Below are 72,089 nucleotides of genomic sequence, written 5' to 3'. Positions count from 1 at the left end.
CTCAAAAGTAGAAATGGATCAAATTGACCCGCAACATAATAGGAGGTTTAAAGAGTGTTGATTGCTCCCACAGCAATGAAAAATTGTCACAAAAGGAGACATTCTTGTCTTTGCAAAGTTTCTTCAGGAACTTGTTTAGGGCAGCGAGGCAGCTGTAACATTCTAAACCCCTTCTATAGCACTGCAGTGAGCCAGAGATGATTATTCTCTGCCCTGTGCCAACAAAGGTGTTCAAGAGAATGTTCAAGCTCTGTAAGGTCACATCCAATTTCTGGAGACGGTCATCTTTGTCCTTTCCAGTAATGAGGATGTCATCCAGGTAGCATTGTACTTCTGGCAAGCCACTCAAGATCTGATCCGTCGCCTGACGTGCCCCTTGTCTGTCACGACAGTCAGCAGCCCCTTTGACTTTTCATCCACATGCATCTGCAAGTAGGCGTGGCAGAGGTAGATTTTGCTGAACTTTTAACCCCCAGCTAAGCCAGGGAAAAGGTTGTCCGATGTGTGTTAGTGGATACTGCTCAGCGGACAACACAGGGTTAATTGTGAATCTAAACCCCTAAGGTCGATGTCCCAATCCCCAAAAAATATGTCAGTTTAATCCACCACATCTGCATATGTCTCACTTCCGCATCTGCGGTGAAAGGTGACAGAGCTAGAGCGATGTTTGTCAGACCATGAGAAATCACAAAAATCGGTCTTCTCACAAAATTGTCTGTAGCATCCAAACGGTCTGGCCTACAAAATTATTACCCCCTCTATGGAAAGATGGGACTCATGAACGCAATGGTGTTCTGTTTTGCTCTACAACCCACACAACCGTCTTGGGACTCATCTTGGTACAGCCAATCCACCAACTTCTGTCTGTAGTGTCCGAACAGTTTAGGCACCCGGCTACACACTAATATGACCCATCTGTTGAATGGTGAGACTCTCACAAACAAGTACATGTTGGTTGTTTTGCTCTAGGATGCCCAATGTCCTCACAAGACTCATCTGAAAGTCCCCCGGTACCAGTTGTATAAGGGCACAAGGTGAGACCCAAATGCAGACACAGGAGGCAGATGGTAGAGCTCTGATATTTATTAGAACAAAGGGAGTAGGCAAAGGCAGGTCAGGAACAGGCGAGAGTTCATAAACCAGGTCAGAGTCCGAACAGTACCAGACGATAGGCAGTCTCGAGGTCAGGCCAGAAACCAGATCTGAGTCCAAAACAGTACAAGGGGATAGGCAGGCTGGTAGTCAGAACAGGCCGAATGGTCAGGCAGGCGGGTTCGGAGTCAGGACAGGCAAGGGTCGAAACCAGCAGGACTAGAAACAAACAGAGACTGGGGAAAAAAATAGGAGCGAGGAAAATCGCTGGTTGATTTGGCAAACAAGACGAACTGGCACAGAGAGACAGGAAACACAGGGATATATACACCAGGGATAATAAGCGACACCTGGAGGGGGTGGAGACAATCACAAGGACAGGTGATCCAGATCAGGGTGTGACAAGTTGAAAACATTTATGGAAGTATATATGGAGGCACATGTAAAAAAAGTAAAAAAAATTTTTCCAGATTTTTGTTAATACGCTCAAATGTAGGACAAACACTTCAGAATAAACTTCATTTTCTATCTGTTATTCCATGTAATGATTCTGTTATTCAATGTGTTTGTATGGGCTAATAGCAGTAAGGCCAAATACAAATGTTCATCAATTATACAGTACCTGTCACGGTTGTCGTCGGTGAAGGAGGACCAATACGCAGCAGGTACGTGTATGCTCATCTTGATTTTTAATTACTCTCAAAATGAACATAAAAAAATAACAAACACGAAAAAAACGAACACCAATAACAGTCTGACTAGGCACACGGCTAAGCACAGAACAATCACCCACAAATAACACATACAAACACACCCTAATATATGGGACTCTCAATCAAAGGCAGATAGACAACACCTGCCTTCAACTGAGAGTCCCAACCCCAATCAACCAAACATAGAAACACACACACTAGACTAACCATAGAATTAACTAAACATAAACCAAAACCCGGAAATACTAAATCAAACACCCTTTACACAAACACACCACCCCGAACCACATAAAACAAATACCCCCTGCCACGCCCTGACCAAACTACAAAACAATTAACCTTATATACTGGCCAGGACGTGACAGTACCAGTCAAAAGTTTGGACATCTACTTATTCAAAGGTTTTTCTTTATTTTTACTATATTCTACATTGTAAAGTGGTGTTATCACCCATATCATGTAGTAACCAAAAAGTCTTGAACAAATCAAAATGTATTTTATATTATAGATTCTTCAAAGTAACCACCCTTTGCCTTGATGAGAGCTTTGCACACTCCTGTTAATTGAAATGCATTCCAGGTGATTACCTCATGAAGCTGGTTTAGAGAATGCCAAGAGTGTGCAAAGCTGTCATCAAGGTAAAGGGTGGCTTCTTTGAAATAATCTCAAATATAAAATATATTTTGATTTGTTTAACAGTTTTTTGGTTATTACATGATTCCATATGTGTTATTTCATAGTTGTGATGTCTTCACAATTATTCTACAATGTAGAAAATAGTAAAAATAAAGAGAAATAACAAGTAGGTGTGTCCAAACTTATGACTGATACTGTATATATATATTTTTTTTGATACTTCAAGGGGTCTTAAAATTCAAAATCAATTAGCAATATTCTCCTTGGTATGACCTTCCTAAAACCATTCATATAGCTTAGTAGACCCCCCCCGCTTAGCCAGACTGTTTAGTGGCAAAAATAAGGGGTGTAAAAAAATTAAATACAAATGTTTCCTGATCTTTCTTATATTGTATCTCTCAGACATAGGATAGATAATTCAGAACAAACTTCCTTTTGATTTTTCAGGGGACAATCTGTTGTTCCATGTAGTGAATCTGTTATTCAATGTGTTTGTAAGGGCTAATAGCGGTAAGGCCAAAAAAATCTAATGTTTTTTTTCTCATTTAAAACAATTCCATATACCTTAGTAGAACCACCCGTGTTCCCTTCCCTGTATGTAGTGTACTTAACAGCTCCGTTCCCTTTCCTGTAGGTAGTTAGGTAGTAGACTTCACAGCTCTATTCCCTTAATTTGAATTTCTCAACAGTTGTCTTAATGAAGAATCGAAGGAATACTTCAGGATTTTGGCAAAGATCATCCTCCCCAGAGTCAGATTAACTTGTGGATACCATTTTTATGTATCCTTGTCCAGTATGCAGGAAGTTGGAAGTAGTTTTGTGAGCCAATGCTAACTAGCTTTAGCGCAATGACTGTATGTCTATGGTATCGGCTAGCATTAGTAGATACCATAGACTTCCGGTCATTATGCTAATGCTAGCATAGCTTGTATGAACTCATTTCCATAGCTTGTATGAGCACATTTCCATAGCATGTGCCAGTACATTTCCATAGCTCTTGTCAGTACATTTCCATAGCTTGTGTCAGTATATTTCCATAGCTTGTGTCAGTACATTTCCATAGCTTGTGTCAGTACATTTCCATAGCTTGTGTCAGTACATTTCCATAGCTTGTGTCAGTACATTTCCATAGCTTGTGCCAGTACATTTCCATAGCTTGTGCCAGTACATTTCCATAGCTTGTATGAATACATTTCCATAGCATGTGCCAGTACATTTCCATAGCTTGTGTCAGTACATTTCCATAGCATGTGCCAGTACATTTCCATAGCTTGTGTCAGTACATTTCCATAGCATGTGTCAGTACATTTCCATAGCATGTGTCAATACATTTCCATAGCATGTGTCAGTACATTTGATATTGCAGAGTCACATTGTTGACACCTCATCACAAAATAGTACTAAATGCATTTATTTCCATACAGATATTGAAACAGACTACAGAAATTACAAATTTAACTACTCAATCTCACATGCACAAAATGAATTTCTACTGAAAAGGTGGACCTTGGTGGTCATGCTAATGGAAGTATGGAACTATTACTGGCTATTGAGATTTGGGAGAGAACACTTTCCTGTTTATCTAGTAGAAAGAGGAGGAAGGGAAGCGCTACTGAGGTACACAATAGTACATTTTAGTAGAGAGAAGGTGCTCTTTGGTAAAAGGGATGAATTGGTCCTCCTTTCTTTTTGACTTTCCTGTTGATATTACCCTTTGGGTTGTTCCACAAAAATAGTGACTTTTGGGTAGTGTTATTTTGTCAAAAAAACATATTTCACCTAATATTATAATTCTGTCATGAGGAGCACACATTCCAATTCCCTATTCAAGAGGTCAAATTAATAAAAAAATGGCAATTAAAGTAACAGGGTTGACAATTTTATCTTAAATCAGCCATAACCCCCTGCAAGCTTAACAAAAAATAACTTGAAACATTTCTTGCCCATCAATGTGTAACATGCTCGAAGTTTTATGCTCAACGCTAACAGTTTTCTACCACAAAACAACAGAAAATGACCAAAAACCGTAGAACCAGTTTATAATTATTTTTTATTTAACCTTTATTTAACTAGACAAGTCAGTTAAGAACAATATCTTATTTAAAATGACGGCCTACACCGGACAAACCCGGATGACGCTGGGCCAATTGTGTACCGCCCTATGGGACTCCCAATCACGGCCGGTTGTGATACAGCCTGGATTCAAACCAGGGTGTCTGTAGTGACACCTCTAGCACTGAGATGCAGTGCCTTAGACCGCTGCACCACTCGGGGAATGCTGAGCCACTCGGGACCGCTGCACAACTAGAAATAGTTTCAGCATATTAACATTTGTCTAGTTTACATAAACAGGCTTGACCTTAAAATGTGGGACAAACGTAAATTAATCACTAATGCAAGAAAATATATATATAAGTCAGAAAAACATGACGTGGATCATGACAAAATGTAGATTTTTGGCACCTTAGCGAGTCTTTATTCATATAAAAAAATAGGATATATTACATTTTCCATGTGATTTGTATTAAAGGGCACTTCATTTAATATAGCAGGCTTTAAAATGTCTACTTAAATATCAAAGAGGTGCAAAAGGCACTCTATTTGTAGAACGACCCCGTTATATTCAGCCCTAAACCTCAGCTCACTAGGTTGAAGACAAGACTACATTCCAGTCTTAGACAGAGAAAAAAAGTGCTTAACTTCAGACAAACACGCTATTTAATGCAGGTGGTTCTCGGATGGCCCATGTCTATCCCATAGAAATATAATCTCATGCTATACTGGACAAAAATATAAACGTAACATGTAAAGTGTTGGTCCCATGTTTCATGAGCTGAAATAAAAGATCCCAGATATTTTCCATACGCACAAAAAGCTTAAGTCTCTCAAATGTTGTGCTCAAATTTGTTTACATCACTGTTAGTGAGAATTTCTCCTTTGCCAAGATAATCCACCCACCTGACAGGTGTGGCATATCAATAAGCTGATTAAACAGCATGATCATTACACAGGTGGACCTTGTGCTGGGGACAATAAAAGGCCACTCTAAAATGTGCAGTTTTGTCTCACAACACAATGTCACAGATGTCTCAAGTTTTGAGGGAGCATGCAATTGGTATGCTGCCTGCAGGAATGTCCACCAAAGCTGTTGCCAGAGAATTTAATGTCCATTTCTCTACCATAAGCCGCATCCAATGCCGTTTTATAGAATTTGGCATGTAGGTTCAATGGGCCTCACACCCACCGACCACGTGTAGCCACGCTAGCCCAGGACCTCCACATCTGTCTTCTTCACTTGCGGGATCGTCTGAGGCGGTGCTGAGGAGTATTTCTGACTGTAATAAAGCCCTTTTGTGGGGAAAAACTCATTCTGATTGGCTGGGCCTGGTTCCCCAGTGGCTGGGCCTGGCTCCCAAGTGGTGAGCCTATACCCTCCCAGGCCCACCCATGGCTGTGTCCTTGCCCAGTCATATGAAATCCAAAGATTAGGGCCTAATTTATTTATTTCAATTGACTGATTTCCTTATATGAACTGTAACTCAGTAAAATCTTTGAAATTGTTGCATGTTGCGTTTATATTTTTGTGGTCTATACATATAATGGTATTATAAAGTACATAGCTTGTCAAACCAAGCACTTAAAAAAAAAATCCAGATTTCATAGCATTGAAATATGTCATCCTTGCTGGATACCAGCAAGTAGGACTGAATGAAATGGCTGGTTTGCAACAGGCTGGCTGCTGTATGTGTGTGTGTGTATCTTGTTCACTCATACCAATGGTTCAAATGTCTTCATGTCTTTAATAATTTCACCATAGAAAATACTACTTAGAAAACATGAACACACCATTGTGGTACTACAGTTAAAATAATAATTGTTCACACCAATACTTGGTTCACACTAACACCAACCTGTATTAAACATAGTGTGCAAATATATTTGTACTGTTTCCATCACTGTACAGGGGCACAACTTTGATTTTAGAATGTTTTTCTTTTTTAATCCAGTTGGATAAACACTCCAAACAGCCTACCTGACCGCTCGGAGGCCTCTGCATGGTCCTAAAGCACACCGTTGCCTCAATTTTTATCACATTCCAATGATAAAACCAGCGGGGGACAAAAATGCAATTTCAGAATGTAGGGGGGACCTGTCCCCCCGGCCCAGTGAAAGTTGCGCCCCTGTTATTATAAATGGATGGTTTCAAATTGTTCACATGAAAAATGCTCACAGTATTACAACATGTTTGGCAATTGTTTCTGTGCAAACCCATACATTTGCCTGTAAAAAGAGTAGGTCTACATTGTATTTTGTGCTCGTGAATATGCACAGCACATTGGTGCATAGCCATTGGGCTGTATCCTACGTCCAGTTCATATGGATTCTATGACAGCAGTGCAACACTACAATACTTTCTAATTAGAAGAGCACAGAAACTTTCACACGTTCAGGAGGTGAAACGCTCTGGAATGTTGCAGAAAGAAATGCTTCCTATAGAGCTGACATGATTTCCTATTCTAATTGACAGAGAACAAGTGTCTGTTCTACAGAATATATATCTATCTGAACATTCTGTTACATTGCACCCCACTGAGTATGATCCTGGTAAGAAGTCACTGATGGTGGATTGACAGCAAAGCCCATAGGTATAGATATGGTCATGGTCCTGGTCATAGAGATTTGTTCGTGTTATGTGAAATTATCAGTATGTTTGCAAACACTATATCACATACAGCTATTGCTACAAGTTGTTCTTGGTCATTTGACACCAGTCAGACTGTATTCAGTCATAACCGAGTCAGACAAAGGTCTGCTTGTACATCCAGGCACTCAACATATCTCACAACTCATTGAGTAATCTACAGAATATCTACAGTAAACCAATGGGATACAACATACTTCACCATACTGACATTTAAGGGAAAAAATATCTTAAAGATTTTGTGGAGCTTTAAATAAAGAGGGTTGACACACTGTCCCAAAAATCTGCTACTGAAAGCTAAACATTAAAGGTCCAATGCAGTCATTTTTATCTCAATATCATATAATTTATGGGTTACAATTAAGTACCCTACTGTGATTGTTTTCATTTAAAATGGTCAAAAAGAAACCAAAATAGCTTCTTAGCAAAGAGCAATTTCTCAAGCAAGAATTATGCTGGGACTGTCTTGGAGAGGTCTGAGTGGGGAGGGGAAAACGGAAAACTAGCTGTTATATGCAGAAGTTTGGAACTCTTATTGGTCTATTAACTAATTTACCACATGGTGATGTCATCAGGCAGGCCTAAGCTCCATCCCACCAAACAGCTCTTACACTAAAAGGGATTATAATAATTTTCCCAATATCACAGTATTATTCCAACCTCATAGCCTGGAAATATGTATAAAACACAGGAAATCGTGTTTTTTACTGCACTGGGCCTTTAAACAATGCAATAAACCATTGACAAGATGATTTGTTTGTTTTTCACTTCTGAAATATTTTGGATGTAGTTCTAAGCCCTGCTCAGAACCACAACTACAAAATACAAAAGTTCACTATTATCACCCAGTAAGTGTTAGATGCCAAAGTACGACTAGGCCTAATGCTAGGTACAGATCTGCCAGTCTGTCCACCAGCAGCACAGTGGCAGAGCCAGCCTGCCCCGGGGGGAGAAAAAGGGCCTTTGGTTTGTGGTGTGGCATGAACCACCGCACCAGGAGGGTGAGGTACCGTTCTGTTAAGACAACCATGATACGGACAGTAGGCTGTCGATCAGTCGATCCTATAACTAGCGTGTCCAGTCAGTCTCAGAGCCGTAATGTAGCAGCTCTGCCTTGTGTCACTCCGTCTGTCAACCAATACGTCGGTCTTTACGCTGACACAGTGCTGACAGTGCGCTCTCTCTTCCCACTGGCCAGGTTCCTCCTCTTCCAGTAGGTGTAGAGGGCCGTCAAAGGGATACAGCAGACAGAGGAGGCTAGGAGGAGGCCGATGAAGGCTTGGGCGTAGGGAGGATACTCCGTCACCACAGACTTCCCCTGGAGGAGTGGGAAGACAACAGGACAGGCAGAGATCAACATTGTATCTGGGTGCAGCATATTCTGTTCCAGTGATTTTCTTTCATTCATGCATGACTGGTACAATCAAATCTCCCTTTGGGGATTAATAAAGTACAATCTCATTTTACCCGTTTTTTGGGCTGAGTGCTTGTTAGTGTAATGACAGGGTTATTGATAAGATATTGGAGATAAAGAGAGGCTTTACCAGTTCTTTGTTCCAGGCCTGGTATGTGGGCGTTCCTCCCTGGATATAGTTGACGATGTAGAAGATGAATAGTGCAATGAGGAGGATGGGACTGACTCCTGCCAACATGATCTTCCAGTACCAGTTAAGACGATGACCTAACATGTCTTCTACATCCTTCTCAAACCTGGAGAGGGAAAGGTTGCAGGAGCATTGACATGATGACTATGTCCATTAAGGCAGCCCCCCGCACCGCTCTGATTCAGAGGGGTTGAATGTGGAAGACACATTTTGGTTGAATACATTCAGCTGTGCAACTGACTAGGTATCCCCTTTCCCTTCCTAAAATACTTTCATATATTTTGGATGGGCAAAAGACAACCATGGTATTTTAGTTTAAACATTCATTTGACATTCAAAGGAAATTGCTTATATGCTTCATAAGCCATTTTGCTTTTAATAAACAGTACAAGCCCAACTTAAAAAACTACAGTACAGCCAAGTCAAAAGCCTGAGAGAAGAGTGAAAGGAATGTGAGGTATTTGTGGATGATTATGCTGAGTGTTGTTTGGCATTACTGGACACAATACAGCTTTTATGAGGTACTTTAAAGACTTAACTCTACTGGCTGCAAACAACTGCAGTAGGGCTACACATTCTCAAGTAGAAACTGTTTCAAATAATGTCAGCTCAACTATTGTTTCTTGGAGAAAAGGTACTGTATGACAAGATGTGTTAGTTTTTCTGATTTCGAACAGCAATGGTGATGATGCTTAGAAAGCTTCTGAAATGAGCCATTCTTCATTGTCAATATTGCACACACACACACACGCACACACACACACACACACACACACACCTTTTGATGCCATATATGTAGCAGACGGTGATAACTTCAATGAGGACGATGAAGAGCAGAGAGAAGGTGGCTCCATAGTCGTTGAACATGGTGAACCAGTAGTTCCCAGAACGGGTGGTGAAGCCCAGGCCAAGCAGCAGGCAGAATAGACACACCAGACCTACAGGATATGACAACACACCTGTTAGTCTCACACACACCAAACCTAGAGGATTGGCCCACTCAGCCTAGTCCAAGCTTATCTCTGTCCTGGCCACCCAATGGTTGAACCAGCTTCCCCTGATGTTAGTACAGCAGAGTCCCTACCCATTACCCATCTTCTGAAAACCTCTCTCATCAAATAGTATCTTAAATAAGATAATAAATAAGACATAAAAAAAACGTACTTACTACGCCGGTGTTATGTAGTTATCTCACCTAGCCATTTTAAGATGAATGCACTAACTGTAAGTCACTCTGGATAAGAGCATCTGCTAAATGACTAAAATGTAAAATTTAGGATGGGACAACACACACCTAACTCAAGCAGCAGGCAGAACAGACACACCAACCTAAGGACAAGACACACCCGGGTCCACCCTAAACCTAGCTTCATGTTCACACCTTAGCTCAATTCTTACCCTCAACCACAACCCTAAACCTAGCTTCATGTTCACACCTTAGCTCAATTCTTACCCTCAACCACAACCCTAAACCTAGCTTCATGTTCACACCTTAGCTCAATTCTTACCCTCAACCACAACCCTAAACCTAGCTTCATGTTCACACCTTAGCTCAATTCTTACCCTCAACCACAACCCTAAACCTAGCTTCATGTAGACACCTTAGCTCAATTCTTACCCTCAACCACAACCCTACACCTAGCTTCACGACCACACCTTAGCTCAATTCTTACCCTCAACCACAACCCTAAACCTAGCTTCACGACCACACCTTAGCTCAATTCTTACCCTCAACCACAACCCTAAACCTAGCTTCATGTTCACACCTTAGCTCAATTCTTACCCTCAACCACAACCCTAAACCTAGCTTCACGACCACACCTTAGCTCAACCCTAACCCCCTCTTCCCCCCCTTACCCTCATCACCCCTTCTCTCTCACCATTGAGTGTTTTGGTGCTCATGTAGCGGTTGATGAACTTCAAGTCACTGAGGGGGGTGATGACGGCGATGACGTTGCCCAGCATACTGCCCATGCCCAGCAGCAGCAGCATGATGAAGTAGAGCACAGACCACAGCTGAGACACGGGCATGTTCTTAATGGCCTCACTGTACACTATGAAGGCCAGGCCTGTACCCTCAACAGCCTGGGAGGAGAGAGAGAGGGAGAGTGAGAGAGAGAGAGCAGAGCGACGAGAGAGCACGAGAGAGAGAGAGTTTAGTGGATATTCAGTCCTGCATAGTGCAAAAGTGTCTGAAGTCAGTATTACATTTTTTGCTTTCCTCCATTTGAAAGTTAAGTGGGATGGTTTATTAAAGACAAAATGGAAAATACAGAAGAGCGTTGAAAATTAAATATTAACATTAATTGTAACTGCAACAGCCAATGATATTTGCCACATCTCACTACCACAGAGTCAAATAAAGTTGTATAGGTGACATTGAACTATGACTAAAATATTAAAGATTTATAGAATGGTGAGTGAAGTTATTATTGCCTCACAGTAAAATCCATTTATTTTGTTGCTACATGATAACATATTGTCAGGAAACCAGAGGTATGTTGTTAGATTAAGGGCTCGTGTCACAACTTCCGCCGAAGTCAGTCCCTCTCCTTGTTCGGGCGGCGTTCGGCGGTACCGGCTTTCTAGCCACCACCGATCCACTTTTCATTTTCCATTTGTTCTGTCTTTGTCTTACACACCTGGCTTCACTCAACCAATTACTTGTTTATTATTTAACCCTCTGATTCCCATGTTGTGTTTGTGAGTGATTGTTTATCGTAATTCGGTCTGTCTTTGTGGGCTCGTGATGTTACTTTGTAAATTTGTCTTTTTGAGTTAAAGTACGTTGATTACTCATATCTGCTGTCCTGCGCCTGACTCTCTACACCAGCTACACACAGGACCCTTACAGCTCGATTCAATCCATATTGCGGAAGTTCTGAGCTATAGTGCAAAAATGTTAAGGTAAGATCAGATTGAGCCGACTTATGCAGCATTTACCCTGAATGCAGTCTCTGCGAATGCTGGAACATTGAAATTTAAAGGCAATCTCGCTATATCGCAGAACTTCCACGATTCAGATTGAATCGAGCCCTAAGAGAAGTAGCAAATTAAGTTGTCTTATCAGTATTTTGCACAAGTTTTCCTATTATTTCCTATTATTTGAGTTGTGTCATCATGACCTACCGTGTCTAGTTCAGCCTCTAGGTCACAGGTCTCCAGCCTACCTCCCAGATTGGCAAACTGTTCTGGGTGTGTCCTGTTCAGCTCAGCGATCCAGTGGTTGACATTCTCCAGACTGATGGTGTCCTCTGATAGATCAAAGGTGTTCAGGAGCAGCAGTCGCACCCTGGGAGAAGAAAATAAATGTCAGTGTTCTGAAAAGGCAAGTGGTGTAGCGCAGTTTCTCTGAAAACTGTTTTTTTTTAGGTGGGGGCAGGGGGCCAGGTAACTTCCTGCAATTCTACACATTTTGCCATGGGGCAGAGAAATGTGCAGTTTTAAAGCAAATTTCCTGCTATTCTATGCATTTTGCCATGAGGTTGAGAGACAATTTAGCAGTTTTATAGCTAATTTTCTGTAATTCTAGACATTTTGCCATGGCTTATGACATTTATACATTTTTGGGTTGGGACCTCCAGCCCTTTCCAGTGGCTGCATGCTATGCCACTGGAAAGGGCATTTCTGATCTGAATCATACAGTATATCTAGCCCCTTATACAATTCCTCTCATTGCTGATCTAGATTTCAATGCCTTCCCCAGACTAAGCACCTGCCATTTCTTCCATTTGTATGTCTGCAGAAACTGCTACAGTCTACAGACGTTAAATTCATTGCATATGTTTGACCTAGAATTGTTTACGTTTGTACTGGCTGAGTGCTGCTGAGTGGTGTCACCTACCCCTCTGAGTTGAAAGTTCAATGCCAAAGTCAATGAGACAACCAACCAGACCGTGACCCCACCCAGGGCCTCACCTCTCCAGGCAGCTCTCGTAGTTGAAGGTGGCCTTAAAGCCATAGATGGAGAAGGTGACGATACTGGCGAAGATGGAGGTGCTACTGTTGACCATGGACACGACGATGGCCTGCTTCTGAAAGTTGTTGTTGTACTGGTTGTAGCTGGCAAAGGCGATGAGGGATCCAAAGCCCAGGCCCAGAGAGAAGAAGATCTGAGTGGCCGCATTGATCCACGTAGTGGGGTTAGCCAGCTGTTCCATCTAAGACAGCAAACACACACACACACATATTAGTAAAGCATATTAGTAGCACACACACATAGTGGCAAGAAAAAGTATGTTAACCCTTTGGAATTACCTGGACTTCTGCATAAATTTGATTTGATCTTCATATAAGTCCCAACAATAGACAAACAGTCTGCTTAAACTAATAAAACACAAACAATTATACATTTTCATGTCTTTATTGAACACACTAAACTTTCACAGAGCAGGGTGGGAAAAGTATGTGAACCCTTGGATTTAATAATTGGTTGGCAGCAATAACCTCAACCAAACGTTTTCTGTAGTTGCGGATCAGACCTGCACAACGGTCAGGAGGAATTTTTGACCATTCCTCTTTACAAAACTGTTTCAGTTCAGCAATATTATTGGTGTCTGGTGTGAACCGCTTTGAGGTCATGCCACAGCATCTCAATTGGGTTGAGGTCAGGACTGACTGGGCCACTCCAGAAGGTGCATTTTCTTCTGTTGAAGCCATTCTGTTGTTGATTTACTTCTGTGTTTTGGGTCATTGTCCTGTTGCATCACCCAACTCCTGTTGAGCTTCAATTGGCGGACAGAGACTTACATTCTCCTGCAAAATGTCTTGCTAAACTTGGGAATTTTTCCGTCGACGATAGCAAGCTCTCCAGGGCCTGAGGCAGCTCCAAACCATGATGCTCCCTTCACCATACTTTACAGTTGGATGAGGTTTTGATGTTGGTGTACTGTGCATTTTTGTTCTCCACACAGTGTTGTGTGTTCCTTCCTAACAACTCAACTGTAGTTTCATCTGTCCACAGAATATTTTGCCAGTAGCGCTGTGAAACATCCAGATGCTCTTTTGCGAACTTCAGTGGCTTCTTCCGTGATTTCCTCCCATGAACACCATTCTTGTTTAGTGTGTTACGTATCGTAGACTCGTTAACAAAGATGCTAGCATGTTCTAGAGATTTCTGTAAGTCTTTAGCTGACACTCTAGGATTCTTAACCTCATTGAGCATTCTGCGCTGTGCTCTTGCAGTCATCTTTGCAGGATGGCCACTCCTAGGGAGCGGAGCAACAGTGCTGAACTTTCTCCATTTTATAGACAATTTGTCTTACCGTGGACTGATGAACATCAAGGCTTTTAGAGTTTTGTAACCCTTTCCAGCTTTATGCAAGTCAACAATTCTTAATCTTGGGTCTTCTGAGATCTCTTTTGTTCAAGGCATGGTTCATTCAGGCAAAAATGTTTGATGCCCATATGAATAACCCCTATGATGTAACTGGAATGATGAGATAGATGTTCTTTTATGTTTTTGTTTTATTATTTCACTGCCATACTGTGTTCGATCTTGTCTAGCCATCTTGTCGCAAGAGGACCACAATGGAAATAAGTCCCAGACTTTGTGTTATCCTCGATGATTTTATTCATGTGCATGTATGGCTTAAGTTTTATGTGTGCTTGTTTATTTTTTTTTTAAATGGACGAATTAATGAACTAAATACTTCTTGTGAATAGCAAACTCAAATGTTGTGAGTTTTTTGATAGGGCATGGCAGCCCTAACCAACATCTCCAATCTCATCTCAATGATTGTACTCAAGGTTAGCTGACTCCAATTAGCTTTTGGAGAAGTCATTGGCCTAGGGGTTCACATACTTTTTCCAACCTACACTGTGAATGTCTAAATGATGGGTTCAATATAGACAAGAAAAATACAATACTTGTGTGTTAGTTTAAGCACACTGTGTTTGTCTGTTGTGATGAAGATCAGATCTAATTTTATGACCAACTTATGCAGAAATCCAGATAATTTCTAAGGGTTCACATACTTTTTCTTGCCACTGTATGTAAAGCAGGATTAAACAGAACAGAACAATGTACATGAGCTACCATACCTTGGGTGTGAAAACGTAGATCTTCTGCATCTCGTCTATGCCGCTCTGTCTTTGCTCATCCATATATTTATATGTACACATTCTTATTCCATCCTTTTACTTAGATTTGTGTAGATTTGTGTGTATTAGGTAGTTGTTGTAAAATTGTTAGATATTGCTGCACTGTCGGAACTAGAAGCACAAGCATTTCACTACACTTGCAATAACATCTGCTAACCATGTGTATGTGAACAAAGTGTATTGTATTTGATCAATAATGTTCTTTCATTCATCTAATCATTCATACCTTGGGTGTGAACATGTACTTCACACCGTTGATGGCTCCGTGAAGGGTGACCCCACGGATGAGGTAGATGATGAGGACCAGGTAGGGGAATGTGGCTGTGAAGTACACCACCTAGAGGGCAGAAACAGCAGGGGGATTCAGGGTCAAAGTTCAACTATGCTGCACTGATTGCCTGTTTTCTAACAGATTTGGCCCACTTGTCCCACGGTTTTATAACATTGCTCGCTGAATATACTGTGACGTTGTAGGTGAAAGTGAACGTTTGTGTATATCTTTCCATCAATTGATAACGATGTTATTACTTTTCTATTATTTATCTCTGTACTGTTGGGAAGGGCCTGTAAGAAAGCATTTCACTGTTAATCTACACATGTTGCTTACGAAGCATGCAATGATTAAAATGTGATTTGATTTATTTTGATGAACCTCTTTTAGGTTCTCCTGTGTGCACGCACTTGCACGTTATAATAAACATCATAGGCAGCTCGTGAGTTTCAAGTTTGGGGAAGCTTACAATTTATCCTACCATTTCTACCTATCTGCGTGCCAGTTATTCTTCGTGGAACAGTTTCATTTAAATCTCCTTCCAGACTCACATTAAGTATCTCCAATCCAAAATAAAATCTAGAATCGGCTTCCTATTTAGCATCAAAGCATCCTTCACTCATGCTGCCAAACATACCCTCGTAAAACTGACTATCCTACTGATCCTTGACTTTGGCGATGTCATTTACAAAATAGCCTCCAACACTACTCAGCAAATTAGATGCAGTCTATCACAGTGCCATCCATTTTGTCACCAAAGCCCCATATACTACCCACCACTGCAACATGTATGCTCTCGTTGGCTGGCCCTCGCTTCATATGTCGCCAAACCCACTGGCTCCAGGTCATCTATAAGTCTTTGCTAGGTAAAGCCCCACCTTCTCAGCTCACTGGTCACCATAGCAGTACCCACCCGTAGCACACGCTTCAGCAGGTATATTTCACTGGTCACCCCCAAAGCAAATTCCTACTTTGGCCGCCTTTCCTTCCAGTTCTCTGCTGCTAATGACTGGAACGAATTGCAAAAAAATAAAATAAAAAATAAAAAATAAAATAAAAATCCACTGAATCTGGCGACTCACATCTCCCTCACTAACTTTAAGCATCAGCTCACAGATCATTCCACCTGTACATAGCCCATCTGTAAATAGCCCATCCAACAACCTCATCCCCATATTGTTATTATACATTTTTTTTTCTCCTTTGCACCCCAGTATCTCTACTTGCACATTCATCTTCTGCACATCTATCACTCCAGTGTTTAATTATTCAATTGTAATTACTTCGCCACTATGGCCTATTTATTGCCTTACCTCCCTAATCTTACCTCATTTGCACACACTGTATATAGATTTTTTTTATTGTGTTATTGACTGTACGTTTGTTTATTCCATGTGCAACTCTGTGTTGTTGTTTGTGCCGCACTGCTTTGCTTTACCTTGGCCAGGTCGCAGTTGTAAATGAGAACTTGTTCTCAAATGGCCTACCTGGTTAAATAAAGGTGAAAAAAAAAAATGTTTCTCAAAATTACTATCACATGGTTAATCAGAAAAATCTGAATTAAAATGATAAAAATCTCAACGAATGCAAGAGCACCAGCCTTGGACACATTGATACACTCTGATTCATTGGCGGCTAAAGAAATTAGCACATGGAACTCGGAGATGGCCAATGCAGCAGTAGGCCTATAACTTTCATCGTCAACTAAATAAAATGGGCTTAACAAATTAAAACAGTAGAAAATATCATGATATAAATTCAGTTTTTTTTCCAATCGCATTAATCTCTCTGCATCCCTTTCTATCTGTCTTGACTTGAGCTATTGCTAGTGAAGTGCAACATTGTATCAACTCAGCAGGTTGGCGTGCTCAGATGTGTGCGCTCCCTCCATGTTATGACAGAGAAACCATACACATGCTCATTTCTCACATGGGGCACTCCAAACAAAATACATAGGAAAAAAATTGCAAAACTCCTAAATAAACCAAAACTTGTTTCTCACAAGTGTAGCAGATTGTGAACTCTGCAAACAATGTTTCTACTCCAAGAATGAGAACAGTAAATTACTGTGATACATGAATTAACAGAAATGTATGTAACTGTTGGGGTTCATTTCCTTGTCAATCATTGGCTCATTGGTGAAATTAGCATTATGACAATATCTTTAATTAAATCATTCAAAAACCTTTAATGCAATTGCAGACAGAAGTTGACACCAGGAACATAGCATGCATGTTTCCGAGTAAATTCTGCAAAATATAAGAGGTCCCAAGTTATTTTATTAAACCTGAAGTCCAGCCCTAGTGATGTCACTGCCTACATCATTATCTTCTACTCATGAGACCAAAACCATGCCTACGCAACACTAAAACTCTTGTTTATATAGCTATCTAAAAGCTTAGCAGTAAATGTCCAAGTTGCTTTATAGTGGAATGTCTGACTAATCTCTTAACTCTTACACTCCCCTGCAGAGTTCTGTCTTCACAGTCACATATTTCTCAGACAGTTTCTTCATAAGAGGCAGAGAGCCTAGAAAAGTACTGTGGAACAATATTAAACCTCTTATTTATATATAGTTAATATGTAGTCTAGGACCCTATAAATGTGAGGGAGGGGTCTTATAACCCCTCCCCTTCTATTAATACAACATAAGCATAATCAATTATTATAAAACATCAAACATTTGGTACAGCCCCTATCGTAACCCCTAGGTGAACCTCTTTCATAAACAAATGACGGGATTAACGGCACCTTGACTAGGCCTACTTGTTACATACTGTATGTAATGGGGAATTGATCAAAATAAACAAAGGGAAAACAATTCACACAAAACAATGAATGTGCAAGAATTGTTGGGAGACATTGGAGCACATTATTGAAAGCTGAGTGCATGTATTCTGGAGAGAGACGCAGACGCCCATATTTTCGCCACACACGTCCCCTTATTCTTGTCTCAACATTTTCAATTATACTCAAGACACATTACCTTCACACATTTTAGATGCCTTTCACGGACATACGCAACTCAATAATCAGCTAGGCCTACAGTGGCCTGCGAAAGTTTTCATCCCCCTTGGCATTGTTCCTATTTTGTTGCCTTACAACCTGGAATAATTTTTTTGGGGGGGGGTTTGTGTCATTTTATTTACACAACATGCCTACCACCTTGAAGATGCAAAATATATTTTGGGGTGAAACAATCAAGAAATAAGACAAAACCAGAAAACTTGAGCGTGTATAACTATTCACCTCCCCAAAGTCAATACTTTGTAGAGCCACCTTCTGCAGCAACTACAGCTGCAAGTTCCACTGGATATCATAAGGTGAATGCACCAATTTGTAAGTCGCTCTGGATAAGAGCGTCTGCTAAATGACGTAAATGTAAAATGTAAATGTAAGTCTCTTGGGGTATGTCTCTATAAGCTTGGCACATCTAGCCACTGGGATTTTTGGCCATTCTTCAAAGCAAAACTGCTCCAGCTCCTTCAAGTTGGATGGGTTCTGCTCGTGTACAGTAATCTTTAAGTCGTACCACAGATTTTCAATTGGATTGAGGTCTGGGCTTTGACTAGGCCATTCCAAGACATTTAAATGTTTCCCCTTAAACCACTTGAGTATTGCTTTAGCAGCATAATTAGGGTCATTGTCCTGCTGGAAGGTGAACCTCCATCCCAGTGTCAAATCTCTGGAAGACAAACAGGTTTCCCTCAAGAAGTTCCCTGTATTTAGCGCCATCCATCCTTCTTTCAATTCTGACCAGTTTCCCAGTCCCGGCCGATGAAAAACATCCCCACAGCATGATGCTGCCACCACCACCATGCTTCACTGTGGGGATGGTGTTCTCGGGGTGATGAGAGGTGTCGGGTTTGCGCCAGACATAGCATTTTCCTTGATGGCCAAAAAGCTACATTTTAGTCTCATCTGACCAGAGTACCTTCTTCCATATGTTTGGGGAGTCTCCACAAGCCTTTTGGTGAACACCAAACATGTTTTCTTATTTTTTTCTTTAAGCAATGGCTTTTTCTGGCCACTCTCCCATAAAGCCCAGCTCTGTGGAGTGTACGGCTTAAAGTGATCCTATGGACAGATACTCCAATCTCCGCTGTGGAGCTTTGCAGCTCCTTCAGGGTTATCTTTGGTCTCTTTGTTGCCTCTGATTAATGCCCTCCTTGCCTGGTCCATGAGTTTTGGTGGGTGGCCCTCTCTTGGCAGGTTTGTTGTGGTGCCATATTCTTTCAATTTTTTAATAATGGATTTAACAGTGCTCCGAGGGATGTTCAAAGTTTCAGATATTTTTGCATAACCCGACCCTGATCTGTACCTGACCTGTTTGGAGAGCTCCTTGGTCTTCATGGTGCCGCTTGCTTGGTGGTGCCCCTTGCTTAGTGACGTTTCAGACACTGGGGCCTTTCAGAACAGGTGTATATATACTGAGATCATGTGACAAATCATGTGACACAGATTGCACACAGGTGGACTTTGTTTAACTAATTATGTGACTTCTGAAGGTAATTGGTTGCACCAGATGTTATTTAGGGGCTTCATAGCAAAGGGGGTACATATGCACGCACCACTTTTCCATATTTAATTTTTTAGAATTTTTAGAATTTTTTCATTTCACTTCACCAATTTGGACTATTTTGTGTATGTCCATTACATGCAATCCAAATAAAAATCAATTTAAAGTACAGGTTGTAATTCAACAAAATAGGAAAAACACCTTTTCAAAAATACTTTTGCAAGGCACTGTATTGCCATGCGCGCTGCCAAAATTGCTGGCTTCCCAAATAGGCATAGGCCTACACACTTGTGATTTGAAACAATCCACAGATAGATAAAAAAAAAACATGAAGAACTTAATGATCCTCCGTGGCTAAGTCAAGCTCTCTGGTAAAGTATTTTGAATGATTGTATTTAGACAGGAGTAATTGTGTAATTTTGGCAAAACATCAATTTACTTTAGGGGAAGCCAGCATCTGAACAGTGCACTGTGCACCTGCCAACTTTCCTTTCTAATTCGCAAGTGGCTGAAATCAGAGATTTGTATATAATGACGAGATTCAAATTTCTCCACCCTAACAATACGAGTCGTTCTGCAGGCTACAAGCTTAGGTCTGCATATTATGCCTATAGAAACGCATTGGACTTATTCAGGACAGATTTTGGCGAGAATGAGCCCCCTGGATAAGCGTGTCTGCTAAATGACAAAAATGTAAAAATGTAAATGTAAAAATGTAGCAGATGTATCTGATGCTGTCTGGCCAGAAAAAGTAAGGCATACCATACTCCTTTTGTCCAGAGAGCATCAGATACATGGTCTACACATAAGGAGACAGAGGGGTGCTGTTTCACTCGCTCGGATGCTTTATCTGAGATTGATGCGTCTTTGTGTCTGTGCGCATCTCGGTCAAATAAATTATTAATATTTCAATATTTCATTTGGACGGGCAAGGAGGTACGGCAGGGCGAGCCAGGCTCCCTAGGGCCCGCCCATAACACCAGTTCTGCCATGAATCCACTGTGAACAGCAGACTAGAAAACAGTTCTCTGTCTGTGACACAGTATCCTTTGCTTTCACCCTGGCTTGTCTCCTCAGAGACTCCCACTCTACATAGTTATGTAATGAAGTAGGCTAAGGTTTTCAAAATTCACTCTCTCAGCTGATGTTTTCCTCAGTTCAGTAAAGATCCATTGGATCTGCTTCCCCTACCCCTTCCCCTGCCCCATAATTCTGAGTTGGCAAACTCTGCAGCCACAAACTTTGACTGTTTTATTCGCAATGCCTTGATGGATAACTATCTGACCATATAGAATATTGAACTGTTTGTACCTTGTCTCGCCATTACGAATAACTTTCTTAACCCTTTCCTTTGTTATCGAGGTCACCTCTCAGCTGACTGTTTTCCTCTGCTCAGTAAAAATACAGGTAACTGCCAAAATAAAGGAAACACTTGACTAAATGAGGGATACAAAGTATACTGAAAGCAGTTGAGTTAATTAAGCAATTTACATCCTATCATGCTTAGGGTCATGTATAAAAATGCTGGGCAGGCCATTATTTTGGCCACCATGGCTATGCCCCCATAGGATGACAATGCCCCCATCCACAGGGCATGAGGTGGCACTGAATAGTTTGATGAGCATGAAAACTATGTAAACCATATACCATGGCTGTCTCAGTCACCAGATCTCAACCCAATTGAACACTTATGGGAGATTCTGGAGCGGTGCCTACAACAGCGTTTTCACCACCAGCAACAAAACACCAAATTATGGAATTTCTTGTGGAAGAATGGTGTTGCATCCCTCCGATAGATTCTATAAGTGTCTGGAACTCTATGTCAAGGTGCATTGACGCTGTTCTGGCTCGTGGTGGCCCAATAACCTATTAAGACACTTTATGTTGGTGTTTCCTTTATTTTGGCAGTTGCCTGTATGACACAGGAGACGATAGTGACCCATGTCCACTAGATCTTCAGCTAGCATGACATAAGGGTACCATAACTGTCTTGACCCTGTCCATCATTACCAAGCTGATCTCTGACCTCTCACCTTCCCGGTGGACTTGACCCCCTTGACGATGAACAGGTAGACAATCATCCAGGCCAGCAGGAGGCAGAGCGCCTGTCCCATGTGAATCCCTCCGTTCTCCTCAATGGACCCAGAGATGTCCAAGGTCTCTCTGTAGAAGAAGTACTGTGTGGGCGTGGCCCGCTCACACTCCTCCACATGGCCAGTCAGGTTGCTGTTAACCGGGCACTCTGCCCATGGCAGGATCGACTGGAGCAGAGTGGGAGGAAACAGCACAGGTCAGGTCAGGCACAGGACATTACAGATAGCACTAGAGCAATGAACTGCATCTTCTAAGATTCCAAACAAAACAGTCTGCACAGGACCAGTAGTGTGTCCTCAAAGCTGAGGGAGCCTGTTGATACACCTTGTAATAAGATTGTAACAAGTTATTGAAGATGGTCTACATTTTATGATTGCATCATACATTTGAATGGAGGTCAAATACTTTGAGTTGCTCTATTGAAAATAAAGATCATTTTGCCATTGTGAGACTGGAACTAACCTGAAATGAATGAAAGAGGTACCAGAAACTCCATGCATTGATGACGTTGTAATAGAGGCATAGGTACATGGAGGTCACAACACTGGCCAGACCTGGAACCAGCAGAGAGACGAACAGATACATTTAAACTATAAGCAGATATCTCATTTGCGTCTTTGATAAGGATACTTTTATTAGGTTGTTGAAATACATTTGCAATGTTGGGAAGAAGTAAACTACATGTAGTTCAACTAGTAATTTAATTACTAGTTACAGTAGCTTACATTTTAGGGGTGTCCCCATAGCAGAACTCTTTTTGGTTCCAGGTTGAACCCTTTTAAGTTCCAGGTAGAACCCTCCAGTTAATTACTTTGTTGCCATGTAGCGGAGTAGTTAACTACACAAACTACATTTTTTGCAAAAAGAATAGACAATATGTAGGCAATACTTTCCTTTCTTTTTCAGAGTCAGACCTGCCTAATTCTCACTTGAAGCAGTTTTTTTAATAAGCTAAATTACACATTTTGTTAACATATGACCCCAAAGTGATCTGTTCTTGCAATTTGAAGTCAATGACATTTTAGATTTACATATGATCATTTGTATGTAGTGAACTACTTTTTCAAAGTAACTTTAGTTAAGTAAACTATATTTTTCTTCCAGTGTGAAGTAATTGGTAGCTTAAACTATAAACTATATTTTTAGAGAGCTTCCCCAACACTGTACATTTGACACAAAAGTACTGGCCTAAATGTAACAAAACCATATATTTAAATGTGTGTAATGTGATCAATTAAAGGCAAATGTATGTACTTTATGCAATGGCAGTGTGCACCCATACATGTGTAGCACTCTATGTGCAGTGTCCACTGTCCCCAAAAATATTATTAAAAGTAATAAAGAAAAAAATGATATACACCTACTCATTCAAGGGTTATTTTTTACTATTTTCTACATTGTAGAATAATAGTGCAGACATCAAAACTGTGAAATAACACACATGGAATCATGTAGTAACCAAAAAAAGTGTTAAACAAATCAAAATATATTTTATTTTTGAGATTCTTCAAAGTGGCCATCCATTGCCTTGATGACAGCTTTGTAGACTCTTGGCATTCTCTCAACCAGATTGATGAGGTAGTCACCTGGAATGCATTTCAATTAACAGGTGTGTCTTGTTAAAAGTTAATTTGTGGATTTTTTTGTGGAAGGGATGATCTCCGCATGTGTGGTTCCCACCGTGAAGCATGGAGGATGAGGTGTGGGGGTGCTTTGCTTGTGACACTGTCTGTGACTTATTTAGAATTCATGGCACACTTAACCAGCATCGCCTTCCCATCTGGTTTGTGCTTAGTGGGACTATCATTTGTTTTTCAACAGGACAGTGACCCAAAACACACCTCCAGGCTGTGTAAGGGCTATTTGACCAAGAAGGAGAGTGATGGAGTGCTGCATCAGATGACCTGACCTCCACAATCACCTGACCTCAACCCAATTGAGATAGTTTGGGATGAGTTGGACTGCAGGGTGAAGGAAAAGCAACCAACAAGTGCTCAGCATATGTGGGAACTCCTTCAAGACTGTTGGAAAAGCATTCCAGGTGAAGATAGTTGAGAGAATGCCAAGAGTGTGCAAAGTTGTCATCAAGACAAAGGTTGGCTACTTTGAATATTTGATTTAATACTTCTTTGGTTACTACATGATTCCATATGTGTTATTTCATAGTTTTGATTTCTTCACTATTATAGTGTTCACTAGTGTGCTCCCTCTCCGGCCTCTAGGTCATCAGGCTGCTCGTTATGGCGCACACCTGTCATCATCGTTACGCGCACCTACGCGTCATTAGACTCACCTGGACTCCATCACCTCCCTTATTACCTTCCATATATATATGTCCCTCCCTTTGGTTCCTTCCCCAGGCGTTATTGTTTCTGTTCCAGTGTCATGTGTGTGTTGTTCGTGTTACTTGTTTTATGTTGCGTTTATTTATTAAAAACACTCACTCCCTGAACTTGCTTCCCAACTCTCAGCGCACATCGTTACAGTAGAAAATAGTAACAAAAACCCTTGAATGAGTCGGTGTGTCCAAACTTCGACTGGTACTGTATATTCAGTACTCACCCACTCCCCCCAGATAGGGGCTAATAGCTCTCCATGCTCCAATGCTGCCCAGACGCATCTTCTGGCCAATGGCTAACTCCATGTAGAACAGGGGTACCCCCAACAGGACCAGCATAAGCAGGTATGGGATCAGGAACCCACCTGTGGACAGAAAAAGGACACACATACAGTATATTTGGCCATTCAAAAGACCTGCAGTAGCAGAGACAACACACACATGATCTATAAGGTGATGCACTGAGCTTCAGATTCATATGACACCCAGAAAATGTGTTCTCATTCTTAATAGTTCTATTTCATTTACATAATGAATGTGGCCTCGGTCCTTGTATTCTGTTGCATATTTCTTCTCCCTATATATTAATGGAAAGGGAGCAGTGCAGTGCAGTGCTTCCTTCATTATTCTTTGATCAAGGGTCTAACATCTAAACAAAGCTTTATTCATGTTTCTACTGGGTTCTGTTCTCTCTGACTTTCTCAGTATTCATGGCAATCACAAAAAAACAGTCTGGCCTGGGTCACCCCGTGAACTGAAAGCAAAGGGACCTGTCTACTGTGATTTCCAGTCTGCTAATCTGAGTCGTCGACAGTAATTACAGTAAGCAGGCAGTGGAGCAGAGAGTGAAGGGGGCAGGGGGTGAGGAGGGACAGGGGAGCAGGGGGACATGCTCAGTGACACAAACACAAAGTCAAAGCGAGTTTAGAGAAGGGTCAGCCACTGGAACCATTTTGGGATTCATTAATTCACTCATCCATCCATCCGTCCATTTATTATTTAATTCATTCATTCAGTGGGTGAACATAGTGGTATTAAAAAGCATGTCATTGTCCCTAATTTAGCAGTTAGATGGAAGATTCCATGCTTCTAGCTCTCAGATTCTTCATGCTACCTTCCTTTGACTGTAATGAACCCTTGTGAATGAGTGTTCACACAGAAACAGCTTGTATAATCGGATAAGGATTAGACGGAAGTTGAAATAGTTGGATATATTGAAATAAATAGCTTTTCCTGTACTGTAATCTCGGATTCCTCAAGTTGTTGCACAAGAAAAACACGATTGTAAAATTATGATGTGATGTGTATCAGGTGATTATTTACACTATGACAAATAATTTTTTGAACACTGTCAAATAAATAATGCACAACGCAATGATAACATAATATAGAACTCAGGGGGGGCCTCAATATGTATTATGTAAGACCCCTAACCTCTAATGTCCCATCTTTCTGTTTTACGTTGTGGTCTGTTAACAATGAGAGGGACATGAGATTTTATAGGCTTTTTGGGACCTCCTGTCATTTGTCCACGCTCATGATGTACTGTTTGTTCGACATGTCATTTTGATTACTGTATGCTTGAATTCCTGTCATTAGGTGTAAGCCTGCTGTAGATTATTAGTATTGAATAGCTTCTCCTAAACCAGAGCCTCATAGGGGTATGCAAGGATAGAGCAATTCACAAGGTAGAATATTTCATACCATTTCATGAGGTAATTCAAGTGTATTTTTCTTCCGTCATCTTATCTCTGTCAGTGTCAAGTTGGTGGGGCATTGCCTTAAAGTTACTGTCCAGGGTTTCCAGAATTCAATTAAATATGACCTATAATTGAACTTTAGTTCCAAAACGCTATATCCCCACATTTTTCATATGTGTTTTTTCACCCAAAAATTATTACTTACCTTCATCCGTGTGTAAAATATTACTGTTGTCAGATTTTCTATTCATAGATTTTTGATGTATATTCAAATGTTTTTGTTTTTTGCAAAACACTATGTATCCATTGTTTAGCTGGAATGGAATGTTCGTATCCTGTATATATGACAGTGATATATGGCTGTCTCACCTACCTTAATGCACTAACTGCCACAATGGATAAGATAAGAGCATCTGCTAAATGACTAAAATGTCAAATGTAAATATTTTACATACAGATCTCACATTACTATAGCGATTCATTTTTTATTAAAAAAATTATAATATTGATTTTACAAATGTATAATTTGTACAGTTCTTTAATAAACATTTTGTTGTGTAAAACCCAGCAGTAGTACTTATCTCAAGTTTTGCAAAAAAACATGATTATTTGTTTCTCTGAAATGAAACCATTAAGTGATTTTAAACAAATACATGTCTGTCAATGATCAAGCCCATGCCCTGATTAGTTGGTGAAATAACACACTAATCTCTTTCACAAGTTCTTTAAACAATAAGACCTAATTTACCAACATTTCTGAAAACATATATATAGCATTTTGGAAGGAACCTCTTCAATTACTTACAATATGAGTGAAACAGTTTTCCTTCCAAAAATTGTAATTAGGCATGTTAAAAGCAGCTTTTCTGTGTCGGAATGGTGTGGACCAGTGGAGGCTGCTGAGGGGAGGATGGCTCATAATAATGTCTGGAACGGAGCAAATGGAATGGCATTTGATACCAGTCAACTTATTCCACTCCAGCCATTACCACGAGCCCGTCCTCCCCAATTAAGGTGCCACCAACCTCCTGTGGTGTGGGCATACCCCAACAGAATGTTGTGGGTGTATACCGGTCATTAAAAATATTAATGCGAGTAGACCACTGATTGGCCAGCTCATGCTCCTCTAGACCGTTGATTGGTCAGCTCATCCTCCTCCGTAGTATGAAATCATACACCACAAACCGATGCTGGCACTAAGATCGCACTCAAACGCACTCAACACGCTGTATATGGCCATAAGCAAACAAGAAAATCCACCTCCAGAAAGGGCGCTTCTTGTGGCTGGGGATTTGAATGCAGGGAAACTTAGTTTTGACTAAGTTTTTTCCATCATGTGACCTGTGCAACTACAGTCAACAAAACTCTAGGTCACCTTTACTCCACACATAGAAACACATTCAAGACTCTCCCTTGCCCTCCCTATGGCAAATCTGACCACAACTCTATCCTCCAGATTCCTGCTTACAAGCGAAAACTCAAACAGGAAGTAACAGTGATTCACTCAATACAGAAGTGGTCCGATGAAGTGGATGCTAAGCTACAGGCTGCTTCGCAAGCACAGACTGGAGTTTGTTCAGGGACTCATCCGATAACATTGAGGAGTTTACCACATCAGTCACCGGCTTCATTAATAAGTGCATCAACAACGTCGTCCCCACAGTGACCGTAGGTACATATCCCAACCAAAAGCCATGGCTAACAGGCAACATCCGCACTGAGCTAAAGGCTAGAGCTGTCGCTTTCAAGAAGCGGGACACTAATCCAGACGCTTATAAGAAATCCCGCTACAACATCTGATGAGCCATCAAATAGGCCAAGTGTCAATACAGGATCAAATCCTACTCCGTTGGCTCTGACACTCGTCAGATGTGGCAGGGTTTGCAAACTATCAAGGATTACAAAGGGAAACCCAGCGTGAGCTGCTTAGTGACACGAGCCTACCAGCAAGCTAAATGCCTTCTATGCTCACTTCGAAGCAAGCAACACTGAACCAGTCATGACAGCATCACTGTGTTCTCGCTCTCCATAGGCGATGTGAGTAGGACCTTAAAACAGGCTAACGTTCAAAAAGCTGAGCGTTCAACACCATAGAGCCTTAATAAGCTCCCTCTGAAACTGGACTCCAGGTGGTGAGGGTAGGCAACAACACATCCGCCACACTGACCCTCAACACGGGGGCCCCTCAGGAGTGAGTGCTTAGTCCCCTCCTGTACTCCCACGACTGCATGGCCGCGCATGACTCCAACACCTTCATTAAGTTTGCTGACGACACGACGGTGATAGGCCTGATCCCCAATAATGATGAGACTGCCTATAGAGAGAAGGTCAGTGACCTGGCAGTATGGTGCCAAGACAACAACCTCAAAAATGAGCTGATCGTGGACTACAGGAAACGTAGGGCTGAGCATGCCCCCATCCACATCGAAGTGGCTGTAGTGGAGCGGGTCAAAAGTTTAAAGTTCCTCTGTGTCCACATCACTAAGGAATTAAGATGGTTCAACACAGCAGACAATGCCTCTTCCCTCTCAGGAGTCTGAAAAGATTTGGCATGGGCCCTCAGATCCTCAAAAGGTTCTATAGCTGCACAATTGAGAGCATCTTGACTGGCTGCATCACCGTTTGGTATTGTAACTGCTTAGCATCTGACCGCAAGGCCCTGTAGAAGGTAGTGCTTACGGCCCAGTATATCACTGGGGACAAGCTTCCTGCCATCTATACCAGGTGGTGTCAGAAGAACGCCCTCAAAATTGTCAAAGACTCCAGCCACCCAAGTCACAGACTGTTCCCTCTGCTACCGCACGGCAAGCGGTACCAATGCATCAAGTCTGGAAGCAACAGGACCCTGCTTCTACCCCCAAGCCATAGGACTACTAAATAGTTAACCAAATAGCTACCCAGACTATCTGCACTGACCCTCTTTTTACTAACTATTTTGACTCATCACATACACTGCTGTTACTGTTTATGATCTATCCTGTTGCTTAGTCACTTTACCCCTACCTATATCTATCGTAATTACCTCGTAACCCTGCACATCGACTCGGCACTGGTACCTAGTGTATATAGCCAAGTTATCATTATTCATTGTGTATTTATTCCTTGTATATTACTCTGCATTGTTGGGAACGGCCTGTAAGCATGTCACCTTTAGACTACACCTGTTGTTTACGTAGCATGTGACATTTTCTGTGGTTGATTTGATTGATTTGAAATAGCCAACATTTTTTAAACTGTCTGTTTGAGATACACGTTTGGGTTTTTAAAGTGTAAATTATTCAATATAATGCTTTGGACACAAATACGAGTATATGATGAGACAACAATATTATTTGGGTATGAGTTAACAGAATATTAACTTTTACATTTTTTTTGCTACTGGACAGTTACATTAAGGCAATAACTCTACAATAATAAATACAGAACAACTATACTAGCATACCACACCTGTAATTATGGATTGGACATATTAGCTTTAAAGCAACCAAGGCATCAAAGAGTCTTGTATGTGAACATTTTCTAGGAATCTATAAATAGAACACAACACCTGTTGACTGTTAGGCTACTAATTGTAAAACTTTGCAATCAGTTGAGCCCATTAAAAGCAAAAGCAAATGTTGATCCATTGTTATTCTGTGACAAACAACTGGGCGCGTTAAGGGTTAAAATGGGCTCTGTATCAATTCAAACCTTAGAGCGGAAAGTATTTTTATGCGTGCGCTTTTGAAAGCTCCTTTATGTATGCGCTTTGGTGCATGCATTACCCTCTGTTTTTGAGTGGACTAACTGTTCTCAGTGACTTATGGGAGGAATATGAATTGAACTAACTACTAAGTGAGATCATTTAAAAAAAAAAAATCTTTTCAAATGTCCTGCACCATTAACCTTTAGAGGAAGAAAACAAAAGGCTGCACAGTAACACCTTCACTCACTACAAATGTTTAACAAGGTGACTGACGCTAACCAATATAGTAATCGTTCCGATTCCCTGTCATTAATAAACTGAAAACGTTTCACCCAGGGTAAAAGAATAACTAACCCATTCTACAACCGCACAAGATCAGTGCTCCATTGCGCATGGATAAAGGTGAATAAATTGGACACTGACTGGCTCTTCATATAGCCTACATTACCACTTTTAATCAGTAAACACTAATTGTATTCATTCATTTTACACAGCGTCAAATATTGCAGTTCGATATTTAATCAAACTGTAGGCCTAAATGTACAATATATTATAGATGAAACCCTAAATTAGGCTATGCGCTGCACCTAAACAAATAAATATTGCTTACCTCCGCCATGCATTTGACACAAGTATGGAAAACGCCACACATTTCCCAGTCCAACCGCGTATGATACACACGCCAGGACAAATTGCATGGGATTGTCCCACTCTGCTCTTGCGGTGTCCTTCCCCATCGTTGAGTCCTGAGCACACAATCAAGCCAATGTTCAGGTCCGGTCGAGTCGGTGCGGTGTCTGTGGACAACCTTGACAGTCAGCAAGCCTACGTCTGAAGTACCGGGAGTGTGGATGGCACTCCTGTCTGGATAATAGAACAAATCTAATGACAGCGTCCTATGAGAAACAGGGAAAGTGTGTCAACAGGAGGCTGCTCGAGTCAGACACATTTGCAATGGTTGAAGAAATAGCTTGGAGTTTATAGAACGCTTGCCCATTCTAATTAGGTCCCCCTACTTGAGAGGGAGGGCCTAACGTTTTAATGGGTAGGCATAGGCTAGAGAGTTTACATAACCCAGGTGAATGTTTGATTTTCCCAGCTCTTCTTAAAAACCTGAGTTTATAAGTCTCTCATAGAGACGGTGGACCATCGCCAATACCTTTTATATTCCTTAGGGTAGGCTTCAGATAGCATGTGTTTGCTTTTGTACAATGGACTTCACAGTACAAGATTCAGTGCTGGAAATAATGTATTTATTTTCCTTTTTACTGTTCATACAATTTGAAATATAGTACTGGAGTCAGATGTGCAAAAACAGCACAACCAGTGTTAAGGTGTCAATGATTCAAATAGTTTTTCCTGTAAGAAGTCAATCAGTAAGGCACATTCTTCTACCTAAAAAAGGGACATTTCATTACAGTTTTAGTGCATTTAAATTAAAAAGCAATGCAAATTAAAAAAAGAATCGTGAGAGATGAGCAAAAAACAAAGTGTGAATATACAGCATCACACACAGTGACGATACAGTACAAATAAAGGATGAAAGATAGACCCAAAAGAAAGGAGAACGGAGACAATCAGAGAGAGAGAGAGAGGATGTCCTCCAGGGGTATATCCTCGCAGACCTTGTGTCTAGCTGCAGATTTCCCTGAAACCCACTCACCTTGCCACCATGCATCCACTGATGCAGGAGGGTTCAGAGTCCAGACAGGCAAGGGTCACAACCGGGAGGACTAGCAAAAACAGAGTGAAGGAAAAAGCAGGCGACCAGAATAACACGCCGGTTGACTTGAGGAACTGGCAACAGACAAGCAGGGAACACAGGAATAAGTACCCACGGACTAATGAGGAAAACAGCTGACACCTGGAGGTGGGTGGAGACAATCACAAAGACAGGTGAAACAGATCAGGATGTGACAATAGGCCCCTAAAACACTTCTATCCCCAAGCCGTAAGACTGGTAAATAGCTAACTAACTACTTGGACTATCTGAGTTGACCCTTGTATTTATAATTTATTTCGTACTGTGTCTATGCACACTCACAGGACTCTACACACTCACACACATTGACACTCCAATACACACAACATGTACACACATTTATACTGACGCTACACACACGGACACACACCCACATATAATCTTTATTTACGCTGCTGCTACTCTGTTTATCATACATCCTGGTGCCTAGTCACTTTAACCCTATACATATGGTGCCTTCGGAAAGTATTCAGACTTTTTCCACATTTTGTTAAATAACAGCCTTATTCTAAAATGGATATAACATTTTTAAAAATCCCTCAGCAATCTACACACAATACCCCATAATGACAAAGCGAAAACAGATTTTTTGACATTTTTACAAATGTATACAAAATAAAAAACAGAAATACCTTATTTACATAAGTATTCAGACTCTTTGTTATGAGACTTGAAATTGAGCTCAGGTGCATCCTGTTCCCATTGATCATCCTTGAGATGTTTCTACAACTTGATTGTAGTCCACCTGTGGTAAATTCAATTGATTGGACACCTGTCTATATAAGGTCCCACAGTTGACAATGCATGTCAGAGCAAAAAGCAAGCCATGGGGTTGAAGGAATTGTCCGTAGAGCTCCGAGACAGAATTGTGTTGAGGCACAGCTCTGTTATAAAAAAAATCTTGCAGCATTGAAGGACCCCAAGAACACAGTGGTCTCCATCATTCTTAAATGGAAGAAGTTTGGAACCACCAAGACCCTTCCTAGAGCTGGCCGCCCGGCCAAACTGAGCAATTGGGGGAGAAGGGCCTTGGTCAGGTAGGTGACCAAGAACTTGATGGTTGCCCTAGAGCTCCTCTTTGGAGATGGGAGAACCTTCCAGAATGCCAACTCTGTGATTTTGTTCTACTTTGTTATTTTTTAGTACTACATTGATAATGATGGGTTTAGAGCTTGCAAAAATACACTGCTCAAAAAAATAAAGGGAACACTTAAACAACACAATGTAACTCCAAGTCAATCACACTTCTGTGAAATCAAACTGTCCACTTAGGAAGCAACACTGATTGACAAATTTCACATGCTGTTGTGCAAATGGAATAGACAACAGGTGGAAATTATAGGCAATTAGCAAGACACCCCCAATAAAGGTGTGGTTCTGCAGGTGTTGACCACAGACCACTTCTCAGTTCCTATGCTTCCTGGCTGATGTTTTGGTCACTATTGAATGCTGGCGGTGCTTTCACTCTAGTGGTAGCATGAGACGGAGTCTACAACCCACACAAGTGGCTCAGGTAGTGCAGCTCATCCAGGATGGCACATCAATGCGAGCTGTGGCAAGAAGGTTTGCTGTGTCTGTCAGCGTAATGTCCAGAGCATGGAGGCGCTACCAGGAGACAGGCCAGTACATCAGGAGACGCGGAGGAGGCCTTAGGTGGGCAACAACCCAGCAGCAGGACCGCTACCTCCGCCTTTGTGCAAGGAGGAGCAGGAGGAGCACTGCCAGAGCCCTGCAAAATGACCTCCAGCAGGCCACAAATGTGCATGTGTCTGCTCAAACGGTCAGAAACAGACTCCATGAGGGTGGTATGAGGGCCCGACGTCCACAGGTGGGGGTTGTGCTTACAGCCCAACACCGTGCAGGACGTTTGGCATTTGCCAGAGAACACCAAGATTGGCAAATTCGCCACTGGCGCCCTGTGCTCTTCACAGATGAAAGCAGGTTCACACTGAGCACATGTGACAGACGTGACAGTCTGGAGACGCCGTGGAGAACGCTCTGCTGCCTGCAACATCCTCCAGCATGACCGGTTTGGCGGTGGGTCAGTCATGGTGTGGGGTGGCATTTCTTTGGGGGGCCACACAGCCCTCCATGTGCTCGCCAGAGGTAGCCTGACTGTCATTAGGTACCGAGATGAGCTCCTCAGACCCCTTGTGAGACCATGCTGGTGCGGTTGGCCCTGGGTTCCTCCTAATGCAAGACAATGCTAGACCTCATGTGGCTGGAGTGTGTCAGCAGTTCCTGCAAGAGGAAGGCATTGATGCTATGGACTGGCCCGCCCGTTCCCCAGACCTGAATCCAATTGAGCACATCTGGGACATCATGTCTCGCTCTATCCACCAACGCCACGTTGCACCACAGACTGTCCAGGAGTTGGCGGATGCTTTAGTCCAGGTCTGGGAGGAGATCCCTCAGGAGACCATCCGCCACCTCATCAGGAGCATGCCCAGGCGTTGTAGGGAGGTCATACAGGCACGTGGAGGCCACACACACTACTGAGCCTCATTTTGACTTGTTTTAAGGACATTACATCAAAGTTGGATCAGCCTGTAGTGTGGTTTTCCACTTTAATTTTGAGTGTGACTCCAAATCCAGACCTCCATGGGTTGATAAATTGGATTTCCATTGATTATTTGTGTGATTTTGTTGTCAGCACATTCAACTATGTAAAGAAAAAAGTATTTAATAAGATTTTTATTTTAGTGTTCCCTTTTTTGAGCAGTGTACATTTCACTGTACTTGTGCACGTGACACAATTTAAACAAACAGCTTATGAACAAGTCTAACACAATTATCACCATATGTTTCACAATTCCTACTGTGACAATCCTGCCACTCATCCACTTCAAACCAGGGTCTCAGATGGGGGTTAGACTGGTTGTGCAATGGTCGCCTGAAGGGTGCACGTGCGGTTTGCTGCTTGCTGCACATCCCACTTAACTGTTGTTGAATCCGGCCCAGATGAGGCTGAGGCTGGTGGAACGGTTTGTCAAGGAAGATAGGCAGTGGCCGTCGTTTTGGTAGGAGACTGGGATCTGCTCAAACAGCGATGGGTGTAGACCTCACATCTCAGCCCTAAATGGGACACAACAGGAGTTAATGGTCGGAGCTCTCCAGTTGGGACTGGAGCCTCGTGGAGGGAGGCCATGGGACCATGTTGGAGGAGCTGTATGAGGCAACAGCAGGATTGGTTACGGGCGGGTTGGGGGTCGGGGGAGGGCAGGGGTCAGAGTGGGGTTCACAGTGAGGGGTGCAGCTGTACAATTGAGCTGAATTCTGTTTTCCATTGCTCCCCACTGACATAACAAATGCATTGCTATTTGTCCCAGATGACATCCCCCTCTCTGATGCATTAGCTGTGTTTATTTGGGATTTCATAATGGTCCTAGTTGGACAGTTAAGGAAGACACCCACGGGACTGGTGTGGCGTGATCATTGGGGTGGAGGGAGGAGGGAGAATGTCTGAAGGATAGAGAATGCAGTAGAGGAAAGCAACCCAGCCTGCATATTTACAATCGGAGAGGGGTTGGGGGAGAGGGGACATGTTTTGTCGACAGATGTGGAATTTAGCAAGAGCTGCTGGTGGGAGGTCAACATCATATCCTCTTGTCTGTAACCCAGAACTAGTCTGTATGCACCATGGTGAGCTTTCAACTGGTCACATCCTTCCAAATAAAAAGCAGAAAGGCCAGAGGCTGGAGGCTGCCTGGGATTGGGTCAGATCTGACCGGAAAGATCTGGAAAAAAAGTCCACCACAGTGAGGCACAGTCTGTCTGGGTTAGGGTTCTGACGGTAAATGCTTTAACAGGTCCTGACATCGCGTTGCTGTGGCTGCTGTGAGGAACAGAGACCCCATGCCTGCTCAGTACAGGAACGAGAGCCAACTTCTCCCTGGCCCATATCCCTGGCAACAATGGACAATTAGTGACTGTTGCGGTACAGACTGTCTGAAAAGTTAAGACGCCGTTACATAACAGTTCTCTCAATGGGTCTTTGTCTCTCAATGGGTTCTTGACACACGGCCGTTCTGTCTCCTTAAGCAATGTGCCCAGTCTGCTCTTAAATCTTGTACACTGGTCACAAGATGGGTTGATCAGGTGAGACCATTTGCATACACTTAATGCGTGTATTGTTTGTTTTCCCCCCATTCACAATTTGACACTTGTTTATTTACAATGAAATATAATTGCTTACATTTTGTTTTTGCGAGAGTCACACCACAACATCAACCTTTTGGCTAAGATCAAGTATAGTACCTGAGTCACGTGTTGCTGCCTGCTAATGGTATTGGTCTGGAACACCATCAGGGCAGCATGACTCTTGGCTCGCCCCGCGTGGGAAAGTCTGGCCAGAGGGTGTACTACTGCTCGGTGACAAAACACCCGGAACTGATGTTTGCCATGGTAACCATGTCAGCTCCCCTCTGTGTGTAGAGATATTGTTGTTCAGTTGTTTGTGTCCGTTATTTGTTTGGGATGGGGTTCTGACACATTCACCAATGTTTCAAGGCAAAGACTGGACTACGGAAATACAGGAGCCATATATCTGAACATTCCGACAGCGCCACTTTCTCCTCCATAGCTGTTGCTAAGTGATAATTTGACACTTCCGCATTGTGCTGTTTATTTGTGATAGTTTTCAAAACCTATGAAGATTTCCAGTGAAAGCAAATTAGCAATTTGTTGACAGCACAACACAGTACAGACTTGAGACACATTGAATGCTAATCAATCATTGAATGTTTTGCTTGTTTACAGCAGGTCATATCATTGGGAATTGTCAGAGGCGCTCTCGTGTTGTTACATCATCAACATTTCAAGAATTAAGTTCTATATGGGCGCTAACATGGCAGCCGTTCTAAAACCTGGTCGAACTCTCTCTCTCTATATATATATATATATATATATATATATATATATATATATATATATATATATATATATATATATATATATATATAATGCAAAGTTTATTGCTCAACTCAACCAGAAAACACAGTGCTTTTCAATGAGGAGGCTGCCACCACTAAGGCTTAGCATGTCCAGAGCTCTATACCAGGGATTTAGTTAGTAAGAATTTCAGTCGGCTAGTTTGACTGATTGTGGTGAAGATTTTATCTCCATAATACAATTCTATAGTCATAACAGCATCTTTTTTCAAGGAGTTATTTTTCCCTTGTTCATTTTATTGGGGATTTGATCTAATCTAACGGTAAATGTGATACTGTATCCACTGTATGTGACCATTTGAAACGCAGCACTGCCATCTACAGGAATAAACAGTCTTACTCTTGAGTAGGGCAGACAAAGGGTGACTTTCTGTAGAAGTCTGAAACATTTGACAACAACTGGTAGAAAAAGAACAGGCGTGGTCAATTATAAACCTATACTTGTTTATTGATGGACTTGACATTTGGAAACAAAACCTGCTGTAACGTTTCCAAGGATCATGTAAGATCTTTTAATATCCTACCAGCTACAACTTTAGCAGGATCCTTCCCTAAGTATCTAGCTATTCCATCCAGACCCTAGTCAAGTCTTACAAACATGTCTAGCAGAACTATTGAGTCACTTTGCAGACCCACACTATCCCACAGTTCCATTGGTGAAAAGTTGTACCCCCCTGTGAGCTGGAGGACGTGAATGGAGGAAGAGTCTCCAGCCCCCAACCCTGGACCACTCCCTGGCTCCATACTGGGGTTCTCTCTCACCCCTCTTCACACCGACTCAGGACAAACATGATAGGGCCTGAGTATGAGACCGAGAATGTTCTCCAGGAAAACCGGCAACATCATCCATGGCTGTCCATGCTTATGGCTCTAGCTTAATCCATGCAGGATATTATGGCTCTCTCAATAGGTTGTTGGAAGGAACACGGGTGAGATGAATGAATTAATACAGACCGACAGAGACAGACAGTAAAAGAAAAATGATACTGTGTACAAACCGTGATAAATAAAACAAGGAGAGAAATGTAGAAATAAGTGAATAGCCTACATGCATTAATATGGCCAAATGAAGCATCTATAACTGATAGTTGCCACTTTAGAACACCCACCACCACAATATAACCAACATTACGTTATTTTATTGTACCCCCTCACTTGTCAATATGTCCCTCACATGCACTTGCACATGCTACAATAAATCAAAGAACACCAGTGACACATAAAAGTGGAAGATATTCTAGCCTCGAGGCTTAACTTTGTAAAATATCATTTTTATTGATCAACAATGCTCTTGATCAATATGTGAATATTACAGAAGCATTCTTCAAGTTTAATAATGATAAATCACAATAAAACCCTGATTGATATTACCTTTGTATACGCAGGCCAGGAGTGTTCTCTTCCTATCTGCTTGAATGATAAACAAGCAAAGTATAGGATTTATTAATAATTCTACCTTTTTCTTATCGCACAAAGAAATCAGGCGTTCTGCACACACAACATTATTATCTTTAACACATAACAGATGTCATCTAAGATGGATCACCTATCAGGCTAGCAAGGTAAAATATCACAAATAAAGCTAGATAAAGCAGGAAGAATATTATACTTGTTGAACGTAGCTATCAGTCTTGTGTTTTCATGGTCATCACTGTTAAAGGACGAATATATATATTTTTACAACCAAATCTCTATTTGTGATGTAAATGAAATGTTATAGAATGGTCCAGCCACCTTTTGTGATTTCATGTTTTTGAGAAACTAACCCCAAATAGCAAATCATCTTCATTGAGTAGTATGGGGGCCTAGAAAAAAACATGGACAAAGGCACCAAAAATGTCCACTTATGTCCTTTTAGAAATGGCAAAGATCTCAGTATAGTGTTTTAAAAAAGAAATGTAACTAGGCAAGTTAAGAACAAATTTGTATTTACAATGACAGCCTACCCTTGGCCAATTATTCACCACCCTATGGGACTCCCAATCACTGCAGGATACAATACAACCTGGATTCGAACCACGGACTGTAGTGATGCCTCTTACACTGAGATGCAGTGCCTTAGACCACTGTGCCACTCGTGAGGTCATTAGATGTTTGACACAATTTCATGTGTACATCTGGAATGTTATATTCCCGTTTGCGCAACTCAAGCCGTTTCCCTTATCCAGCTGTTCCATTGTCATTGTAACATATTGCTACAGGTAACTGCCAAAATAAAGGAAATGCCAACATAATACAGTGTTGGGCCACCAGGAGCCGTCAGAACAGCTTCAATGCACCTTGGTATAGATTCTGTAAGCGTCTGAAACTTCCTGTGTGGAAGCACTCCATGCTTTTAATATACTTTGTATCCCTCATTTACTCAAGTGTTTGGCAGTTACCTGTAGAATGGATGGAGCGGTATCGCTAGAGTGGCAACAAAATGGAATAGAAGAATGTTGCAGATACATTTCGGAATGACACAATTTCATGTGTACAACATCTAGACCTGCATCACTATACGAACTTGCTGTTTCTAAAAGGACATTTTTTTTGTGTTTTTGGAGCCTTTGTTAAAAAAAAATAATTGGGGGCCCCATTTTACACAAGGATGAGGAAGTGATTGGATGTTTGGGATAAGTTTCTCAAAAACATGTGAAATCCCAAAAAAGGTGTCTGGACCCTTCCATAACAACATAGAGATTTGGTTGTGATGTGATTAGCTGATATGTACAATACCTATCCAGGCATTGTAAGATCTGGCATGCAATAGCAATGTCGGCGCAGGGGAACACGACCAATAACACAAGGTACAATAGATAGAAATCGCTCAGCCATTTCCTGGTTGCTAAAATGTTGTCATGTTCGCCTAATTTAAGTTTGTGACAAAACAAGAAATGTGTAGAGAATCATTGTAAAATATAAACTGCTGTGAAATATATTTTCAATAACCCAAAATAGTGTATGTTAAGCTGTTTGAAGCTGCTGTACAAAACCGAAAGTAAAAAGACGCAAAAGCTAAACTTAAAGATAGGAAGCATAGAAATAGCACACATAGAACAGATATGCCGCGCATCAGACTTGCTTTCAATAGGAATTACCAACCTATAACTCACTTTTCTATGTGAATTTGGTCAGATCGCACACAAAGTTACCTACTGGACCTTGATGGACCAGCCATGCTTATGTTTAGCCTTCCATTCCCGGACCAGTAATGCTGCCTATACTTTCAATGCATTTTTCTGCAAAAGATGGGTAAATTTGGCACAAAATAAAAAAGGTTTGTAAACTGCATTTTACCCTCCACTGCACCAGTGCCCATGACATGATTTCAAAGCAAAGTTCAAATTATATTTCATTGTACATAATTGAGGTTTGCCTGTTTACCATCGGCGGTGTAAACATAAATCCATGTGCACGCAAGCAAACATGAGTGATGGATTGGCCTCTTTGTCAAAGCATCAGCTGCAACACATCACTAACTTCTCTGTCCACAAAACAGTGCTATGCAGTCTTGTTGCAGAACACTGTGAATGACATGCTGGTGTGACTGAGCTCAGGCCATAAGGCTCAGCAACCAGCAGGCTGTGTGTGTATTGTATGGCAGTGGTGGGTACAGCACAGGTTAGGCCTGTTGGATTAGCAAGAGAATGGGGAGTCAGTCAGCGGAGAGAGGGCTGGTATAAAAGATAGGGGAGCAGAGTTTAATCTCTGTGACAGTAGCGCTCATGACCTCTCCTTGCGTCTCTGCTCCGCCTCCAAGCACTCTTGCTGACTGTGGTTTCTCTCTATTCTCTCCTCCTTGTCTTCCCTTGACTCCTCCTCCTCCTCCTCATCCTGCCCTACTCCTTCTCCTCCTCTCTGTCAGCATGGATGAAAACATAGAAACCCACACCTTCCTGTACTTTGCCTACGGCAGCAACCTACTGAAGGAGAGGCTCCAGCTCAAGAACCCCTCTGCTTCCATCCACTGTGTGACCAGGCTCAAGGTACAACCTGACCTGACTATAAGGAGGACCTGGGAGGACACCTGACCTTAACCTGACCCTCTCTAGCTCTCCTTCTCTCCAGGACTACAAGCTGATATTTGGGAACTACAAGGGTCTGGCCAGTGACCGCTGGCATGGGGGTGTGGCGACCATCGAGAACAGCCCAGCGGACGAGGTGTGGGAAGTGGTATGGAGGATGAACGTGGCCGACCTCGAGTCTCTAGACAGGTGAGATACCTTTATCTAGTTCACCTAATCCTAGTTGGCACATACTGTGTCTACTGTATCCAGGCTGTATCACAACCGGCCGTGATTGGGAGTCCCATAGGACGGCGCGCAATTGGCCCAGCGTCGTCCAGGGTTTGGTCGGTGTAGGCCATCATTGTAAATAAGAATTTGTTCTTAACTGACTTGCCTAGTTAAAAAAATATATAAAAACAATACTGGGTCTGTTGTGTCATTCTGAGTGCTTCTTCATTGTGGTTGATGTGGTCTAGTTCTAACCAGTTCTAAAGTTGTTTGGTTGGGTGTATTCATATTTGTGTGTGTGCAGCCAGGAGAATGTGAGAATAGGGGCCTATACAGCCCTGTGGAGGTTAACGTGAAGACTCGGGGCCAAGAGCTCAACTGTCGCACCTACATCATGAACAGCTGTATTTACGCTCCACCATCGCCACAGTACCTCAAGGAGACACAACTCCTTTTACACTCTTTCCCCCCCCCCTCCCTCTCGCTCTCATTCTCTATCACACACTGCCTCACTTTCTCAATCTAGTTATATCTCTTTTATTCCAAATACATTTAAGAACATGGACTTGACACTGAACCCTGTAAGACATTAGGGACCTTACAAAGTGTAGAGAGGAACGTTGTTAATGAAACTGGTGCTCTCCATGGATATACAGTGGGACAATGAATAGAAATTTAGAAAGTTGTCTCTGAAAAGGTATTTACCAACAAATGCTTTTTCAAATGAATTGTAATAAAACAATATACTCTATGGTCAAATTCCTAACCAAAACAACAGCAAATCAAACAGATTACCTAAAGCATTGGAAAAAGGAATTTACACATCACTCATCACTTGTGGATGACAGTGTGGGTGACATCATCCTCTTGAATGAGTCTGTCACTCACTCACTGTGGTGGCAAAAATACCAGTGTTTTGGTGTTTTTTTCTGGCATTTGCCATTGACAGCTCCCAGATGGCTTTGTGTTGAAAAGACAATAGGGAAAGAGCAACCTAGGTCAATGAATTTTGACTATTCAATCACAGCCCCTCTCCAAAATAAAACCTCCCTCTCTGAAGCATCTGGAACGCTACATTCCAGGTTCATATTCTGGCTGTCACAAGAACACAGAGTTTGTTTTATTTTTTATTTAGTATATATCCATCAATTCATTCAGGATTTACCCAATCTCCTGCACTGTATTGGACAATGTGAACAGTTACTAAACTGTGTTTCCAGATGGTTCATTGCACATCTAAAAGCTCTAGCTAAATAATCAGTGGTCTGAGAAAAACAGCCAGTGAATGTAACAGGTGTGGAGCGTGGCTTTGTGACCACAGAAGCTTTGTGCAGTGCACTGTCGTGTGTGTACCAGACTCATACGGTTGAGCTGAGTGCATTGTTCCTCTGTTATGTGGCGTGTTCTATGTGTGGTCCGATTGGGTACAGTATTTGAGATACACACATTCTTGGGGCAGTTACTATAGCATAAGGGTAGTTACTATTGATGTTCTGGATTGTAATGGTCATTTATTTGTCGTTATATAACAGAAAATAGCGACTGTCTGATTAATATGGTTTAACTTTCGTTTAAATTATGTTTTATGTTGATTGTTAGATCTTAGATTTCCAAGATGGCGTAGCAGTCAGACATCTTTGTCCTGTCGTGTCCCTTGTAAATAACTTTTTACATCTTTTTCTTCGCATATCTTTTAAAAATATTTTCCTATACCTCAACTCCTAAATACTCTCCTGCAACCCGCCTCACCAAATGTGGCGTGGATCAGTTTTTTTTTATAAAGTATTTCTATTTACTTCGGATCTGGAATCCCTCAACTGAAGCTAGCCAGCTAACTACCTACCAGCTATCAGTCAGCAAACCATTGCTATCAGTCAGCAAACCATTGCTATCAGTCAGCAAACCATTGCTATCAGTCAGCAACCAGCCAGTCGCCCTTGCTATCAGTCAGCAAACCAGCCAGTCGCCCTGCTAGTGGTCATCAGCTAACCTTTAGCTCGGAAAGCTCTCGCCAGTTCGAACAACGTGACTCAAACCAGAGCATAACGAACTTATTATTTTATATATTTTTTTCCCCATATCCCCGGATTCCTACCGCAAACTCTGAACATTTTCATCTGGATCTTCGCAACTAGCTAACCGCAATCCCACGTGACTACTCCTGGCTAGCGTTTCCATCCCGGCGCAAGCACCAATTAGCCTGAAGCTAGCTCGGCCAGGGCTCCTGTGCTACCACCGAAGCCCACTCCTGGGCTACAAAATCCGGACCCCTTCTACTGCCGGTATGGGGCACGGAACCCCGCCGATCCTCTACGACTGGAATACCGACATAATCTGCCCGAGGATTCCAACAGGCCCCTCAGGCGCGACGTCCACTGAAGGCCCATTCTGCTAACCGGCCTGCTAGCAATCTAGAGCTACTTTGAACCCTACTAATTCCACGACTGGTCTATCAACGTCATTGCACGAAGAGTCAAAAACAGACTTACCCCCATCACGACGTCCCCCAAAGGCTAATTTGCATGCCCCGGTCTGCTAACTGCTAGCTTGCCTGCCCCGGTCTGCTAACTGCTTGCTTGCTAACCCGGTCTGCTAATTGCTAGCTTGTTTAGTCCCGACCTACTAACTGTTAGCTTGTTAGCACCGGCCTGCTAACTGTCTGAATCGCCGTGTCCCCAGTCAGCCCAACCAATCACTGGACCAATATGTTCACTTGGCTACGCATGCCTCTCTCTAATATCAATATGCCTCGTCCATTACTGTCCTGGTTAGCGATTACTGTCTTAGTTCACTGAAGAGCCTCTAGCCCTGCTCAATATGCCTTAACCAACCATGTTGTTCCACCTCCTACATATGCGATGACATCACCTGGTTAAAACGTCTCTAGAGACTCTCTCTCATCATTACTCAATGCCTAGGTTTACCTCCAATGTACTCACATCCTACCTTACCTTTGTCTGTACACTATGCCTTGAATCTATGCTATCGTGCCCAGAAACCTGCTGCTTTTACTCTCTGTTCCAAACGTGCTAGACGGCCAGTTCGTATAGCCTTTAGCCGTACCTTTATCCTACTTCTCCTCTGTTCCTCTGGTGATGTGGAGGTTAATCCAGGTCCTGCAGTGCCTAGCTCCACTCCCCAGGTGCTCTCATTTGTTGACTTCTGTAACCGTAAAAGCCTTGGTTTCATGCATGTTAACATTAGAAGCCTACTCCCTAAGTTTGTTTTACTCACTGCTTTAGCACACTCTGCCAACCCGGATGTCTTAGCCGTGTCTGAACCCTGGCTTAGGAAAACCACCAAAAACTCTGAAATCTCCATCGCTAACTATAACATTTTCCGCCAAGATAGAACTGCCAAAGGGGGCGGTGTTGCAATCTACTGTAGAGATAGCCTACAGAACTCTGTATTACTATCCAAGTCTGTACTCAAAAATGTTTTGCTTCTACTTCTAAAAATTCACCTTTCCAGAAACAAGTCTCTCACTGTTGCCGCTTGCTATAGACCTCCCTCTGCCCCCAGCTGTGCCCTCGATACCATATGTGAATTGATTGCCCCCCATCTATCTTCTGAGCTACAAGGTTACCTAAACTGGGACATGCTGAACACCCCGGCCATCCTACAATCTAAGCTTGATGCCCTCAATCTCACACAAATTATCAATGAACCTACCAGGTACAACCCCAAATCCGTAAACACGGGCACCCTCATAGATGTCATCCTAACTAACACACCCTCCAAATAGACCTTTGCTGTTTTCAATCAAGATCTCAGCGATCACTGCCTCATTGCCTGCATCCGTAATGGGTCAGGGACCAAACGACCACCCCTCATCACTGTCAAACGCTCCCTAAAACACTTCTACGAGCAGGCCTTTCTAATCGACCTGGCCGGGGTATCCTGAAATGACATTGACCTTATCCCGTCAGTAGACGATGCCTGGCTATTCTTTAAAAGTGCCTTCCTCACCATCGGATATAAGCATGCCCCACTCAAATGTAGAACTAGGAATAGATATAGTCCTTGGTTCACTCCAGACCTGTCTGCCCTTGACCAGCACAAAAACATCCTGTGGCGTTCTGCATTAGCATCGAATAGCCCCCGTGATATGCAACTTTTCAGGGAAGTTAGGAACAAATATACACAGGCAGTTAGAAAAGCTAAGGCTAGCTTTTTCAAACAGAAATTTGCATCCTGTAGTACTAACTCAAAAATGTTCTGGGACACTAAAGTCCATGGAGAATAAGAGCACCTCCTCCCAGCTGCCCACTGCTCTGAGGCTAGGAAACACTGTTACCACCGATAAATCCACTATAATTGAGAATTTCAATAAGCATTTCTCTATGGCTGGCCATGCTTTCCACCTGGCTACCCCTACCCCGGTCAACTGCCTGGCACCCTCCACAGCAACCCGCCAAAGCCCCCACCATTTCTCCTTCACCAAAATCCAGATAGCTGATGTTCTGAAAGAGCTGCAAAATCTGGACCCATACAAATCAGCCGGGCTAGACAATCTGGACCCTCTCTTTCTAAAATGATCTGCCGAAATTGTTGCAACCCCTATTACTAGCCTGTTCAACCTCTCTTTCGTATCGTCTGAGATTCCCAAAGATTGGAAAGCTGCCATGGTCATCCCCCTCTTCAAAGGGGGTGACACTCTAGACCCAAACTGCTACAGACCTATATCTATCCTACCCTGTCTTTCTAAGGTCTTCGAAAGCCAAGTTAACAAACAGATTACCGACCATTTCGAATCCCACCGTACCTTCTCCGCTATGCAATCTGGTTTCAGAGCTGGTCATGGGTGCACCTCAGCCACGCTCAAGGTCCTAAACGACATCATAACCGCCATTGATAAGAGACATTACTGTGCAGCCGTATTGATCGACCTGGCCAAGGCTTTCAACTCTGTCAATCACCACATTCTTATTGGCAGACTCGACAGCCTTAGTTTCTCAAATGATTGCCTCGCCTGGTTTACCAACTACTTCTTTGATGGAGTTCAGTGTGTCAAATCGGAGGGCCTGTTGTCCGGACCTCTGGCAGTCTCTATGGGGGTGCCACAGGGTTCAATTCTCGGGCCGACTCTCTTCTCTGTATACATCAATGATGTTGCTCTTGCTGCTGGTGATTCTCTGATCCACCTCTATGTAGACGACACCACTCTGTATACTTCTGGCCCCTCTTTGGACACTGTGTTAACTAACCTCCAGATGAGCTTCAATGCCATACAACTCTCCTTCTGTGGCCTCCAACTGCTCTTAAACGTAGGTAAAACCAAATGCATGCTATTCAATCGATTACTGCCCGCACCTGCTCGCCCGTCCAGCATCACTACTCTGGACGGCTCTGATTTAGAATACGTGGACAACTACAAATACCTGGGTGTATGGTTAGACTGTAAACTCTCCTTCCAGACTCACATTAAGCATCTCCAATCCAAAATTAAACCTAGAATTGGCTTCCTATATCGCAACAAAGCATCCTTCACTCATTCTGCCAAACACACCCTCGTAAAACTGACCATCCTACCGATCCTCGACTTCCGTGATGCCATCTATAAAATAGCCTCCAACACTCTACTCAACAAACTGGATGCAGTCTATCACAGTGCCATCCGTTTTGTCACCAAAGCCCCATACACTACCCACCATTGCGACCTGTACACTCTCGTTGGTTGGCCCTCGCTTCATACTCGTCGCCAAACCCACTGGCTACAGGTTATCTACAAGTCTCTGCTAGGTAAAGCCCCGCCTTATCTCAGCTCACTGGTCACCATAGCAACACCCACTCGTAGCATGCGCTCCAGCAGGTATATCTCATTGGTCACCCCCAAAGCCAATTCCTCCTTTGGCCGCCTTTCCTTCCAGTTCTCTGCTGCCAATGACTGGAACGAACTGCAAAAATCTCTGAAGCTGGAGGCTCATATCTCCCTCACAAGCTTTAAGCACCAGCTGTCAGAGCAGCTCACAGATCACTGCACCTGTACTTAGCCCATCTGTAAACAGCCCATCTATCTACCTACCTCATCCCCATACTGTATTTATTTATCTTGCTCCTTTGAACCCCAGTATCTCTACTTGCACATTCATCTTCTGCACATCTACCATTCCAGTGTTTAATTGCTATATTGTAATTACTTCGCCACCATGACCTATTTATTGTCTTAACTTACCTCATTTGCACTCACTGTATATAGACTAGACTTTTTGTTTTCTTTTGTTCTACTGTATTATTGACTGTATGTTTTGTTTATTCCATGTGTAACTCTATGTGTCGAGTTGCTATGCTTTATCTTGGCTAGGTCGCAGTTGCAAATGAGAACATGTTCTCAACTAGCCAACCTGGTTAACTAAAGGTGAAAAAAATAAATAATGTTCTCTGGTTGCCCCAGGTGATTTTAATGGGGGCGGAGTAGAATGGCTTGCCGAAGAACTACCAGAAGAAGATGAAGGCCATCTAGACCAACAACTATGAGGGCCCACTGCCTGTCATGGCTGAGCTGGAGCGGATTATGAAAAGCGACAAGGAGAGAGCCAACCACCGATCTAACGCTTAACAACAGCTTGAACAAACTGCCATGTTTAGGAACTCAACTCCTGGTAGGAGAATATAAGTTTGCTTCAACATCTTCCATTGTCCTACTAAGAGTTGCTGAATATCTTCTCATCTCCAGTTTGCTCCACTGTTCATGCACCTTGGTTTGAAAGCAAGGTAGCGACAGCATTTATTTTTCTCCAGGAACTCAAACCTGCCTAGATAGAGAACTGTGTTCACTAACCCACTGGTTAGAGAAACCCTCAACATTACATCTATAAGTCCTCTTCAGGAATAGGTATATACTGACAAATAACAATGATGATGATGACACCACCAGCATGAAGAGGAGCTGGCCCACCGAAGTGCTGAGGAACAGGACTAAGCCCACATCCAGGGAACAGTTGGCTGCTGAGTACCTGAGATGGATGGCGCAATGATAGAAACAAAGACATGCCTTGACACTTAGAATACTCATATTATGGACACCATCAATAGAGAAAGCTTTCAAAACAGGTCGTGGCTAAACATCCAGGCCTAGATGGCAAGTCCAAATGCTAAACGGCCATGCTGGTGTTCTATGCGTGTGTTGCCTATATGGTTGTACAATAAATGGTATGCTCCTCATTATCAGTACATCTTTCTTCTTACCTGGCAAAGTTCTGGATTCCATTCTCGTTTTTACATGTTACGTCTGCTTCCCCAGGGTGATAAAATACGACCTGGACATGTGGCTGTCTTTCAGCCCAGGCGACCAGCCAGGTGTTGTCACAGCTGCAGTCCAGGAGAACATGGTAGAGTAGTAGGTACCTCGGGTTGGTCAGCAGCTCTGGGAAGCTCTCCAACACACTGAACTCCTCTGGGATGTGGACTGACATCTGCCTGAGGAGAAGGCAGAAAACAGTTCACTCTAACGGCCCAATTGGAGGCCAGCTTGTAGATGCTGCTAGCCAATCAAACACAGAATCATTTGTAGTTGTAGCTCGTAGTGCCGGAGTCTTGTCTAGTGGTGGCAAATCCAGACCACACATGGTCCCTTGTGGCATCCCACTGGGCAAAAACTGGTTGACTCAAAGTTGTATCCAAAGTTGTAAAACTGATTGGATTTGCAAAAAGTCATCAACGTAAGGGCATTTCGTATTTTCACCCAACTTTTAACTTCAATCCAATGACATGGTGACATATGTTGTTGACTTCACGTTGAATTCACAGTTAGTTGACAACTAAATATAAATCAAAACTAGACATTGAACTGACATCTGTGCTCAGTGGGATGGGTTCAAACTGCGCCTGCCTTCATATGGGTGGGTGTTTCTATTATCTACCTGAGGGAATGCAGGTCTCTGCTCATCTCCTCCTCCAGACTGAGGATCCTGCAGGTGACCAGGTTCAGGGTCTTCAGCTTGGTGAGGTTGTGGAACATAGTGGCCAGCCCTGGCTGCCGGTAGAGTTCCACTCCCATTAGCGTCAGATACCTACAGTTGGATTATAATCAGTTACCTTGTGAGTGCACTTTTGCAATAATCTGTCATACTTCTTATTCTTTAGACCACTACTGCTCTTAAACCCCATTCATACTTAAAAAAATGCAGGCAGGCCAGACTTGGTTGGCTTGCATACAGTACAGCTTTTAATCTAATTTACAGTATACTTTTGAAACTATACAGCTGTTTGTCCTCAGCTCTACAAGTGTGTTCAGGTCAGTCATGTCCACAAATGTGTCTGACAGCACAGAATTGAAGCCAAAGTACTATAGAGTGGTGAAGTATCTTGCGGCAAAATGAGACCCACACAGGAGGCGTTCTCTTATGGCTATGAGGCTGACGACGGACTGGAAAAACGGTCTCCAGCAGTCCTGGAAGAATAAAGTTGTGGCACTGAGCTGAAGAGAAATCCCTGGTTTTGGGGTGCTGTTGCAGCCGATGATGATGTTGAGGGTGTACCACATGGAAGAAATGTTAATGTGCATTAACCCTTGAGGGAAAACACCAAATATGTGTGTCAGATTCGCATTCACGCTACTCTCCAACTCACTAGGCAAGGGTGAAAGTCCCCTAAACATACATGCTTCAGCAAAGTGAGGTGGATGAAGGCAAATGCTTCAATCGTTTCAAGTGGGTTTAGTTCCAGAATTAGGGTCTCCAAGCCATGCAGGCCAAAGAAACTGTTATTTGAGAGATCTTGTTATTCCGTAGGTCTAGGAAACTCAATTTGCCTAGTTCCTTAAATGTAAAGTCTGCAACAGTGGTAATCTGATTTCCTAACAAAATCATCTGTTCCAGATTCTTCAAGCAACCAAACTGCTCTGAGGTGATGTTTGTGATGTGAAAGCTAAACAGACACGTTTTTTTCAGCCACAGAACGGGACCCTTTTGGGTGTCACAAAGCATACTGATTTCAACTTCCCCTAGAGTGCGTAAGGAAAACACCCAAATCAACGAGATTCTTCAAATAATGGATCAAACTCAAGTTAATTGCATCATGTTCATAATAATAGAAATGAATTCTCTTTATCCCCTGGCAGTTTCTCACAGCAGATGTGGTGATGTTCCAGAATTCATAATTTCTTATATTAATTTCTGTGTTTGAGAGTTTGAATACTGTTTCACAAACTGACTCAAAGGAAATGCATTTGTTGTAAAAATCAAACACCTGTAGTCTTCTGATGCCAGACTGCAGAAGCTGTGTCTGTGGCTCATCAACTATGGACACAGAGAGATCTGTGATGTTTTCAAAGCATTTGAATGCACCTTTTTCTAAGTGATGAGCATTAGGGAATGAAAATCTCACCTCTTGAAGATAATAGAAATGAGGAAGCTCAAGAACAGCTCCTTTGGTGTCAGAGCAGTTTGGTGGTCTCAAAGTGACTATCTCCTCTGACTTAAATGTCAGGCTTGTTATTGACTGTGACATATTAACTATCCTGCATAGCAAATCAGATAGCTCCTGTGTACAACATCTGTTGACTGTGAGTTTCTTCAAAAGGGGGATCCCTCCAAATACGTCCAGTGCCATCACAGAAAGCATGCGATCCTCAATAGAAAGTTCCTACAGATTAGTCAGGTACCTGAAAGTGTTGGATAGAAGCGATGCATTGTTGCACTGTATCATCCCCTTACAGTTCAGAGAGAGTGTCTTTACACTGGGCAGTCCCTTGAAGGTGCCAAGGAGAATTGTGGGTAGAAAGCCCTCTAGGTGAAGTCTCTCAAGAGCATAAAATCGAGAGAGAGCGACAGATTGCATTACGTATCCACTCATGATCTCGAGACAGAGGGTCTGGTAGTTTGACGGAACAACAGAGAGGTTGACTTTGAGGTCATATATATCCCAGCACCTGGCAGTGAAGCCGATCATGCTTGGGCAGTTAACGTGAATGTACACCCAGTAATACACTTTCTCATAGAGGATGCATTTGTTACTCAGCCAACCCCAGGAACCAAAGATCCAAAATGCAAATAGTCCCAACTGAACACAGACCAGGCTCATATTTCTTGTGAAGTAACTCAGAGACACTGGTCAGTTAGAATGACTTGATGCTTGTGCTGCAGTTTGAGTATATATGACTATCTGTGCAATCTTTTTTTTGGTCTGTTTTCTTACTGGCTTTGACAGAAAGAAAGAGGCTGTTGTACACAGATAAGTTTGTTGTTGCTCACCTCTTTCTAACTCCCCTTTCCACAAAATAATGCATACACTAAATGTATTGCGCAAATGACATAAACAATTATTGTATCGGTGGAATATAACTTTAGAATCCTTTTTGAAGTGAAACATGTATAGTATTGGAAAATATAGAAGTTATTTAACATAAACCTAATCTCCTAATCTTACTTCTTAACTTTAATCTTAACTACAATTCCTGAATGCTTCTATTGAGAAAGGATTTACAGGGGGATGTTGCTACGGATGTGAATATTAGCCCAACAACACTGCAAAAAAGTCTGGTTTCGACATTGGTAGAAAAAGTACCCAATTGTCATACTTGAGTAAAAGTAAAGATACCTTAATAGAAAATGACTAAAATAAGTGAAAGTCACCTAGTAAAATACTACTTGAGTAAATGTCTAAAAGTATTCAGTTTTAAATACACTTAAGTATCGAAAGTAAATGTACAGTTGAAGTCGGAAGATTACATACACTTAGGTTGGAGACATTAAAACTCGTTTTTCAACCACTCCACAAATTTCTTGTTAACAAACTATAGTTTTGGCAAGTTGGTTAGGACATCTACTTTGTGAATGACACAAGTAATTTTTCCAACAATTGTAATACTCAGATGGGCACACTCCAACATAATTTACAAACAAAGCATTTGTGTTTAGTGAGTCCACCAGATCAGATGCAGTAGGGATGACCAGGGATTTTCTCTTTAAGTTTGTTGGACCATTTTCCTGTCCTGCTAAATATTCCAAATGTAACAAATACTTTTGGGTGTCAGAGAATGGAGTCAAAAGTACATTATTTTCTTTAGGGATGTAGTGGAGTAAAACTAAAAGTTGTCAAAAATATAATTAGTAAAGTACAGATACCCCAAAAAAACTACTTAAGTAGTACTTTAAAGTATTTTTACTTAAGTACTTTACACCACTGGGTTTCAAGTGGCACTATTAACACTAGTTTAAATTGCATTAATTTATTATAAAAATCCCTCTCTCATTTCACCCAGAATGGATACTATGTTTTGTTATGATAACTGAAGCATGCTAGAAATGTAATGAAAAGAAGGATAATCTTATCAACTAAAGGGGACAGGGAGTTCTGTCTGTTAGTCTGTTCATGCATGCCCCTCGTTTAGCGCTCAGCCAATCAGCGCGCCGTCACACTGAGGTACAGTAGGGGAGCCCATTCTCTAGAGACAGCAAGTAATAAAAATACAACATTTTCAACTGGTTAACATACTCACCATCACAAAGCGGATAGGCCATGTCATACCTTACTTACACGATTTTACTTGCACTGTTCCATCAACAAATTGCGTCAAAAGCGGTTCCTGCCACCGCTGAAAATAATGGAACAAGTGTTTCAAACACATCTGTGTCCGACTACTTTATGTATTTCGCTTATGGCAGTAATCTGTTGAAGGAAAGACTGCAGCTGAAGAATCCATCCGCGGTTTTTGTTACAACGGGCAATTTGAAGGTAGGCTTCAGTGCGTATGTTTTGTTGAGAAGTTGGAACCAAGCATTGTAGGTTGGCACCGGAGTTTTCATTTGCCATGATACGTGTGCAAGCTGTTAATTAAGCTGTTAGCAGTGCTTTAACATATACTTGTGATTAGGCTACGTACATGTGATTATGAAGTTACGGTGTATGCTTTTGAATATTCTACTTGACAGGATCATGTGATTAAATTTGGATACTGGAAGAAAGAGTTCAACAACAACAACTCTTGGCATGGTGGTGTTGCAACTATAGAAGAGTCCAAGGGAGATGTGGTCTGGGGAGTGGTCTGGAAGATGGACAAGGACAACCTCATCAGTTTAGACAAGTGGGTGGCTCATTTACGGTGTTATAGGCCTATCACTATGGGGTGCGGTTTGTGAAGTTTAACAGCCCTGAATAGGAACTGTTGCTGAGATGATGTCTTAGGACCTATAGTGGGATATTCCAAATGTACATATTTGCCCAGAAGGCTGAATCCATAGACATAAGCCCCTGGTTACCCTAGTTCTCTTCCCTCAAGCAGGTCCTAATAAAATTCTGGTTCCAGTGGAAAAAGTGGTACAACTGATGTCTATGGCATTTTATATGTAACATTCTGGATTGTTTTACAGACTGTAGAGAATGGCATGAATTTTTAACTTCAATCAACAGTATCTCCAAAGGATTAACAACTTCTAACTGCCCTTAACTGTGTGTTCTCCAGGCAGGAAGGAGTGGGAATAGGATTCTACAGTCCACTAGACGTTACCATTAACACGGATGAGGGAGAGGTCCTCTGCCGAACCTACCAGATGAACAACTTCACAGTTCACAAGACCTCGCCTCCATACAAACAGGTACGCTATATGTCTCTTTCTTTTGCTATAAAGCAGCCTAATCATACACAAATAATGATTGTTTTGATAGCCAGTTTGAAGGATGCCTCCATTGGCCATATCCAAATGCATGAACAATGACTACAGGTGTAAAAAGTGTTTTATATTTAATGGCAAAATGTCGAAACCCAATACAGAAGTAGAATGATTTATGCAAATACCCATGGGTCGTGTTATTAACAAAAGCAACTAACTTTGTCCTACAGGTTGTTTGTCTTGGAGCAAAACAAAACGGCTTACCTCTGGATTACATTAAGAAGCTGGAGGCAGTGGAAACCAACGGCTACAGCGGTCCGTCCATTTTAGATGACATCACCATGTTGACACCTGCTGATAAAGGAAAAAGCTTGTAGATGGTACCAGAGGAAAGAAGATGAAAGAGAAATCACTTAATGTAACAACCTTAGAGGGAAATTGACATAAGACTCAGTTGTCTAAGTTCAAATGTCCCCATTGTACACTTGAGTAACAATCAGCTTAAGTAAAAATGCATTAGAGTAAATAAAAAAAAAATGAAGTGGCACACTGGTATATATTCCCAAATGTTCCTTGTAAAATGTGAGCCAGTCATTTTAGATGTGATGCTAAATGAATGACAATGTCTGGCATAGCATTTTGTTTCACCAAAGTTTCTCTATTTTGCTTGGGAAGTGTGACACACAGACACACACACACACATACTTGATTGATTGGGTACAATGTCAGGGCTGGTTCCCAACATACAGTGCATTCAGAAAGTATTCAGACCCCTTGACATTTTCCTCATTTTGTTACGTTACAGCCTTATTCTAAAATTGATGATAGTTTCTTCCCCCCTCATCAATCTACACACAATACCCCATAATTACAAAGCAAAAAAGGTTTAGAATTTTTGCCAAATGTAAAAAATTAAATGAAATATCACATTTACATAAGTATTCAGACTCAGTACATTTTTTATACATTTGAAAAGACATCAAATCTGTTTTTGCTTTGTCATTATGGGGTATTGTGTGTAGATTGATTTTGGATTTTTTTAAAATCCATTTTAGAATAAGGCTGTAACATAACAAAATGTGAAAAAAGTCAAGGGTTCTGAATACTTTCCAAATGCACTGTATTCAGCCCCTTTGTTATGGCAAGCCCAAATAAGTTCACGATTAAAAATCTGCTCAACAAGTCACATAAATTGCATGGACTGACTGACTCTGTACCCCACATACAGATAATTGTAAGGTCCCTTAGTCGAGCAGTGATATTTTTCAAACAGATTCAACCACAAAGACCAGGTAGGTTTTCTAATGCCTGGAAAAGAAGGGCACCTAGACATTGAGTATCCCTTTGAGCATGGTTACATTATTAATGACACTTTGGATGGTGTATCAATACACCCAGTCACTACAAAGAAACAGGCGTCCTCCCTAACTCAGGTGCCAGAGAGGAAGGAAACTGCTCAGTGATTTCACCATGAGGCCAATGGTGACTTTAAAACAGTTACAGAGTTTAATGGCTATGATAGGAGAACACTGAGGATGGATCAACAACACTGCAGTTACTCCACAATACTAACCTAAAAGATAGTAAAAAGAAGTTAGCCTTTACAGAATAAAAAAATATTCCAAAACATGCATCATGTTTTGCAACAAGGCACTAAAGTAATACTGCAAAAAATGTGGGAAAGCATTTAACTTTTTTTCCTGAATACAATGTGTTTGGTTTGGGGAAAATACAATACAACACATTACTGAGTACCACTTTCCATATTTTCAAGAATAGTGGTGGCTGCATCATGTTATGGGTATGCTTGTAATCGTTAAGGACTGGGGATTTTTTCAGGACACAAAAATTAATGGAATGGAGCTAAGCACAGGCAAAATTCTAGAGGAAAACTGGGTTCAGTCAGCTTTCCACCAGACACTGAGATGAATTCACCTTTCAGCAGGACAATAACGTAAAACACAAGGCCAAATCTACACTGGAGTTACTTACCAAGAAGACAGTGAATGTTCCTGAGTGGCCGAGTTACAGTTTTGACTTAAATCTACTTGAAAATCTAGCTTGAAGAATTTTGAAAAGGGTAAATGGGTAAATGTTGGACAATTCAGGTGTGGAAAGTTCTTAGAGACTTACCCAGAAAGCCAGCAGCTTAATCGCTGCCAAAGGTTCTTCTACAAAAAATTGACATGTCTTCACTTTGTCATTATGGGGTATTGTGTGTAGATGGGTGTATCACGACTCAGGATATAACCCAGATGCAGACACTGGAGGCGGATAGTACAGTTTTCAGATTATTTATTAGAAACACGGGGCAGGTTGAGGGCAGGCAGAGGTTCGTAATCAGGTCAAGGTCAGGCAGGTACAGGACGGCAGGCAGGCTCGGGGTCAGGGCAGGCAGAGGTTCGTAATCAGGTCAGAGTCAGGCAGGCACAGGACAGTAGGCAGGCTCGGGGTCAGGGCAGGCAGAATTGTCAGAACTGGGAAGAACTAGGAAACAGAACTAGAGCAACAGGAATGCGGGAAAGAATGCTGGTAAGACCTGACAAGACAAACTGGCATCAGACAAACAGAGAACACAGGTATAAATACACAGAGGATAATGGGAAGATGAGCGACTCCTGCAGGGGGGTGGAAACAAGCACAAAGACGGTTGAAACAGATCAGGGTGAGAAAAAGAAATATTTAATCCATTTTGAATTCAGGCTGTAACACAACAAAATGTGAAATAAATCAAGGGGTATGAAGGCACCATACATCAAACATTAATGCCACAGGTCGGAAGTCTACAACAGCTCAATACAATGGAGGTGCCGAAGAGGATATTCTTTTCGGTTGCTTGTAAATGTTATTTAGATATTTTTAGGAAATGCATACCGGCCGTAATGGGAGAAAATGGATATAGTTGCTCAGCGAAACTCCAAATTTAGTGAGTAACTGTCACGTCCTGACCAGTATAAGGGTTATTTGTTATTGTAGTTTGGTCAGGACGTGGCAGAGGGTATTTTGTTTATGTGGTTCGGGGTGGTGTTTTATGTAGTAGGGTGTTTGATTTATTATTTCCGGGTTTTTGCGGTTATGTTCTAGGTTTGTATTTCTATGTGGTCTCTAGTATTTTGTATTTCTATGTCTAGTTTATTGGGGTTGGACTCTCAATTGGAGGCAGGTGTTTTCTAGTTGCCTCTGATTGAGAGTCCTATATATGGGTATGTGTTTGGTTAAGTGTTTGTGGGAGATTGTTTCTTGTTTTGCATGTGTGAGCATGACAAGACTGTTTTGTTGTTTGTGCGTTTTTCCGTTTTTGGTGTTCACTTTATTTTAAAATAAAATACAAGATGAGCATCCACATTCCTGCTGCGTTTTGGTCCTCCATTCCCGACGACAAACATTACAGAATCTCCCACCACAAAAAGACCAAGCAGAGTAAGGAGCAAAGGGAATTTGATATGGACTGGCGGGAGAAATGGACCTGGGAGGAAATTCTGGACGGGGCTGGACCTTGGCACCAGGCTGGGGAATACCGTCGCCCACGGGAGAAAATCGAGGCAGCCAAGGCGGAGAGGCGGAGGTACGAGGCCTTGTACACGCTGAGGGAGAAGCACGAGAGACACCCTCAATAATTGTTTTGGGGGGGGCACACGGGTAGTTTGGCTGGGCCAAGGATGAGCCATAAGCCAGCTACCCGTGTTTATATGGAGGACCGTATGGAGTGGAGGGCGCCGAGTTTTGAAGAAGTGCGTACGATCTCGCCCATACGCACGCACAGTCCAGTACGAGTTATTCCAGCCCCTCGCAGATGCCGTGCTAGAGTGGGCATCCAGCCTGGTAGGAGGATGCCTGCGCAGCGCGTCTGGTCATCGGTGCGCCTCCTAGGACCAGGCTACCCTACGCCCGCTCTACGCACGGCAACCATCAGGCCCCTGCACAGCCCAGTTCGCCCTGTACTAGCACCCCGCTCGTACAGGGCTACTAGTTCCATCCAGCCAGGACGGGTTGTGCAGGAGGTGCGATCAAAACCGCCTGTGCGCCTCCATGGCCCAGTGTTTCCAGTTCCTGCCTCTCGTGCTGACCCGGAAGTGCGAAACCCCAGTCTGGCACGTCCAGTACCAGCACCACGCATCAAGCTTCCAATGAGTCAGTCCAGTCCAGTACAGCCTGTTCCCGCTCCCCGCACTAGCCCTGAGGTACGTGTTCCCAGGCTGATACCTCCAGTACCAGCACCACGCATCAGGCTTCCAGTGCGTCAGCCCAGTCTCGAGAGTTCGGCAATAGTGTGCAGTCCAGAGTATCCGGCAATAGTGTGCAGTCCAGAGTATCCGGCACCAGTGTGCGGTCCAGAGTATCCGGCACCAGTGTGCGGTCCAGAGTATCCGGCACCAGTGTGCGGTCCAGAGTATCCGGCAGTAGTGTCTAGTCCGGAACCGAGGGAGACTGCCTGCGACCCGGAACCGAGGGAGTCTGCCTGCGACCCGGAACCGAGGGAGTCTGCCTGCGACCCGGAACCGAGGGAGTCTGCCTGCGACCCGGAACCGAGGGAGTCTGCCTGCGACCCGGAACCGAGGGAGTCAGTGGACGATCCGGAACTAAAAATGATTAACTATGTATTTAATGAGTCTGCCTACAGTGTGGAAAGAAAGAGGTCTGCCTACGATCCGGAACAAGGGGAGTCTGCCTACGGCCTGAAACGAATCAAGTCTGTCTGCATTCTGGAGGACAGTAGGCCGGAGCTAGAACCACCTCCTGTATAGGTGGGTTGGGGAGGGGGGGTGTAGCACAAGTGCCGTCGGTGACGGCAGCCACCCTCCCTTCCCTCCCTTTAGTTTAGGGGGATTTTTTTGTTGTTGTTTTTTTTAAAATTATTATTTATGAGGTGCATCCGGGGTCTGCACCTTTGGGGGGGGGGGGGTACTGTCACGTCTTGACCAGTATAAGGGTTATTTGTTATTGTAGTTTGGTCAGGACGTGCCAGAGGGTATTTTGTTTATGTGGTTCGGGGTGGTGTTTTATGTAGTAGGGTGTTTGATTTATTATTTCTGGGTTTTTGGGGTTATGTTCTAGGTTTGTATTTCTATGTGGTCTCTAGTCTTTTGTATTTCTATGTCTAGTTTATTGGGGTTGGACTCTCAATTGGAGGCAGGTGTTTTCTAGTTGCCTCTGATTGAGAGTCCTATATATGGGTATGTGTTTGGTTAAGTGTTTGTGGGAGATTGTTTCTTGTTTTGCATGTGTGAGCCTGACAAGACTGTTTTGTTCATGCGTTTTTCCGTTTTTGGTGTTCACTTTATTTTAAAATAAAATACAAGATGAGCATCCACATTCCTGCTGCGTTTTGGTCCTCCATTCCCGACGCCAACCGTTACAGTAACAAAAGTATGGCGAATGGGAGTTTGAATCAGAGCTTCCTGTGAGTTAGGGAGGTCTCTAATGCACAGATACTGGGGCAGGCCGAATACCGACCGGAACACAGGGCATGTGCCAAGGGGTCCTGACCTCCAGGGGGCTCACATTGATTTTGTTCGTCATTCTCACTCAGATATCATTAACATGGCATAAGTCATTATAAAATGTGTAGAATTGCAGGAAATTAGCTTTAAAACTGCAAACATTTCTCTCCACCCCATGGCAAAATGAGTAGAATTAGAGGAAATTAGCTTTAAAAATGAACTTTAAAGGGGTCCACACAGAATATGCAAACTGTGCCGACAGTGTGTCGCCATGTCATTTTTCGTCACAAAAGGGGCGGCTCCTTGTAGTGCGCTCCGACATTCAACATATACTCCCATGCCACATAAAAAAATTGTAATCATCCCTTCCGTAGCCGTGGAGGTAGTGTTGTGTAGGCAATGAAGCTTGCCTGGTTCATTGATCTTATATATAGACTATTAATAGGCTATGCATCAAAGTAGCCTATTTTGCATTGATAAGCAAATATATTCTCAGTGACTGTTCAAACAATAAACCTTATTTGAATTCCCCCCAAAATGTATTTTGTTTAGAAGTAATAACTACTGATTCCAGGCTACTGGTAAAAACAGCTATGAGATACAGTATGTGCTTTTTTCTCCATAACCAAAACATGTGGTTCTATTTTTAGCTGATATGGGAATGAATACACAAGCAGCATTTCAAACTGGGATAATGTTTTAGGTTACCCTGGCAAATATAAGAACATTTTTCCGGATATATTTTGTTATTATCCTTTCTAGGGTATGTGGGACGAAATCGTCCCACTTACTCAACAGCCAGTGGAATCCCGTGGCGCGATATTCAAATACCTTAGAAATGCTATTACCTCAATTTCTCAAACATATGACTATTTTACACCATTTTAAAGACAAGACTCTCGTTAATCTAACCACACTGTCCGATTTCAAAAAGGCTTTACAACGAAAGCAAAACATTAGATTATGTCAGCAGAGTACCCAGACAGAAATAATCAGACACCCATTTTTCAAGCTAGCATATAATGTCACATAAACCCAAACCACAGCTAAATGCAGCACTAACCTTTGATGATCTTCATCAGATGACACTCCTAGGACATTATGTTATACAATACATGCATGTTTTGTTCAATCAAGTTCATATTTATATCAAAAACCAGCTTTTTACATTAGCATGTGACGTTCAGAACTAGCATACCCACCGCAAACTTCCGGTGAATTTACTAAATTACCCACGATAAACATTCACAAAAAACATAATTATTTTAAGAATTATAGATACAGAACTCCTTTATGCAATCGCGGTGTCCGATTTTAAAATAGCTTTTCGGCAAAAGCACATTTTGCAATATTCTGAGTAGATAGCTCACCATCACGGGCTAGCTATTTTGACACCCACCAAGTTTGGCACTCACCAAACTCAGATTTACTATAAGAAAAATTGGATTACCTTTGCTGTTCTTCGTCAGAATGCACTCCCAGGACTTCTACTTCATCCACAAATGTTGTTTTGGTTCAAAATAATCCATAGTTATGTTCAAATATCGTCTGTTTTGTTCGTGCGTTCAAGACACTATCTGAACGGTGACGTGCGTACGCGTATCGTGACAAAAAAAATCTGAATATTCCATTACCGTACTTCGAAGCATGTCAAACGCTGTTTAAAATCAATTTTTATGCGATTTTTCTCGTAAAAAAGCGATCGTTTCCGAACGGGAGACGTCCTTTCCGTTCAAAGACTCAAAATCTAAAATGGACTCTTCACATGCATGCGTGCGCCCGTCTCATTGTTCTCAGATCGACCACTTACAAAATGCGCTACTGTTTTTCAGCCATGGGCTGCAAAGTCATCATTCAACGTTCTGGCGCCTTCTGGGAGCCTATGGGAGCCTGAGAAAGTGTCACGTTACAGCAGAGATCCTTTGTTTTCAATAAAGAGAGTGTAGAAGGCCAAGAAATGGTCAGAGAGGGCACTTCCTGTACAGAATCTTCTCAGGTTTTTGCCTGCCATATGAGTTCTGTTATACTCACAGACACCATTCAAACAGTTTTAGAAACTTTAGGGTGTTTTCCATCCAAATCAAACAATTATATGCATATTCTAGTGTCTGGGCAGTAGTAATAACCAGATTAAATCGGGTACGTTTTTTATCCGGATGTGAAAATACTGCCCCCTACCCTAGAGAGGTTATAAATCAAATTATTTCACATGGAGATATGGGAAGCTAAAAAGGCTGGCTACTTTTCTATGTTTTTAGCCAGGCTAAAGCCAGCTAGCCAGGCTGCCAGCTATGTTTTCACAAAATGAAAATAAAAAAATTAAATACTGTTCTATTGCCCCCTTGTGAATTGGAGTGGAACCGGTGACGATATCATCCCACTCCGCCCACGTGCACGCAAGCACGTAGATCAGTGGAGTGGAGCTTGTAGTAACCTTAAAACGTTCATTTCTCTCCACAGTGAAGAGAGGGCCCCTAAACATTTTTATCGCCAGCTTGGGGTCCCCTAACCAAATCTTGCTTAGGGCCCCCAAAAGGCTAGAACCGGTCCTGTATAATGTGTTTACTATTATGCTTTGCTCCTGCTGTGGAGAGAGGCAGATAACGCAGCATGCCAAAAGCGCAGTTACACAATCCGAGGCAAAATTACAATCATCCAAGGCTGTTTTGGGTTTCACTTCCTCATGGAAAGACCCGATAACGAGCTAGTACAGTGTTCAGTGTTTTTCCTCTCTTCAGAAAATTGTTTGAGACAAGACTAGATCACTCTTCTAACAGTCCGAGAGAAACGTTTGGTTAATATCCTGGTCTTAGAGAAAAGTTGTATTAATATCCTGTTGTACGCTATTTTCAACAGTTTCATAAGCAATAGGAATTTGTTTTAATGGAGAGCTGTGGTTCCCAAGTTTTTCCACAGCGGTTTAGGAGAGCGCCCATAAGAACAATGTTATCAACGCGTTTTTGAAGGTAAGCTAAATGTCCCAGCCCATATTATACTGTATGTGATTCTGTACATTACACATTCACATGTCTTTTATCCATTTTGTTGGATCCATATTTCTCTCCTAATTGATGATTCTCTGTTATTTGATCCAGGAGATAAATATGCACACAGGAGACAATTGTGAAATCTCTGCTTTATCCTCTTGAAATGAAACCACTCCGCTGCTGAATTCCCCCTACACTCTTCCAGTAAAAGTTAAATTCCGGCTGCATGCATATTATGGGCTCCAGTGCCGAGGAAGCCCGTGCTGAACTAACGGACCATGTGTCCACTGTCCAACTGTTCACCTTGCACCGTGAGCTACTGGTCTCCCAGGTGAAGAGCACGCAGTGCATTCTGGATAACCTCCTACAAAGTGGCTTTCTGTGTATTGAGGATACAGAAATCATCCAGCGCTCAGCCACCAAGACAGACCAGGTAATTTACTGTTGGAGGGTTTCTGAGAGGAGACATGTCCACACGTCATATTAAATGACAAAGTACCCATCACAAAGACATGTTCTTGCATTCACAAATAGCCTACTAGGCCCTAACTAAAATGGACTAATTGATTTTAAGATGAGAAAATATAAAGACAAGACTTGATTTTGCAATACAATGGCATTTGGTATGTTGCCAGTATCTTATCTGTGAAAAATCCTGTTCGGCCACAATAATCAAAATGTGGAAAGTGAGAGGGAAACTGTTAGCTGTCAAATTATTATTAAATATTGAATCACTGTAAAGAAAATATGATTTACTTATGATTGACATTGCGCAGGTGCGTCAAATCCTAGAATTGGTCCAAAGCAAAGGGGAGCAGGCATGTGAATACTTCCTATATATTCTCTACAAAGTTTATGATGCATACATAGACCTCCAACCATGGCTTAAAGAGATCAACTACCAGCCATCAGACTTCATACGGCACATACCAGTGAAGAACACGGACCCTAGTAAGTATGTCAGTAGACTGTATGGTGTAGCACTTCATATGTGTTATTGGAATTTTACTTAACAATAAAAAAATACAGTGCATTGAAAATGTAAGATTTTAGAGAATCACGAGGGCAACTACTGTATATTTTGGCTGAATATCAGTGGTTGAGAATGAGACTGCAGTGTATTCTCACTACCACCCTCTCCTCTCAGTTAGTAGGTACTGTGAGAAGCTGAGGCACGAGCTGGGCCGAGACACATGCTTCATTGCATCCTACGCCCATCGAGAGGAAACCCTGCTGGAGGAGCTCTATACAGACACCCTGATGGAGCTCCTGAATGACCGCAATGAGAGCCTGGGCCACCTGGAGGGTCTGGAGCAGCTCCTGGGAGAGCAGGGTGTCTTTAACCCACAGGCAGAGACGATGCTCATCACGGGGGACGCTGGGGTGGGCAAGTCCATCCTCCTCCAGAAGCTCCAGAGGCTGTGGTCCAAGAGGGAGCTGGAACAGACAGACGCCATGTTCTTCTTCAAGTTCCGCTGTAGGATGTTCAGCACATTCAAGAAGACAGACGAGATCTCACTCAGGGACCTGCTTTTCAAATACAACTGCTACCCTGACCACGACATGGACAATGAGGTGTTCAGCTACATCCTCCGCTTCCCCAAAAAGGTTCTCTTTACGTTTGACGGCTATGATGAGATCCAGGCTGATCTGGACCTGGGGAACGTGCCTGAGGTGGTTTCTCCAGAGGAGAAGACTCACCCTCTTCTGCTGCTCATTAACCTGCTCTGTGGGAAGCTGCTCAATGGTTCCTGGAAGGTCCTGACGGCTCGGACAGGCACTGCTGTCCAGAGCAGGGTGATCCGGAAGAGGGTGGCACTGCGTGGGTTCTCTCCGGCCCACCTTAAAACCTAGACCAACCTACACTTCAAAGAGCAGGAGCACCGGGACCTGGTTTCAGTCCAGCTGGATGCCAGCCCCCACCTCTGTGGCCTCTGCTCCATCCCCCTCTTCTGCTGGATCGTCTTCAAGAGCTTTAAACACCTGCGCTCAGTCTATGACGACTTTGAGTTGCCAGAGGCTTGCGTGACCCTCACTAACATATTCCTTCTGCTTTCTGAAGTCTTCTTCAGCCGGGGGGGGCGCTCCCCCACCGGGCCTCCTGAAGAGAAACACCAGGTGCCCCGCTGATACCTTCAGGGCAGGGCTGAGGCCACTGACAGCCTTCTCCAAGCTGGCTCTGCTGGGCACGGAGAGAGGAGGCTTTGTGTTCGACCAGGAGGAGGTGGCCTCCTGTGGCCTGACTGAGGAGGACCTTCAGGTGGGTTTCCTCCGACTGGTCAGCCGCTACGATGCCTGTGGAAACCCTTCTACCTTTGAGTTCCTTCACCTCACCCTGCAGTCCTTCTTGGCTGCATTCTCTCTGGTTCTGGACGAACAGGCCAGCGTAGGCAACATCCTCAAGTTCTTCACCGAGTGCAGCAGGAGGGGCAACACATCTTGTTTATCATTTGTCTTTCCCTGCATCGGTGGCTTCTCCAAACCCAGGGGAAAGGATCCGTTCAAGACCAACGAGCATCTCCAGTACGCCAACCTCTTCCTGTGTGGACTGCTGTCTAAGGCCAACGCCGGCCTGCTGGAGCACATGGTTCCTCCAGTGCTACTGAAGAGGAAGCGGGCGGTCCTCAAGTCCTACCTGTCCACCAGCGTGAGGTCCCACCTCCGCGGCCTGCCACTCCACAGCACAGAGCAGGAGGGCAGCAAGGTGCATGTGCTGCCTAACTTCCTGTGGATGCTGCGCTGCATCTTCGAGACAGGAAGTGAAGAGGTGGCCCAGCTGACTGCGAAGGGCATCACAGCTGACTATATCAAGCTGGGCTACTGTAATGTGTTCTCTGGCGACTGCAGTGCCCTCAACTTTGTGCTGCAGCACCGGCGGAAGAGGCTAGGGGTGGACATGGACAACAACAACATCAGTGACTATGGGGTCAAGCAGCTCAGGCCTTCATTCAGTAAGATGACCGTGGTGAGGTGAGGAATTCGGAATATATGCAGATGGAAACACTATGTACTTTATGCCAATGTTTAAAAAAAAGACTACGTGCACTCACAAATAAAGTATAGCTTTTCAGCTAAATTAGTTTTTCCATTTCAGGTTGTGTGTCAATCAGATCTCAGACAGCAGCATTGAAGTACTGGCTGAGGAGCTTATCAAACACAGAGTGGTGGAGGTTCTGGGGTGAGTCAGTGTCTATCAGGGTCAACTTGCCTGTCAAACTTTAGTACTGTATTGTGCTGTATGACGAACTTCATATGATGCGACTGCGACTGTATTTCTGTTTTCTTGATTTTACAGACTTTACAATAATCATATCACGGACATCGGAGCCAAGCTAATTGCTCATATCATTGAGGAATGTCCTAAGTTAAGAGTCGTCAAGTATGTAAATTAGTATGTCCAGTCAATGATATAATGACTTGTGTATGAATTAAAATGTTTATTTTTGGCAGTTTTATTTGTTCAAAGGGTTGGCAGCAACAACTTCACAAGTGTGGGTGGCAGGTATCTGGCCAGTGCCATTCAGAAGAGCTCATCTATCTTTGACGTGGGGTAAATGCACTAATACAATATTTTTTATTCAATTTTGGATCAGAGTGCATTGGATGGATTGTTCCTGTTTTTCAGAATGTGGGAGAACAGTATTGGGGATGAAGGAGCAAGAGCATTCGCAGAGGCCCTGAGGAATCACCCAAGTCTTACCAACCTCTGGTGAGATAGATGGCAAGATATCTCATTATTGTATTTGGCACAGTAACCACATTTCCATCCAGAGTTTTTATGTGAGTAATGACAGCTGACAGCTGTGATGGAAACAGGACATTTTGGTACAATTTTATAAATGCAGAGACATCATTTGTTTGTTGGACATGGTGGGATCTTTTTGTGTCGGTGAAATTAATAATGCAAAAAATGGCGGTGGAAACGCCACAAATATTGATATTATAACCATCATATCGAAGTAACTTAGAGCCGTGTTTTGATATGGTGTGTGGTCCTCCCACTACGACTCGGGAAACCATGCAGTGTATTAGGCTACAAATGAAATACTGTAAGTATGATGAACTTCACAGGGTGCTGAAAGTGAACAGTGATGAGCTAGATGCTCCTTTCCAATAAATATTGAATGTCTTATTCTGGTAACATGACGATCGATGCTTGACTGCCGTTTGACAAATAGAAATATCCATAATAATCTCATCATGTAGACTAGTCTACCCTCACTGTATCTGAGAACTGATGGCTAGAGTGCACTTGCCAATACCAGAGTGGGCACATTTGCTATTTAACGCAACAGCTTTTGTGATCGGTAGATTTTAATTTTATTTGGTACATGAAAACTTAAGCGAAAAATAGCATTTTGTGTGTGCTATGTCAACATGCACTGATTTTTATCCGCAACAAGTCCATTTGGTGTTAACCTACTGTCACGGCTTCTGCCGAAGTCGATGCCCCTCCTTGCTCGAATGGTGCTCGGCGGTCGAGGTCACCGGTCTTCTAGCCATCATTGATCAGTTTTCATTTTCCATTGGTTTTGTCTTGTCTTCCTACACACCTGTTTCCAATCCAATTAATCATGTTGTGTATTTAACCTTCTGTTTCCCCTCATGTCCTTGTCGGTGATTGTTTGTACGTTATGTTACGTGGGTTTGTGTATCGGTGTGCGACGGGTATACTTTACCCATTTATTTTGTACTTTGGTTTTGGAGTTTGTTTTTTTATTAAATACTCCATATTAACCAACATGGTTTCTCCTGCGCCTGACTTCCCTGCCGCCTACATACACGAATATGACATCTACCACTTTTGGGAAAATTTGCATATTTTCTTTTTAGGATATTCACATGAAAATCTGGTGCCAATTGAATGGAAACCTAGCTAGTGGCTCTAATTGTGCCATGCCATTCTCAGTTATCCCACAGCTGTGGTTCATGACAGTTGTTGTCAGTATTGAGGTTGTATAACCCATTGGTGTATCATTTTACTAACAGACACTTAAGTGATGAAGCCCGAGAAGCAGGTGTTTGGAGGATATATTGGCACGGGTGTTAGGCCGGAGATGAATTCGAGGGCTGGCAAACCATGCGAATATATCCTCCAAACACCGGCTTCAAGGGCATTATCACTTTTATACAACTGGTTACCAACATATTCAAATAATGGTTGACATTTTCATTAAACACGTTATTTTGATGAATTTATTCATACTATTTCATCCTTCCACAAGATATAGTCCCGACACAAATCTAGGGTTGCTACCCAAGCCGGCTGGTCATTTGTTCTATCGGTTTAGGTGCCAGACACGCAACCCAGTCGTTCAGTCTTTGTTCTGTGTCTATGAACGCGACCCAGTTGTTCGTCCTAAATGTTCCATTTATGTTCCAATGTTCCATTCTTATCCCTTGCTTGCTAGCAAGCCAACTACGGCTAACTTACAGTCAAGTCAAACAGTGTAGCCAGAATAACAACAAAGTAGCTGCATTTGCATTTGCATTTGTTTAAGCTGTTTTCTAGTGACATTTATTTAGATACATCTATAATAATGTGATAATGAGGCGCAATTTCACCTCGCATAGAAAATGTGCTCTCTCGTCAGGACACTGTGGTTCAGAGGAGCTAGCCAACAACACAGCTAACACAATCACATCAAACTGAAGCTGGAAAGACTGCAAACTAGCTGCACTTTGTTTCGTTTTACCTGTTTTCTAGGGATAGTTCTTTGTATATATCCATAACAATTATGCTGATTTATGATTTCATGATTTCGACTCCCGGCACGTTCATTACTATGGGACAGCTGGAGATTGAGTTTGAATATTGAAACAATGTTGCAAATTTCGGAGAGACAAACAGCAAAGTTTACACAAATAACGAGACAGTGGATTGCGCAGTCAGATGGAACAGAGTAAATAGGCATTTTAATGTGGTAGATTTAGCCGGTGTGTCACGTCCTGACCATAAAGAGCTCTTATTTTCGATGGTAGAGTAGGTCAGGGCGTGACTGGGGGGTTGTTGTAGTTTATATTTTCTATGTGGGGTTCTAGGTTTATTTTCTATGTTGGTGATTTGTATGATTCCCAATTAGAGGCAGCTGGTTATCGTTGTCTCTAATTGTGGATCCTACTTAAGTAGCATTTTTTCCACCTGGGGGTTATGGGATATTGTTTATGTTTAGTTGCCTGTTAGCACTGCATTGTCGTCACGCTTCGTTTATTCTTTATTGTTTTGTATTTTGCTAAGTTTCACTTTCTAATAAAGATGTGGAACGCTACTCACGCTGCGCCTTGGTCCGTCTATACACACGAACGTGACACGGTGGTAACTTATGGAATAGACACCGGCTGGAATGCGGGTTTTAACCAATCAGCATTCAGGATTAGACTTATAATCAGCTATACAGTATTGGTTATTGAACTCTTACTTTTAGATACACAGAGAAACTACAGTATCTGTTTTACACTATGTCACTCTGCTCTTCTCTCCCTCAGTCTCTCAGCCAATGGCATCACTTCAGAAGGTGGGCGGAGCTTGGCCAAAGCACTGAAAGACAATAGCAGGCTCCGAATTTTCTGGTAGGACTTGAATTAAACTTCATGTATGCCTGTCTCATGTTCACAAGACTTGAAAATGTGTATCTGTGTCTTGGAGTACAGTACAGTTTAAATGTGTGTTGTGGTGTTCTAGGTTGGTGCAAAACGAGTTGTCAGATGATGTAGCACCAGACATGGCAGAACTGATCAGATCCAACACGGGTCTATCTCACCTCTGGTAAAGCAGACCCCAGTCTCAACACACTCCCAACAACCAATAATGAAGTTTAGCTTCAGAATCAATGAACCAAAGTTATTTCTGAATGTGAATAAAAGTTAGCCGGTTAACCTAGTGATCCCTCTGTTCCACTCTGCGCAGGTTAATCAATAATCAGCTGACAGTGGATGGAATCAGACAGCTGTCAGAGGCTCTCTCCCACAACACGTCACTCAAAGAGATCTGGTGAGTGTACGCAATGGTGCGCAAGTGGTTAATAATAGTATTTTATATATTCCTTAGATAAGTTGTTATTTCAACACATCTTTCACCATTTCTACTTTGTAATGGCTGTAATGGCTGGTTCCTGATTATTAGGTGCTCTGTCATTACTCACCCACAGTTTGAAAGGAAACTGTCTTTCTGAAGAGGAAGAGAAGCTGTTTGAGGCTGAGGGAAGGCTATGCTTCCACTGAGGAGACAGAACTGCGCTGGAGCGTGTGTGTGTGTGCGCATGTACATATACATCTGTTACCGAAACTTAGAGGGTCCTTGTTTGTTTTGCACATACTACATTGGAAATATTTGTACATACTGTATATGTACAGTGCATTCGGAAAGTATTCAGACCCCTTGACTTTTTCCACATTTTGTTACTTTACAGCCTTATTCTACAACTGATTAAATAGCCCCCCCCCCCCTCAATCTACAAACAATACCCTATAATGACAAAGCAAAAACTGGTTTTTACAAAATGTACTCAGTACTTTGTTGAAGCACCTTTGGCAGCGATTACAGCCTCGAGTCTTCTTGGGTATGACGTTACAAGCTTGGCGCACCTGTATTTGGAGAGATTCTCCCATTCTTCTCTGCAGATTCTTTCAAGCTCTGTCAGGTTGGATGGGGAGCGTCGCTTCACAGCTATTTGCAGGTCTCTCCAGAGATGTTCGATCGGGTTCAAGTCCAGGCTCAGGCTCAGCCACTCAAGAACAGTCAGAGACTTGCCCCGAAGCTCCTCCTGCGTTGTCTTGGCTCTTTGCTTAGGGTTGTTGTCCTGTTGAAAGGTGAACATTTTCCCCAGTCTGAGGTCCTGAGCGCTCTGGAGCAGGTTTTCATCAAGGATCTCTCTGTACTTTGCTTCATTTGTCTTTCCCTCGATCCTGAATAGTCTCAGAGTCCCTGCTGCTGAAAAACATCCCCACAGCATGATACTGCCACCACCATGCTTAACTGTAGGGATGGTGCCATGTTTCCTCCAGACATGACGCTTGGCATTCAGGCCAAAGAGTTCAATCTTGCTTTCATCAGACCAGAGAATCTTGTTTCTCATGGTCTGAGAGTCCTTAAGATGCCTTTTGGCAAACTCCAAGCGGGCTGTCATGTGCCTTTTTACTGGGGAGTGGCTTCTGCCTGGCCACTCTAACATAAAGGCCTGATTGGTGGAGTGCTGCAGAGATGGTTGTCCTTCTGGAAGGTTCTCCCATCTCCACAGAGGAACTCTGGAGCTCTGTCAGAGTGACCATCGGGTTCTTGGTCACCTCCCTGACCAAGGCCCTTCTCCCCCGATTGCTCAGTTTGCCTAGGCAGCCAGCTCTAAGAAGAGTCTTGGTGGTTCCAAACTTCTTCCATTTAAGAAAGATGGAGGCCACTGTGTTCTTGTGGACCTTCAATGCTGCAGAAATATTTTGCTACCCTTCCCCAGATTTTTGCCTCGACACAATCCTGTCTCGGAGCTCTATGGACAAGTCCTTCGACATCATCGCTTGGTTTTTGCTCTGACATGCACTGTCAACTGTGGGACCTTATATAGGCAGGTGTGTGCCTATCCAAATTTTGTCCATTCAATTGAATTTACCCCAGGTGGACTCCAATCAAGTTGTAGAAACATCTCAAGGATTATCAAATGGAAACAGGATGCACTTGAGCTCTATTTCGAGTCTCATAGCAAAGGGTCTGAATACATATGTAAATCACTTTGTCATTAGCTTGACGAGGTGTAAAAAAATATTTCAATGTTTTAGAATAAGCTTGTAACGTAACAAAATGTGGAAAAAAGGAAGGGGTCTGAATACTTCCCGAATGCACTGTAGGCTAAGTGCAAGTGCACTTGATAGGTGCAAGTTTCCACCAAATTCTCAGCTGCATCTGATTCCGTAATAACTGTCACAAGGTTGTAATATCCTGTGGAAAGATGCGCTGGGCGTTCGAGATTACAAAGATTGGAGGCTCAATAAACTCGAATGACCTTACTGTGAAATGCACTTTTCAAAATCTCCCCGCAATGTTGTTGCTTGCACTTGCCCCCCAAAAGTGTACCATCTGGGTTAACTTGGTTGAGTTTACAATAACAGCTTAGACATATGTCAACCTCACTGACTAAGGTCTGCCATACGGGTGCCATCCCAGATTCAAATAAAAGAAATATTTGTACGTTTAGGGTGTCGACTTTCGGATGGGACGTTAAACAGGTGTCTTGACTCTCTATGGTGAATAAAGATCCCATGGCACTTATCATAAGAGTAGAGGTGTTAACCCCGGTGTCCTGGCTAAATTCACAATCTCTCCCTCATTACTACTTTCGCCACCTAATCATCCCGAGCTTACAATTGGCTCATTCATCCCCCTCCTCTCCCCTGTAACTATTCCCCAGGTTGTTGCTGTAAATAAGAATGTGTTCTCAGTCAATTTGCCTGGTAAAAATAATAACAACTTGAACCTTCTTGCCAGCCAAGTGAGAGGTTAAACCCACAAGTACACCTCAGAGTACATTTAATATCTGCATAAGTACAATGTAACTACTAGGTGTTACACAATATCTAGTTACTTAAAATTAAGTGTATCATGAGGGGTACTTACTTGTAATTAATGTGTACCTATATAGTACATTATCCATCCTGACAACCGGGCCCTCATTTTAAGGCTTCCGAAAGCACCATCCAAGTGAGAAAATAAACACACTTGCACACCACAGAGTACATGTAACATCTACATATGTACAATGTAATTACTAGTTGTTACACAGGATTTAGTTATGACGTGTATCTTGAGGTGTACTTACTTTGAATTATTGTGTACCTACAAAGTATGTTACCCATTCTGACAATCAAATCGTCAGCTTCTGAAAGCGCCATCCAAGTGAGAAAATAAGCACATTAATACACCACAGAGTACATATCTGCGTAAGTACAAGGTTGTCGCTAGTTCTTACACAGGATTTAGCTATTTAAAGTGAAGTGTAACTTTATTGTTACCTATGAGCAATTTCTATATAATTACTTAGTTCTCATTACCAAGTGAAAATACCTACAAACTAAAGATGAGCAGCTACTTTAGTGAACTTTTTTGCAACATGTAAAAAGACATTACATTTCTTACAAAATAAGGATTTTTATTGTTAGATAAATAATTTGATTAAACAAATATATAGGCCTACTCAATTACATAAAAATAACTATTCCAGTGGTGATTCAAATCTGTAGCCTATAGTATGGTGAGTAGCCTAGATATCTAGCTGTGTGGTACCGGAATGCATCATTTTTTTTTTTACCTTTATAATAAAGCGTTATCATAGCTTTTGCTACTGGCATAGAACAGTAGAGTAGAGGCGCTTGCAAAAGTTGCAAACGTGGAGGAAAAAGTTTGTAGCCTATGCTCCGGGAAAATGTTGGCCTTTTAAATTCGCATTTTCATGCAATTCTACATCATTTTAGATGACTGAAGACTTAAGCAGATTTTTTTTATACCTCACAAATGATCGGAATGACAGCCTACTTTGACCCTGACAAACTGAGAATCTGTGCTCAATATAAACAACCCTGTTGTAACGTCCGTCGTTACAGGTAGACCAAGGCGCAGCGTGTGTTGGGTTCATCATATTTTATTTAACGGTGAACCAGGAAAAAACGAAACAATAAACAACACAACGAATGAAAAGTTTTGCAGGCTACTAACAGCAATACAAAAACAAGATCCCACAAACAC

The 72,089-nt window shown here is 42.4% G+C and overlaps 2 protein-coding genes and 3 pseudogenes across 3 annotated transcripts; 3 read left to right on the top strand and 2 right to left on the bottom strand.

The window, feature by feature from the left end:
* Positions 1 to 4,473: 4,473 nt before the first annotated feature.
* Positions 4,474 to 31,306, bottom strand: LOC106579373 (sodium- and chloride-dependent transporter XTRP3). Its single transcript, XM_045701676.2, has 12 exons — positions 31,120 to 31,306; positions 30,067 to 30,352; positions 24,296 to 24,436; positions 22,196 to 22,287; positions 21,673 to 21,900; positions 15,076 to 15,186; positions 12,666 to 12,907; positions 11,877 to 12,039; positions 10,628 to 10,832; positions 9,526 to 9,685; positions 8,688 to 8,853; positions 4,474 to 8,461 (listed from the first exon to the last, which is right to left on the bottom strand). Exons 2-12 carry the CDS (start codon positions 30,191 to 30,193, stop codon positions 8,294 to 8,296), a joined length of 1,803 nt encoding a protein of 600 aa, XP_045557632.2. The 5' UTR covers positions 30,194 to 30,352; positions 31,120 to 31,306; the 3' UTR covers positions 4,474 to 8,293.
* Positions 31,307 to 39,944: 8,638 nt separating this feature from the next.
* On the top strand, positions 39,945 to 46,987 carry LOC106579600 (gamma-glutamylcyclotransferase-like; annotated as a pseudogene).
* Positions 46,988 to 47,568: 581 nt separating this feature from the next.
* LOC106579039 (uncharacterized) lies at positions 47,569 to 50,407 on the bottom strand (annotated as a pseudogene).
* A 1,366-nt stretch (positions 50,408 to 51,773) lies between these two features.
* cg024 (CG024 protein) lies at positions 51,774 to 53,481 on the top strand. Its single transcript, NM_001141211.2, is given in 4 exon segments — positions 51,774 to 52,060; positions 52,258 to 52,409; positions 52,788 to 52,920; positions 53,166 to 53,481. Coding segments are annotated over 4 exon segments (648 nt in total). The 5' UTR covers positions 51,774 to 51,844; the 3' UTR covers positions 53,313 to 53,481.
* Positions 53,482 to 61,061: 7,580 nt separating this feature from the next.
* Positions 61,062 to 70,357, top strand: LOC106579385 (nucleotide-binding oligomerization domain-containing protein 1-like; annotated as a pseudogene). Its single transcript, XR_014380584.1, has 12 exons — positions 61,062 to 61,342; positions 61,472 to 61,796; positions 62,140 to 62,314; positions 62,511 to 64,333; positions 64,458 to 64,541; positions 64,659 to 64,742; positions 64,830 to 64,913; positions 64,989 to 65,072; positions 67,850 to 67,933; positions 68,046 to 68,129; positions 68,271 to 68,354; positions 68,512 to 70,357. The product of XR_014380584.1 is annotated as a nucleotide-binding oligomerization domain-containing protein 1-like (transcript).
* The last annotated feature ends 1,732 nt before the right edge of the window (positions 70,358 to 72,089 follow it).

The sequence above is a fragment of the Salmo salar genome, chromosome 02 (assembly GCF_965601325.2).
Source record: "Salmo salar chromosome 02, fSalSal1, whole genome shotgun sequence".
Taxonomy (NCBI): domain Eukaryota; kingdom Metazoa; phylum Chordata; class Actinopteri; order Salmoniformes; family Salmonidae; genus Salmo; species Salmo salar.
The sequence above is the reverse complement of the archived record's forward strand: the minus strand, read 5'-3'. Positions and strand labels throughout refer to the sequence as shown.

Excerpts from the sequence above, each read along its gene's own strand:
- LOC106579373 (XM_045701676.2), bottom strand. The coding sequence starts at position 30,193 with ATGGGGAAGGACACCGCAAGAGCAGAGTGGGACAATCCCATGCAATTT. Across the intron at positions 15,187-21,672 it reads GGGTCAAGTCCACCGGGAAG|GTGGTGTACTTCACAGCCAC; the intron begins GTGAGAGGTCAG and ends TCTGCCCTCTAG. Across the intron at positions 9,686-10,627 it reads GAGCACCAAAACACTCAATG|GTCTGGTGTGTCTATTCTGC; the intron begins GTGAGAGAGAAG and ends CATATCCTGTAG.